At 45.8% G+C, this 72089-nt stretch overlaps 1 protein-coding gene across 2 annotated transcripts; it reads right to left on the minus strand.

Moving 5' to 3' along the window:
- Positions 1-9703: 9703 nt before the first annotated feature.
- On the minus strand, positions 9704-58103 carry MORC3 (MORC family CW-type zinc finger 3). 2 transcript variants are annotated; one of them, XM_040423114.1, is made up of 17 exons: positions 57810-58103; positions 49188-49260; positions 46080-46212; positions 44159-44373; positions 42909-43056; positions 36203-36350; positions 31435-31566; positions 26033-26152; positions 25708-25805; positions 25381-25479; positions 20082-20204; positions 19915-19992; positions 18604-18625; positions 18076-18233; positions 15807-16548; positions 13509-13633; positions 9704-11032 (listed from the first exon to the last, which is right to left on the minus strand). In XM_040423114.1, the coding sequence occupies exons 1-17, from the start codon at positions 57846-57848 to the stop codon at positions 10873-10875; spliced, it is 2613 nt and encodes an 870-aa protein (XP_040279048.1). In that variant the 5' UTR covers positions 57849-58103; the 3' UTR covers positions 9704-10872. The 2 variants fall into 2 exon arrangements, with proteins under 2 accessions (XP_040279048.1, XP_040279047.1); XM_040423113.1 differs by having other exon boundaries at positions 15807-16551; positions 57810-58100.
- Positions 58104-72089: the final 13986 nt, after the last annotated feature.

Raw genomic sequence — 72089 nt, forward strand, 5'->3', positions numbered from 1 at the left:
ACGCGCGTGAAAAACGCATCAAAACGCATTATACCCGCGCGGAAAAAACTGAACATCTGAACGCAATCACAGACAAAACTGACTGAACTTGCTTGTAAAATAGTGCGATTTTCACTGAACGCACCCTGAACGCATCCGGACCTAATCAGTCACGCTCGTGTGAAAGGGGCCTTACAGGGAGAGAGCTGCGGCATAAAGGGCACGCCCCCTGAGCTGACAGGCTGGAGATAATCTGGCAGAGCAATGCATGGGGAGATCTCTGGATCCACGTGAGGAGGTACAGGGCTGGTTCTAGCTTTGTTTAGGCCCCTTTCACACGAGCGAGTTTTCTGCGCGGGTGCAATGCGTGACATGAACGCATAGCACCCGCACTGAGTCCGGACCCATTCATTTCAATGGGTCTGTGCACATGAGCGTTTTTTTTCACGCATTACTTCTGCATTACGTGAAAAACGCAGCATGCTCTATAGGCCCCTTTCATCAGTTCTGCGTTGCGTGATAATCGCAGCATTTTCTATATTCTGCGTTTTTCACGCAGCCCGGGCCCCATAGAAGTGAATGGGGCTTCAGTGAAAAGCGCATTGCATCCAGAAGCAAGTCCGGGTGCGATGTGTTTTTCACTGATGGTTGCTAAGAGATGTTGTTTGTAAACCTTCCGTTTTTTATCACTCGCGTGAAAAACGCATCAAAACGCATTGCACCCGCGAGAAAAAAACTGAATAACTGAACGCAATCGCAGACAAAACTGACTGAACGTGGTTGCAAAATGGTGCGAGTTTCACTGAACGAATCCTGAACGCATCCGGACCTAATCCGTCATGCTCATGTGAAAGAGGCCTAAGATGGGACCACGAGCAGGACCACGTCAGTCCAGATGTACAAAAGTGTGGGACATTCCCCACATTTCTGCCATTTCCAGGAGTAAAAGTTGCTGAAAACCTATTTCTCTCAGGGAGTAGGATTCCACTCCAGGCGCACGCTGCCGGCGGACGCACCCAGTTTAGGATGAGGTGCACGCATCCTCCGGCAGCTCACGGCCCATCAAAGACCGACATAAAAAAAACTGTCTTTGATAAATGACCCCCACTGTTTTTGACATTGATTCCAATGGGAAAACGGAAAAATGCCTGAAATCTGCTTATTGTTTCCCGTGGGAGGCAGAGGCCAGCTTGTCTTGTTTCACAGCACAGGGGTCCTGCCCAATCTTGCCGCAGTTTCTACACTGAGACCGCACGCTGAATGGAGCTAGTCAGCATGCAGACCCGCTGCAGAAACTGGAGGCTCAGCCTGGGCTTCCTGCTGCAGGCTCCACAGGTGAACCCTCGTTTGAAGTGGTTCTCTGCAGCTGCAGATTTACCTCCCAGCGCCTCATTCATCTTGTCCGTTTTTTGGCTGTGGTTTTTGAGGCATGTTTTTTTTTACAGAAGGCGTAATAAAAACTACTACAAAAAGGTAAGCACGTGTTGTCTACGGCCACTGAAAATTCTCAATAAGTGACTTGCGACACTTTTTAGATGTAAAAAGTGTTTCCAGTCCCCTTTTCTGTCCAGCCATGCGACACAATTTTGGCGCTCGGCCGGTACTGCGCCTGGTACGCCAGTTGGGCATGACAGGGGTGGGGCGGGGGCGTGCAGCCCTGGCAAATGTGTTTACATTTACGCCTAATGTAAGCTAAAAACTGGTTTTTGCTCCAGGCGCACAGATGCGCCTAAGTTCTGACTAGGCGCACGTCTAGTCATAAATCAGACGCATCTAGCGGCAGCACAGAGTGGGGGGGGGGGGGGCCCAAAGATCAACATAAAAGGCTGGTTTTAGTAAATGTGCCCCACTAAGAAGTCTATGAGGGTCAAGTAGCAACTTCCTCTACTCGTGACCCTCTTGACACTCGGTTATTGAAGGTCATTGGGAAAATTTTTATGCCGTTTTTTTGGGGTGAAAAGTTTTGCAACGCCCCATTTTTTTTTTGCAAATTTTTAAACAATATTGAATATTTTGTTGCACTGCTGATTTAACGCTTTCATCTCCACTTGGCAGCGGTGGGGCCTAGGACGTTAATGCCTGAAAGCAAGCATCAAAGAGGAGTAAGGCTAGGGCTACACGACGACATATGTCGCGCGACAATTTTTATAACGATAGTCCACGGTGTTGCACTGCGACTGCGACGCAACAGTAACAACAAATCCATCCAAGATGGATTTTTCTGCAACTGTTGCGTCGCCGTTGCAGCATGTCGCAGTGCGACACCGTGGACTATCGTTATAAAATAGTCGCGCGTCATTGGTGCAACATCAATGTCGCATGACACATGGTACAGTGTAGTTGTGCCCTATGTGGCGCTTTTACCCCAGGCGTACAGACTGCCGGAGGAACGCCTAATTTATGAAGATATCTGCGCCTTGTCATAAATTAGGTGAATCCTTTAGTAGCGCAGGTGTGGATTTTGCTGTAGATCCGCCCCATTCCAAAGGGTTATATCTACAGTCGTGGCCAAAAGTTTTGAGAATGACACAAATATTAGTTTTCACAAAGTTTGCTGCTAAACTGCTTTTAGATCTTTGTTTCAGTTGTTTCTGTGATGTAGTGAAATATAATTACACGCACTTCATACGTTTCAAAGGCTTTTATCGACAATTACATGACATTTATGCAAAGAGTCAGTATTTGCAGTGTTGGCCCTTCTTTTTCAGGACCTCTGCAATTCGACTGGGCATGCTCTCACTCAACTTCTGGGCCAATTCCTGACTGATAGCAACCCATTCTTTCATAATCACTTCTTGGAGTTTGTCAGAATTAGTGGGTTTTTGTTTGTTCACCCGCCTCTTGAGGATTGACCACAAGTTCTCAATGGGATTAAGATCTGGAGAGTTTCCAGGCCATGGCCCCAAAATGTCAACCTTTTGGTCCCCGAGCCACTTAGTTATCACTTTTGCCTTATGGCACGGTGCTCCATCGTGCTGGAAAATGCATTGTTCTTCACCAAACTGTTGTTGGATTGTTGGAAGAAGTTGCTGTTGGAGGGTGTTTTGGTACCATTCTTTATTCATGGCTGTGTTTTTGGGCAAAATTGTGAGTGAGCCCACTCCCTTGGATGAGAAGCAACCCCACACATGAATGGTCTCAGGATGCTTTACTGTTGGCATGACACAGGACTGATGGTAGCGCTCACCTTTTCTTCTCCGGACAAGCCTTTTTCCAGATGCCCCAAACAATCGGAAAGAGGCTTCATCTGAGAATATGACTTTGCCCCAGTCCTCAGCAGTCCATTTACCATACTTTCTGCAGAAGATCAATCTGTCCCTGATGTTTTTTTTGGAGAGAAGTGGCTTCTTTGCTGCCCTTCTTGACACCAGGTCATCTTCCAAAAGTCTTCGCCTCACTGTGCGTGCAGACACCTGCCTGCTGCCATTCCTGAGCAAGCTCTGCACTGGTGGCACTCCGATCCCGCAGCTGAATCCTCTTTAGGAGACGATCCTGGCGCTTGCTGGACTTTCTTGGACGCCCTGAAGTCTTCTTAACAAGAATTGAACCTCTTTCCTTGAAGTTCTTGATGATCCTAATAATTGTTGATTGAGGTGCAATCTTAGTAGCCACAATATCCTTGCCTGTGAAGCCATTTTTATGCAACGCAATGATAGCTGCACACGTTTCTTTGCAGGTCACCATGGTTAACAATGGAAGAACAATGATTTCAAGCATGACCCTCCTTTTAACATGTCAAGTCTGCCATTTTAACCCAATCAGCCTGACATAATGATCTCCAGCCTTGTGCTCGTCAACATTCTCATCCGAGTTAACAAGACGATTACTGAAATGATCTCAGCAGGTCCTTTAATGACAGCAATGAAATGCAGTGGAAAGGTTTTTTTGGGGATTAAGTTAATTTTCATGGCAAAGAAGGACTATGCAATTCATCTGATCACTCTTCATAACATTCTGGAGTATATGCAAATTGCTATTATAAAAACTTAAGCAGCAACTTTTCCAATTTCCAATATTTATGTAATTCTCAAAACTTTTGGCCACGACTGTGGATTCATTGGTGGCCAGTGGGCCCCCCCCCCCTCCCTCCTAATTAAAATCTCCCCCCTATCATTGGTGGCAGCGGAGAGTTCCGATCGGAGTCCCAGTTTAATCGCTGGGACTCCAATCAGTAACCATGGCAACCAGGACGCTACTGCAGTCCTGGTTGCCATGGCTCCTTAGCAATTTTTAGAAGCATTATACTTACCTGGAAAAAATGTGGGGGATTGGGTCAGCACAACCCTGTATGTAGGTGCACATCACTATGGCGAAATACATATACAAACGGAAAATACAAATGTGATCGCACTCTGCATCCAGCATTCTGCCCTGCCTCCATGCTGGATGAGGCATTGGTGTACATTTTGGCCAAAGCGTAATAAGCCACTCACCACGTCAAGGTCGCCTCTATTGAGTGGTCCCTAACACTAGTTACTACCTGTTTATGGGCCATGACAGCCACACAAAGTCCAGGGAATGAAGGTCAGCGTGCACGCCAAGCACACTCTGCTTTTAACCCCGTCCGGTGCCATTACAGCTTTCATCGGATCCAGGGATGCAAGTACCAACATGCACGCTGAGCCCACTATATACTTCTCCTGGAGCCAAATGGCTACTGGTAGGTTCTATATAAGCAGACTCAGTTTTATACTGACTTTAAAACCAACCTCCAGGCACCGGACAGGGGTTAAAAGCAGAGTGTGCTTGGCGTGCACGCTGACCTGCATTCCCTGGACTTTGTGTGGCTGTCATGGCCCATAAACAGGTAGGAACTAGTGTTAGGGACCACTCAAAAGAGGCGACCTTGACGTGGTGAGTGGCTTATTACGCTTTGGCCAAAATGTACACCAATGTCTCATCCAGCATGGAGGCAGGGCAGAATGCTGGATGCAGAGTGCGATCACATTTGTATTTTCCGATTATACTTACCTGCGAGCTGCGATGTCTGTGACGATTAAACTGGGACTCCGATCGGAACTCTCCGCTGCCACCAATGATAGGGGGGGGGGGGGGGGGGGAGATTTTAATTAGGAGGGGGAGGGAGGGGGGGGGGATCACTGGCCACCAATGAATCTACAGTACTACAGGGGAGGGAGGGGGGCCCACTGGCCACCAATGAATCTACAGTACTACAGGGGAGGGAGGGGGGGCCGCACTGGCCACCAATGAATTTAAAACTGGGGAGGGAGGAGGGTGTGCCCCCTCCTGCCTGGCAGCACATGATCTCTTACAGGGGGCTATGATACGCACAATTAACCCCTCAGCGCAGCCTCGCAGGTAAGTATAATGCTTCTAAAAATTGCTAAGGAGCCATGGCAACCAGGACTGCAGTAGCGTTCTGGTTGCCATGGTTACCGATCAGAGCCCCAGCGATTAAACTGGGACTCCGATCGGAACTCTCTGCTGCCACCAATGATGGGGGGGGGGGGATTTTTAATTAGGAGGGGGAGGGAAGGGGGCCCACTGGCCACCAATAAATCTACAGTACTACAGGGGAGGGAGGGGGGCCCACTGGCCACCAATGAATCTACAGTACTACAGGGGAGGGATGGGGGCCGCACTGGCCACCAATGAATTTAAAACTGGGGAGGGAGGGGGGTGTGCCCCCTCCTGCCTGGCAGCACATGATCTCTTACAGGGGGCTATGATACGCACAATTAACCCCTCAGGTGCAGCACCTGAGGGGTTAATTGCGCGGATCACAGCCCCCTGTAAGAGATCGGGTGCTGCCAGGCAGCAGGGGGCAGTCATGTACACATTTCAAAGTATATTCTAACTAGAAGCGTCCCCATCACTATGGGAACGCCTCTGTGTTAGAATATACTGTCGGATCTGAGTGAAAACTCCGCTCTGAAAAAGCTTTTATGCAGACGGATCTGCGGATCCGTCTGTGTGAAAGTAGCTTACGGCCACGGACGCCAATCTTGTGTGCATCCGTGTTTTTTCACAGACCCATTGACTTGAATGGGTCCGTGAACCGTTGTCCGTCAAAAAAAAAAAATAGGACAGGTCATATTTTTTTGGACGGACAGGAAACACGGATGCAAAACGGTGCATTTTCCGATTTTTCCACGGACCCATTGAAAGTCAATGGGTCCGCGAAAAAAAATAAGGAAAACGGAACAACGGCCGCGGATGCACACAACGGTCGTGTGCATGAGGCCTTACACTGCAGATTCTCCGCACAAAAGTTTGTGTGTAATAAACACTCCGGGGGAGATTTATCAAAACTGGTGTAAAGTAGAACTGGCTTAGTCACCCATAGCAACCAATCAGATTCCACCTTTCATTTTTCAGAGCTACTTTGGAAGATGAAAGGTGGAATCTGATTGGTTGGCAACGTTCCGTGGCCATTCCGCATCACGGATGTGGACCCATTCATTTCAATGGGTCCGCAAATCCGGAGATGCGGAACGGAAAAACGGAACACTACGGAGTGCTTTCTGGGGTTCCGTTCCGTGCTTCCGCACCACAAAAAGAACTTGCTCTATCTTTTTGGGGAATCGAAGGATCGCGGACCCATTCAAGTGAAGGTGCCCGTGCATTGCAGACCGCAGTTTGCGGTCCACAGCACGGGCTTTACATGTTCGTGTGAACGAGCCCTAACTGATAGAAATAACTGACCAAATAACTTTAGTGTGAGCTCAGCCTTAGGGCTCATGCACACGACTGTATTTATTTTGAGGTCCGCAAAACACGGATGACATCCTTGTGCATTCTGTATTTTGCGGAACGGAACAGCTGGCCCCTAATAGAACAGTCCTATCCTTCTCCGTAATGCGGACAATAAAAGTACATGTTCTATTTTTTTTTTGACGAACGGACATACGGAAACAGAATGCACACCGAGTAGCTTCAGTTTTTTTCCCGGACCCATTAAATGAATGGTTCCGCATACGGTCCACAAAAAATAAATAAAAATAGGAACGGACACGGAAAGAAAATACGTTTGTGTGCATGAGCCCTTACTGTGGGGGAGGGGTCCATATCCTGGCTTTGGAGATTCATTTTTAATGCAGTTTTTGTATTCTTGCGGTTTTTATGTATTTAATAAAGTTATTTGCATTTTTCAGTATTTTTTAGTTGGCACTGGCATCTTCATATCGGATGGAATATGGGTCTCCGTCAGGTGAATGGGGCCCTACAGATACCGTTCGTATATATACACCGGGCGCTATTCCTGATGTAGACACCAAGCGCAGGCTGAAAACAAAAAGCCTATTGGCTCAGAAATTAAAAAAAACTGAGAAAGCAGAAATAATAAAACCAAAATGATTTTTAATAAAAATTGGAAATTTCTAATAGCTTACAATTATAAATAGCAAGATGAGAATCAGCCGATACTCTGACAGTATTAACCATTAGACGTGTCCACGGAGGAGACCACGGCAGAGAAAACACGATTTTAGGACACATATAAAAAGTAAATGTTACACGTATATACAAGACTAAAACTGTAAATCGGCGACAACAGCGAATGCCCGGTCACCCCACTTTTATTTTCATAAACTTCACCTCCCTTGTTCTCGGGGCCGTGTCCAATATTGCAAGTAAAGCCATATTGGCATGTATGGGACTGAGCTGCAATACCAGACAAGGCCATACATAAGAGTGGCGCTGTTTCAGGCCAAACATAAAAAAGTTCTACTCTCACACAACACTTTAAAAAGGGGTCGTCCCATTACAACAACTTATCCCGTATCCAAAAAGTTAGGAGATAAGGTTCTGAATGGCAGTGGACCAACCGCAGGGCCCCCCCCCCCCCCTTACAACGATCCCAGTTTGAATAAAACAGTATACACGCATGGAGCATTCAACTCTATGGAACTTCTGGCGATAGCGGAGTACAAGCGCTCACCCATCTCAGGCAGCCCCATAGAGTAGCCATGTGCATGCTCGTCCACCGCTCCAAACACAGGCCCCTGTGATCGGTGGGGGCCCCCAGCGGTCGGACGCTTATCCCCAATCCTGTGGAGGTATAACACTTAGTTTGGCTATACATATTAGACAGTGGTTTGCTGAACACTTGTTAGCTTTCCTTACACACTCCGCTCGACCGAGCATGCATGTGTTCTAAATAGAGAGGATTAAAGGGGTATTCCGGTTATATAAAGTTACGCCCTATTACATGACCCATACACCTTGGAGCGCCGAAAATTAACAGAGCATGTGCGCGGCTGCTGTCTTCATTTCTGGAGATAGCCAAGTACAGCGCTCACCCATCTCTGGCACTCCCATAGAAATCAATGGAGCGGCAGCGCACATGCCCGACCGCCAGCTCCGTTCTTTTTGCTTTTTTGGGGGGGATCCTCCGGGTACGGGGAACCTGGTCTCATGATTTGGCAGGTGTCTCAGTGGTAGGACCCCCACCGATAATACTTTACATAACCAGTATACCCCTTTAAGCCAGCGGTAGACACCTCTGAGGTCAGCTTACCTGCCAGCAACAAAGTGATCAGACATGTTGAAATCCATCTGCCATCAGAGGAGAGTTGACCGGTCCTGCCATAATCAGTGTTTGGCTGACATACATGTACCGTGTATAGCACATGCGTTACCCCCACTGTGCCATTGGCACCCAAAATGCAGAGGGTCCGGAGGGGGGAGGGGGGACACATTGAGTCCAGTGTCTGAGGCGTCAGGTTATCCATGCTCAGCGTTAAGATGCGAAGGAGTGCAAGGAGGAAACCCATGATGGCAGTAGGTGCGTGCACATTACTGGAGAGTCTGTACCATCATCTGCTGAGAATGCCGGATGAGGGGAGTTATACCTTCCAATGCATTTACAGCAACAAATATATTATTATAGTTAGAACCCCGCTTATTAAACCTCCTCTATGTGATGGCGTGTACATACAGGCGGAGGTGGGCTGCCGTGGGGATCGGCGTTCAGTGCTCCTAAATATGTTCTGTCCCCTCTCCTGACGAGTCTGGTTTAGTAGCTACTTCCATTCGCCATGTAATAACAAGGCTCAAGCCTCTAATCTCATGGCGCCGTGTTGTGCCATTCCTGCATTATTCCTACTAGAAGTTCTGAATGATTTACTAGCAGTTTGCAATGAAGGTCCATCAGGGTGTTACCAGTTGGGGGGGTGTCCCTGCCCAGTCTGACATTATTCAGTGTTGCCATTGTCAGACTGTGCAGGGACACACCCCCTCAACTGGTAACACCCAGCTAAAATGTTCATTGCACACTGCTGGTAATTCAACCGTAACTTCTAGCAGGAATCATAGAGGAATGACACAAAACAGCGTCATAAGAATCGACGTTATTACATGGGGATGGGTCCTCGTTCAGCTGACGTCTATACCTCCGGACACACATGCTCGGATCAGCCAAGTGTGCACATGTTCTAACTGGGGAGGGAAGAGCGAGCTGCTGACTCTTCTGGCGGTGGCTTATTGCCCTTGAAAACAAAGGCGCAGGCCTGTAATGCAACATGCCCAATCCCTTCCAAACTATTCCCAAAAACACGGATACCTTCTTAGTGGGGAATGCTGGGAGATATAGGTTAGAACTGGTGTAACGTTAAAGGGGCCATCTGTCCTCGTCGTTGACCCCAATGGACGGAACCTGCGGACAAAAAAAAACAACAACTGACCTTTCCGCAGTTCCATGCTGCTGCTGCCTGCTTCTGTACCCCTAGTGCAGGGGTCAGCAACCGCCGGCACTCCAGCTGTGGTGACACTACAACTCCCAGCATGCTCCATTCACTTCTAAGGGAGTTCCGAGAAGAGCCAAGCAAGTGTGCATGCTGGGAGTCGTAGTTTCACCACAGCTGGAGCGCTGCAGGTTGTTGATCCCTGCCCTAGTGGCTTGGTCCGTGCCCGCTGAGACCAATTACTGACCTCAGTGGTCACTAGAATGCCGCAACACTATTAGTCATAGCACAATGCCCCTACTGGATGGCCTAGGCCGAACAACCCCTTTAAAGTTAGTAAAATGTCCTTGATTAACACAGGTGTGCACGCCGGCAGGGACTACACCGCCGCTCTTTCGGCCTCCGGCAGCCTATGGAGATTTCCCTGCGATGTGAACCGAGTCGTACTGGCACTGCTGTAATATAAATAAATGCTAAACAGGTCACATAAAAATCCACATTACAGTCTGCGGCTTCCCAGCTGTCACACTGCCAGGGTGGCCTGACCACTTCCACCGGACATACGCAATGTAGAGAAGGCTACAGCATCCAAACGGGTGTGAAACCGATTCAAAGACTATTATTCCAGCATAAAACAACGTTTTGATGCAAATACGGATGCCGATGAAGGCCCACACCTGGGGTGAAACACTGCTGTTTTTTTTTTTTTTATTGCATTGGGGTTGAGAGGTAAGGACTTTTAGAGTGCGCTGTGGACTTTCTTTGTGTAGCTTCTGCTGGGAGTTGTAGTTGCAAACAATATATTTTAGAAAATAGCAAAATGAGCAATACTTCAACTCGACCTCTTCACATAATACAAAAAAAAAAAAAACAGGAAAAGCCAAAACAGTCTCCAAACATTATACAGAACTGGTATGGACTTTTCCCTAAAAATCGGAGCATTCGCGGCTGCTTCGTTTGGCGTTTTATGTATTAAAAATACAGCAGGTCATTATAGATTTAGTAAAATTTGTATAAAAAAAACTGAGGTATCCGCCTTGTGCATAATTCTTCCCTTGCAAATAACATCGATCAGACAGATTATTATTAATGGTGGTGTCCGTGTCCTCTGCAATAGTCCAGGGACACAGAGATCCTGCTTCTTGGAAGCAGCCAGACGCCATTGTTCCATCGTAAGACTTAAATAAAAAAGTTTTGTTGGCACAGTTTAGAAGAAACATTATCCGACATCCCCCAAGGCGCGTTTTAGTTATTCGTGGCCATTCGCTTGTTTCTCGGCCTGCTCCAGCACTTGGACTAGAATCTCATCAATTACGTCCACGTCGTAGTCCACCTGCTCCAAGTCCAGCTCTGGCATCAAGGTGGTGAGCAACTGGGCGACGTGAATCCTCAGTGTCCGTAACTTAGACCTGTGAGGGGAGACGCGTGGAAGCATGTAAGGATTTTATGCAAGGAAAAAAAAATAAAAAAAAGGTTCCTGTTCAAAAACTATCACTCCCATCATGCCTCATGTCACTAGAACGGCTGCCGGTTATACTACCTTCAAGTCCCCTGTTGTGCCCACAAACAAGGAAATAGCAAATGTCAAATTCCACCACTCGCCAGGGGAACGACTCGTAATGGCTTTCATGTAGTGTTGAGCGAACTTGTGTTTTAAGTTTGGCGTCCAAAGTTTGGGTTGTCGAAGAATCCCGTTATGGATTCCGCTACCACGGACCATAACGGAATTCTATGACGGCATGCACCATGGAAGCCTATAAGAGGAATTCCGTCATAGTAGAAGTGTATGCTGGCCATAGTGCATGCCGTCATAGAATTCCGTTATGGTCTGTGGTAGTGGAATCCATAACGGGATTTTTCGACAACCTGAACTTTGGACGCCGAACTTAAAAAACACAAGTTCGCACAACACTACTTACATAATAAAGCGGGTAGTCTCTGAGGAGACATACCCTTTAAATGTAGCCTTATATTAACTGCACTCTCAAAAACTTGACGCACAGATATGCCATTTTACGGGAAGGGGATAACCTTCCCGTAAAATGGCATATCTGTGCGTCAAGTTTTTGAATGGCATTCCACCAGAGGGAGGGCGCTCCTTCTATTTCCCCATTGACAACCCGCTGCAACGCAATTCGTTTTGGAGGCTGGAAACCTAACAAAAGGCCCCATTGTCTATGTCAGGGATGGCCAACCTGAGGCTCTCCAGCTGTTTCAAAACTACGACTCCCAGCATGCCTACAGCAGGGCATGGTGGGAGTTGTAGCTTTACAGCAGCTGGAGAGCCGCAGGTTGGCCATCCCTGGTCTATGTGTATTTGCGAGGACGCCTGTAAGTGTTTGACAAGTACACTGCAATACAGTATTATTGCAGTGTATTATATGAGACCAAAAGTTTGGACACACCTTCTCATTCAAAGAGTTTTCTTTATTTTCATGACTATGAAAATTGTAGATTCACACTGAAGGCATCAAAACTAGGAATTAACACATGTGGAATTATATACATAACAAACAAGTGTGAAACAACTGAAAATATGTAATATTCTAGGTTCTTCAAAGTAGCCACCTTTTGCTTTGATTACTGCTTTGCACACTCTTGGCATTCTCTTGATGAGCTTCAAGAGGTAGTCCCCTGAAATGGTCTTCACTTCACAGGTGTGCCCTGTCAGGTTTAATAAGTGGGATTTCTTGCCTTATAAATGGGGTTGGGACCATCAGTTGCGTTGAGGAGAAGTCAGGTGGATACACAGCTGATAGTCCTACTGAATAGACTGTTAGAATTTGTATTATGGCAAGAAAAAAGCAAAAAAGTATTAAGTAAAGAAAAACGAGTGGCCATCATTACTTTAAGAAATGAAGGTCAGTCAGTCAGCCGAAAAATTGGGAAAACTTTGAAAGTAAGGGCTATTTGACCATGAAGGAGAGTGATGGGGTGCTGCGCCAGATGACCTGGCCTCCACAGTCACCGGACCTGAACCCAATCGAGATGGTTTGGGGTGAGCTGGACCGCAGAGTGAAGGCAAAAGGGCCAACAAGTGCTAAGCATCTCTGGGAACTCCTTCAAGACTGTTGGAAGACCATTTCAGGGGACTACCTCTTGAAGCTCATCAAGAGAATGCCAAGAGTGTGCAAAGCAGTAATCAAAGCAAAAGGTCGCTACTTTGAAGAACCTAGAATATGACATTTTCAGTTGTTTCACACTTGTTTGTTATGTATATAATTCCACATGTGTTAATTCATAGCTTTGATGCCTTCATAGTCATGAAAATAAAGAAAACTCTTTGAATGAGAAGGTGTGTCCAAACTTTTAGTCTGTACTGTATAATATATATATATATATATATATATATATATATATATATATATATATATATATATATATATATTAGTATCACATTCATAATCACGTGTATAACAGAGTCAACAGCAGCCACAGTTGCAGGAAGTAAACAGTGTGCTGAGCAGGAACACCACAGCGCCGTACACTGAACAGGAACATCAGCTGCAGTACCTGAGAATGGCCACTACACGGCTTACTTCCTTGCTGCAGATAACTGCTGATCGTGGGGGTGCCAGGGTGGGACCTATACTACGGAAATGGGGATTGAAAACCTCTTTTCTGGGTAACTTCACACGCGGCAGAAAATTCAGCAACTGAAAATCATTTCCATTCACCGTATTAATGGGGCTCGCAGAAATCCATGTGCTTGCTGCCCCATTTAAATCAATGTAACAGATTTTCTGCCACAAAAGGCATCTGAAATACCACACACAACCTCAAGGGGCACCATTTATGAATCAACAGTCATGTTTTCCAATCTCATACAACCCCTTTAAGCCGTAGGAATCGAGGCAAGCAGTGTGACAGCCCCCATACTGGTACCTTTCATGCCCGTGCACACTGGTGGAGGCTTTGGTCTCAGTCGCTTCCTTTAATTTCTGTAGCTCAGTCTTCAGTTTGCTTTTCTCGGCCTCCAGCTGCCTCTTCTGCAGCTTTAACTGCTCGATCTGGAAAATCCATGTAATGAAGAAGGCTTACGTTATGTACCACTAGAAACCAGCAGGATCTGTAAGTGGTTTGGAACGTTCTTCTAACACACCAGATAAGGCTGAGCGCCTCCGTTGGTTTAGTGTGGAGCGCTAGAGAGCTATGGCGCCTATTCAGATCCATATACAGGTGGCACCCGATCAGCTTCCTGCAGATGGGACTCGAGATGGAACGGCCACCAACTTCATGTACTGAAGCAAACATTTAGGGGCTCTTTCATCATGCGCCGTGTGTCGGCGCGATCCTCCGTTCTGGTCTTGCAGGAGCGCACTGGCATTATACCGATTTAGAACGCTGTGTGCCTCTGCATGACCTTCCTTCTACAGGATCATAGTGACATAAAGCGGTCACTAGGATTCTGTAGCAATAAGGTCACGCAGAGTTATAAATCGGTATAATGCCAGTGCGCTCCTGCAAGACCAGAACGGAGGATCGCGCCGACACAAGGAGTATGATTTCCGGACTGTGCGCGCTCATATGAAAGAGTCCTTACACATACTATACAACAGACTGCCTCTCCATGCCACAGTCTTGTTTTAGGTTCCTTACACAGGAAAGCAGGAGAAAATTACCTACACTAGATGCGGACGTTAACTCTTTCACTGCCTTAGACCACCGGGGATGCTGGCATTAAAGGGATTTGTTTGAGATTGTGATATTGATGACCTATCCTCAGGATAGGTCACCCACATCAGATCGGCAGGGGGTCCGGCGTCCAGAACCCCCCCTGCAGATCAGCCGTTTCAGGAGGCCAGTAAGCGCCAGTCACTTCACAGCTTACCAAGCACAGTGCCATCCCTTGAACGGGAATGAGCTGCGTCTAGGCCTCGTGACCTATGAACATTAGGTCACTGGCCTAGGAAGTGGCTGTGGTGCTCACCAAACAGCCGATTGGCGGGGGTGCCAATACCATTCCTGAGGAGAGGCCATCAATATCGAAATCTCAGAAAACCTCTTTAACACTTTCACTGCCTTAGACCCCCAGGAATCTTTGCATTAGCATTTCATATCTCTAAGTTAACAAGGATGTTGGTATTAAAGAAGTCGTATGACCACCAACATTTAAAAAAAAATAAAAAATGGATGTACCAGCCTTAGGTGGTCAGATCCATGGCTGACAGGGCTATGCTACGCTGTTTCCATAGCTCTCATACAAGCGAATGGGAGTTGTTAGACAACAGAATAGCTCTAGGTTTCCGTAATTCTCTCTCACATGAATGGGAGCTATGGAAAACATGTAGAGTAGCAACCACCTCTACTCGTCACATCCAGGCTGGGGAGGTCAATGAAGAGCCCATTTCAGCCGCTTCACTACCTCACTAGAGTTGTTACACCGACAGAACACTAGGCAAAGAACATTTTGTAGTCGAGGGGCCTAGAAATTCTGCCGGCTGTCCTCTTTTATATGGGCACTACTGTGTGACCGTCTACTGTACAGCTACTAGTGGAGGTTTCAGATGGCCGAGTGCCTAGGTGTAAAACTGCCCAGGTTCAGAAACCTAAGGTGCCCATACACCTTCATAAACTGTCTGCTTGTATGGGATGACTGCTACCTCTTCTGCCTCCCCCATACACTCTCGGTTTGACACAGTATGTAAGTTGTCCAGTTTCAGGAGGAAACCGGAGAACCCTCAGGATCCATCGGCAATAAAGAACTAGTAAGTACTTGCCCAACAGTTCCCACTCAGTCATTACGGTTCTCCCAGCTGGTCCCCATTTTTCCGGCTGCTGTGGTGATCACTGCAGCCAAACATTGGCCTCAACCAAACGATTGCTTGCAGCGGTCTTGTGTCACCGCTGCAGCCGGAGAAACAGAGCTGTGGCGTTGGATCTGGTAGGTAAGTACTAGCCAGTACTTGATTGCAGATGGGTCCCAATGCTGTCCAGTTTCAGGAGGAACCCCTTTAATGGGAGAGAGGAGGAAGCTGCTGCCAGACACCTCCTGTAGCGACCTATATTCTGGGAAAACATAAGGATCATGCACTGAAATTCAACATGCCTGATCCTTCTCTCTCCCATGACATCACCTGTTGGGGTAGAGTCGGGAGCTCCTCATTCACATTACACATCTAGTCCTGACAACAGGAAACTATATAATAACTAATTCATTGAAAAATGCTGAACATTTTATACCTCTGATTTGTATTGATCTCTTTCTGCAGAACAGGAATCAAACTTCCGGAAAACGTCATCTAGTTGTATCGCCATATCGTCCATCTCACTTGTGCTGTCAACTTCAGAGCCGGACTGAGACTTCAGCTCCTGCAGTTTTTTACACATTAGCTTCAGCCTGCAGACCTCCTTCAAGGCCTCATCGTACTTTAAGTCCTCACGACTTGGATTGGTCTGCACTTGCTGGTGAGACGTCTCCGTTTTCACTTGCTGACTGCTGGTTTCCTCTAGACGTCTTAGTTTGGTGCTCAGTTCTTCGCAACGCTTTTTGTAATATTCTTTCTCCTTCTCAGAGCTGAGATTCGGGTGGGTACTCGACACTGTGCCATTGCAGTTTATGAACAGATTCTCACTTGGCATCTCCGTGTGCCCTTGCAAGTCGCTGTAAGAATCATCTTCCTCCTTTTTAACAACTATTCCCTGCCTTTCAGTCTGTGTGCCGACTGCAGCTATCCCTCCCGTATCAGGCATCCCCGAAGTCTCACCGTCTAAACTTTCCATGGGGACGGGACTAATAGCGGAACCGTTTACGGGTTTTGCTTTTTCACTCTTGGGTTTGGGTGTGCTGACATCCTCTATGATGATCACATCTCCATCATCGGCTTCTTCATCGTCCTCATCTGGAAGCTCGATGGTCTCGGTTACAGTAACCGGTGGCTTTTTTGCAGGCACTGGAGAAGGGTCGAGTGAAAGCAGACGTTTTCTACTAATAAAATTAAACACAAATATTCAGGTTTAGAGGCAAAGATGTAAAAACTAAAAAGTGTTCATTTTTTTTTTTTTAATCCTGGGGCACACAGTAGGGGTTTATATGCACCTGAAATGTTGGACTGTTCCTCCCACATTATTACATGATAAAATTATTCTAGCCACCATAAGGGGGAGCTCTGTACACACAGATTTACGAAGCTAGGGCGGAATGACTCTGAAGATAATGAGCTCCCCCTAGTGGTGGCTGCAAGTAGCCAGAATATTGTGAAATAACTCCATGGCTGTGTGAAGGGAAACAGAAGATTTTGAGCTCTGCAGCAGAAAAAATAGAGAACCAACCCTCAAGTAGATGCAATGTAAAAATTAACCACAAGGGAATTTTTGAATGAGCTCTTTGCTATTGTAAACCACAACAAAATAATTCCTTTATGCCCTTCATCATCACAAACCAGCAAGAATATTAGGTGGTAACCTCTTACCCAACCTCCATGGATATGTGTTTACCCATTAACCCTCTAGACCACGGATGCTCAAACCTGCAGCCCTCCAGCTGTTGTAAAACTACAACTCCCACCATGCCCTGCTGTAGGCTGTCCGGGCATGCTGGGAGTTGTAGTTTTGCAACTGCTGGAGGGCTCCAGGTTGAGCATCCCTGCTCTAGACCTTGAAGAGGTTGGCCCACCTCACACACCGGTGGCGTATGGCTAGGATATGCTATCGACGCCTGATCTATCTCTAGAACGGAGCTCACAAATTGATGGAAAGCGGACCACGCATGCGAGGCCGCCCTCCATTAATTTCTATGGGAGTGCCAAAAATAGCCACGCGGCACACATGGGTCTGACGGAAATGGCTGAGCCAGCACTCAGCTATTTTTGTCAGTCCCACAGAGATGAATGGAGGGCGGCAGAGCATGCGCTGTCAGCTCTCCTTCACTTTGCAGGCTAGGTTGTAGAGATAGGACATTGATGACATATCCTACTGATATGCCACCAATGTATGAGATGGGCCAACCCCTTTAAGAAATATCTGGTAACCCACAGCCCCCCCCCCTAGACCTGCAGGGATATAAATATTAGCATATAATGCACCAGATATTAACCACAGAATCAATCACTAACCTGCAAACTAGTGCATTTTAAACTGGGGCTGGTCTTATGGGTGAGGCGCCCCATATCTGTTGGTGAGGCGCTGCTGGGTTCTCACATAACTGACTATATGCTGCACCGATCTCTAGCAATACTAAGCCAGTCATATATGAGATAACTATCAATCGAATGCTTGTTCGACCGACAGCCATCTCTCTCAACCCCCCCCCCCCCCCCCCCCCCGAGCATGCATGCGATGTGAATAGGAGAAAGCCGCTACCAGACACCTCTGGTGGGCATTTTATCTCCCAGATATCTCTCTCCAGGATACGATTTTGATTTGCTCCTGACCCAGTACAAAAACGGAAGAAATAATTTCTAATATGACTGCCCTGTCGCTCTTGTACCTACCCCCACACCAAGCCACTTACCGATCAGGGGGTGTACTGGGCTGTGCTGAGGTTTCAGCTGCCACCAACGTGGATGGATTCGAAGACAGCGCTGGTCTGTAATTGGCCTGGACAGTGTTCAGCGCTTGCTGCATCTCTTTACTTGGAGGATTAAACAGGATTGTGTTATTTCTGAAGACCTGTACAAGACGAAATGCATTAAAAATAATCTATAATTACGTATACATGTTACTTCACTTGCATTTTGAAGGTTTGTACAGGATTAGAAAAAACATGGCTGCTTTCTTCCAAAAAACAGCACCACACCTGTCCGCAGGTTGTGTTTCGTATTGCAGCTCATCCCCAATTCGCTTTGAAGGAGCTGAGCTGCAATATTGGAAACAACATGGCTTCCTAATTATGGACAACCTCTTTAAACCAATTGTTTGGTCTACGTATCATGTTAGGACTGCATGGCTATATCCACACCTGAGATATCCTGGGCCAACCCCTATAAAATAAACTATTTACATTTTTATTTTAACTTTTACATATAAAAGGCATAAATACCTGTGATAGCTGTTCACTTCTCCTGTAAAGGAAACATAAAGATTCTACATTAATAGATTTGCATTCACTTATCTGAGAAAAACATAATAAAAAAAAAATATATAAAATTCCTTTAACCAAATAGACCAGACTCAAAAAGATAAGGATGTAGATTGTAACAAACTTTAATGGGTAAATATCTTTATGTTCACGTTCCATTTCCTTTATGTATTTATATTCTGTGCTTTTATACGACCGTCCTATAATCTACAACATTTAATAACCTGACACCAGCTGGAGTAAAGGAAGTTTACTGTACAGACTCTTAATAGTGCCTTGGTATAACATTCTTCTGTCAAGGCTCCTCATGGGTGTGGTTACAGCCTACTATTTGCATATTTCAGTATATTGAGCATTTTTGTGCATATTTTCTGTATATTCATCGCCTGTAACATTAAAACTACTTGCCTAAGGGCTCATGCACACCACGTATTTTCTTTCCGTGTCCGTTGAGTTTTTGTTTTGCGAACCATATGCGGAACCATTGATTTCAATGGGTCCGCAAAGAAAAAACAGAAGTTACTCAGTGTGCATTCCGTTTCCGTATGTCCGCTCCGCAAAAAGAAAACGTCCTATTATGGTCCGCATTATGGACAAGGAAAGGACTGTTCTATTAGGGGCCAGCTGTTCAGTTCTGGAAAATACGGAATGAACACTGACGTCATCCATATTTTTTGCGGACCGCAAAATACATACGGTTGCGTGCATGATCCCTAATACTGTGTAAGCCCCTCCCTAATCTTTCCCTAGGCCTGTGATGGCTAACCTCCGGGACTCCAGCTGTGGTAAAACTACGACCCTCAAGATGCACACTTTCTTGGCTGTTCTCAGAACTCCATAGAAATGAATATAGCATGCTGGGAGTCGTAGTTTCACCACAGCTGGAGTGCCGTAGTTTAGCAATCACTGCACTAGGCCATGTAACCTCACGTTCGTCGGTCACATGGCAGAGGCGCAGCTCAGCCTCATTGAAGTGAATGGGGCCGAGCTGCAATACCAAGCACAACCAATATACCATGTACGGCTCTGTGAGCTGAGAGAAGGCCGCAGAGCTACAGAACTGTTGATCAGCAGGGTCCCGGGTGTCGGATCCCCCACCGACCACCTACTTATGACCTATGCAGAGGATAGGTCATCACTTAAAAAAAAAAAAATATCTCAGAAGACCCCTTTAAAAGATGTATGAGAAACTGCGCCACTCTTGACAAATGGCTGTGTCTGGTATTACAAGTTCTCCTTGCAGTAAACATTCTCAAGAACACCGTCACTTGCCTTTTTTTGTGCGTCTTCTCATATGTTGAGTGAGTGATTTCGTCATCGTCCTCTGGTTCCTCAGGAACACTGCAGTCTCTGTTTTTGATAAAGCATTAACCGGTCAACAACAATTCTGACAGGAGGTATAATAAAGTACGCAGTGATAAAGACATAGGCGACGTTACCTGAACTGCGGGTCTGGGTTCATATGACAGTACCACTTTGGTGGAAGCTTCCCCATGGCGTCAGGAAGTTTCCTCCATTTTAGACAAGAATCACACTGGGCCCAGCTCTGATCAGGTCGTTTTCTGGATGAAACAAAGTATGGGTTAGGATCTGTGGGACGTTGGGGCGTGTTAACTCCCTGGGCAGGTAATTGACAATTAATTTTAGGATGACAGAGAAAACAAAGACCAAGGGGTTATCCTTCACATACATATATATATAAAATTTTTATATATTTTTTTTAAACCCTTAGGATACCAGAGGTTTTTAAATTTTAATGTTTCTTCCCTATATTCCTTGAGCCATAACTTTTATTTTTCCGTTCACATATCCATATGAGGGCTTTTTTTTTTGCAGGACAAGTTGTACTTTGTAATGCCACCATTTAATATGGCATACAATGTAGGGGGAAGCGGGGGAAAAAAATTCCAGATGGGGTGTTTTACGGGTTTTGTGCGCCTAATTCTCTGGGTCAGTACGATTACAACGATGTAAGTGTGTGTGACTTTTTGATCACATTTTTCTGTGTAAGAGAAGCGATAAAAATATTGGAAAAATATTTTTATATTACGGTTGTTTTCGGACTCTGTGATGCCCAGGATGTTTATATTTTTTGTTATTTTTATTATACAGAAAGGGGGGGGGGGAGCGATTTAAATTTTTATATATATTTTTTATTAGTATGGTAGCTCATGTTTGAGGCTACAAACTTTTTGTTTTTTTATTCCGAACCATCATGGTTCTTATAGATCTATGATGAGAGCAGAATTGCTCATTTCTTATGTTGGCCTGCCACCTGCTGGCCAAAATAAGAATTGCAGCTTAAATACCCTGGGTCTCTTCATTGGCCGCAGAGGATGCCAGTAAGAAGTCCGGAAGCGCGAGCTTCCAGGTCTTTCACCCTTTAGACGCCATGATCACACGAGGCTTTAATGACTACGATCTCGATTATTGCTGGTCGCGGTAATTAGCCGCGGGTCTCTGCTGTCTAAAACAGCGGAGAACCATCGGCCATGGCGCCCGCTGCACATGCGAGCAGACACCATGTTTACCCATCGCTCCAGCGGTGTACATGTATGGCGCTAGTAGCGAAGGGGTTAAGCCTTAGTGTCCATGCACTATAAGCACTTCTGCTGAGAGATTGCCAGTCCCAGTCTGCTTAAATGGGAGCAGTAAACTACATGACTACCCGATTCCAACGTCCTCCAAATCTCCCTTCCTCTATATTCTCCCACTGCTGGTGGTAGTCCCCAAATAAGGAGACAGCTGATGCAGGAATTTGAAGTGCTAGAGACACACACACCAATGCTGCCCCAGCCAGCCTTATATCTGCTGCCTCCCACAGCCACATAGTTGAGGCATTGTTAACTTTTCACACAACTTTGCATAAATCAATAGTACAAGTGACCACAAGAAAGTTTGTAATATGTCTTATCAGTGAGAAATGTCTAGTTCTAATGTTTACAGCTTTTTTCCCCTCTCCCCTTCCCACATAATTTCTTTTCACTTTAACTAGTCTGTTTTTATTTTCTGATTGCAAATTTTCTTTTTCTATTTCCTGAACATGATTATGGGGGCGGCCATCTTGCCTGAGCTGTTCTTAACAGCAATTATACAGCATTGAAAAAACATAATTGCTTTACGCCAGCCCCATGGTCCATAGACACAATGGTCTGGTGGGGACCTCAGGGACTTCTATGGGAGAGTTTTCTCGGCATGCTCTGTGACCTGTGCAGAGGACATTGTACAAGGAAATAACAGATAAGCTCTGACAATCACCTATTGTGAATTCTGGACACGGTCTTATCTACACACACAGGTGATATCATTACAGGCAGGACTAGAATGACAGATAAGCAGATAACCGCAGTAAAGTGATCTGTACAGACCAAGAAGTGGCGACAATTATTAGACACGGAACATTAAAAATATAATCAAAAACCTTTAAAAATACGTTAAACATAAAAACAGGATTTAAACAATAGGGAATTTTCTGATGACACATTCCCTTTAAAGGGGTTATCCCATCAAAAGGATCATAGTTTAATTTGTCCACGTTGCGACAATGATCATTTTACCAAATATAATGTTTAAGCCAATTCCTACCCTTCTCGCTAAAAACCTCCCCCTTTTACCTCATTGTTGTACTGTGTCCTCCCTTAGTTAGGGCCACCTCTCGCCGGCCGAATGCAATGGCCGCGCATGCGCGGCGAGCGAAACCACCTTGATCCAGTGTGTGGCTGCATTTCTTCTATAAACGCACACGCCGCCGGCCAGGCATGCGCGGTTCTTCATTCCCTTGTGCCGCTTCTGAAACAGAGCCGCGCATGCTCTGTTTTTAGCGCAACACAAGTGCGGTAGTAATTATTGTGCCAGCAAGTCCGGAATGCAGGACGTGAGAGGGTAGAGAAAGCGCTGCGGCGTCTCCCGGAATGAAGTTCAGCTATAACGGGAGCGCGCACGCAAGTAAGGGAGGCGAAGTCAACTGATCAGCAGAGCGCTGACGAGCTGCCCATCAATAGAAAGGACAACGCCCCAGGAAATAGGCGTTAGTACAGAGCGAACAGGAGACGCTGCGATGAAATTAGAAGGTGTGATAACCCCTTTAATCATGTCCTAGACTGATCCAAGCTCTACAGAAGGATCATATTACACATGTCAATGCAAGTCTATGAAGAGGGAAGAAGTGAGCAGCAGGAGTAAAACAGAGGACACAGGCAAAAACAGCTGATTAGGAAATGTATTTCTCAGCCAAAGTGTTTTATTCACAACCATACAGGTCAGTATTTCTCTGTAATGTCTCCATGATCCTGGGGCTGCTTCTGAGTGAATAAGAGAAGGTTAAGAAGCAGATTCTCCCCTAATTTCTGTTTGCAGTGGATGGCAACTAGCCTCCACCGTATCTGGGAGAACTGCTAACTAGACATTCAGCATGCACAGGGGTAAGCTGCTAAAAAACTGAGGGAAACTGCTAAATGCCAGATGAGAGTTATATAGCAGCCAGAAATAGTGTTATTTCCTATGTACACATTGTACTATTGATTAATGCAGAGTTTGTTGAAAGTTTAGTTAGGAATTTCATTTTTGGTAGTGAAATGGCAGTTACACTTTAAAGCCTAACATATGTGATGCTGAAGGGAAGATATTCATGAAGCTGCATTGTTCTGCTAATTTTACCTTTTTGATGTCTGTATTCAGCCCTTAGCAACCATATTTCTCTGTGCCTCTATTTCAGCAACTTCCTAAGATGGCCTCTGCTGCTCTTCCTGTGATGATCTTTGCCCTTCCTTGAGGCCACCCTGTATTTCCCCCACTTCCCATAAGCCCTTGCTCCCCTCACATGAACTAGCAGGACCAATCAGAACACAGATAACTTCCCACAGTACCCAGAGCAGTGTGTATCCTCACATACAGCTAACCAGAGACAAGCCCTGCAATTACATTAAATCAGTAAGCATTTCTTTGTCTCTCATTCTCTTCAAGACTGACAGGGAGGGATGGCTGCTTTAGCTGCTTATACCTCTGGTCTGGTACCAGCTAGAAATATGGTGTGAGGAATATGGATTAAGATTTACTGTCAGCCATGTCCCCACACCCACCATTTGCTGAAAGGTAGCAGACGTAGTGAGCCCTACAGGAGGGCCCTGCTTCAAAGCCCCAGCCATATGGCAGAGAACTTCTTGCAGGCCACCTTTGTTTACAATTTCACACCCCATTCAGACAGCACCTCCCTGCAGGGAGCCTAAGCCATTCCCCAGTTCAATCAAATCTAGCAGACAGCATGGAACCGGTGATTTATAAGGAATTATGATTCGCCCGGCCATCGCAGGCGCAAACCGGATACATTTTTGTGTCCCGGTGGCCACGATGAACATGCCCATGGTCTTAGTGTGGTGGTGGGAGCCAGGGAGGGGAGATATACATATCTCCCCACAGAAACCAAATAACGGTACCATGTATGGACTCGACTTGTAGCTGGAACCCAGGCGGATCTGTTGGTCCCAGAACCATCCCGGAGGAGGGGCCGGCTACAGTTTAAAAGGCTTGTGCCAGCAAGCGTGCGTGTCTTTTCTCAGAAGGAGGGTCACATCGTGCCATGTGTTTAGAGGGACCTGCAACATGCTGACATCACTGCCCTCCATGTGAATACAGCAAAAGACTAACCATAACTTCATCTACCCGGTAACTGACTTGAACGCTGTGTAATCCTGTTTGTACCATATTACCTGTATTTGTAACACCAGACCACTGTATATATTCTTAGTGTATATTGTGTTATCTAGTGTGCCCTTAAGGCGATTAAATATATAAATTTAATCTTGTGTTGTCTTGTATTTCGATCACGAATTCCCACGTCCGTGTTTTGGTCTAGTTATAAACTACCGCGGGTTGGTTTCTCACCCTATATAATCCCGATAGCTGACCAGGCTTATATCAAAACGAGAATCTGGTGGCAGTATACCCGGGCTGAGAAAGCGCTGTTTCACTGCGGCAGTGAAAAGGCTCTCAGCTTATTGCCTCTCTGTGCCTGCGTGGACACGAGGTGTCTGTGTAAACTGTACCAAGCTGACCTTACGGGCTCCTCCAGGAGGGTATAACGTCACATCTTGGTAACCAGGGACCATACCGCGTCTCGCGAGTTCGACGTAGTTGACGTCAAGCGGCCACGAGGGGTGGTATACCCCTTACATATGGGCTTTATACTGTCTGAAAGCTGACATTCTAAGCTTTCAGACAGTACCACAATGACAGAAATCTGTTCAGTACAGGGGAAGAGATCAATGATAGAAATCGGGATGCTGTAAATGAAGCTGAAAGTAAAAGCAGATATTACCCACGATTATTCCCGACTATTTCTAACAGTGATTTCTCCTCTGTTGCTTGGACTAGAGCTGTCATTCTGGTCTTGTATGAAAGCCTGGACTGTCTGCTTTCAAACAAGATCATTTGCATAGCTGCCATCATTGAGAAGATAACCATCTAAAGCAGCCCCCCCCCCCCCCCTCCATGAAACAGCAATTACGCTTTAACAATGCTATAGGAAAACCAGCTAACGAAAGGTTAGATAAAGCAGCCTAAGAGGTCAGGAAATTAGTGCACAACCCCTTTAAGTGCTGTAACCTGCTGCCACCACTAGGGGTTGCTTACTGCATACCGTTTTTCACTGAATTCAATACTAAGACCATATGCTGTAAGCCGCTCTGCAGAGGATAGCGTGGTAGTTTTTCCGTTTTGGAATCATTGAATGATCTCACTTACTGCTCGTCTTCTACGGGGACACTTGACAGCGAATTTTTCTGCAGTTTCATCTCATTCCAGTAGTCGTTCAGCTTCTCTCCTACTGCAGTCAGCGTAAGTCTGGATCAGATTAGGGAAAAAAATATATATATTACACAGAAGAGGACGGTACGCCACTTTTCTGCAAAATACTGGCGTACCACTAGGACAGCCATGAAACAGGGTGAGCGAGTCTGGTATGTTAGGCCAAAGGCACAGCGTTCTATATTGTCAATAACCTAACGTAATTATTCTAATACTATGGATAAAAGGAAACCCTGCACATCTGATGACGTCACTGATCCTTACCTGTAGTCGTTTGTGTAGTCAAAGTCCTGTTTGTTATGTGTGGGCTTTAGATAGTTACACTCAATAACCCCGACCACGCCGACGCCCATGTTGTTAGCCTAGAAGAAAGAACCGAGAGTAGTGTTGAGCGAACTTGTGTTTCAAGTTCGGCGTATCTAAGAATTCCGTTATGGATTCCGCTACCATGGACCATAACTTTTGGTCCGTGGTAACGGAATCCATAATGGAATCCTTAGATAACCCGAACTTGAAACACAAGTTCGCTCTTCCCTAAATCGTGAGCGCAGATGAATCAGGCAAACCATCAATACAGCCAGCTACTCACCTTCAGCTGGCAGCCGACTCTCACGTAGGCCTTTATTAGCCTGTTTTTGTGGTACATCATTATGCCGTAGTGCTCCTTGTTCCGACAGTTATAACCAAAGGTGATTTTCACAGGTTTATGCTGATCGCATTAAGGAAGGTTCAATCTTACATATGGAAGGCAATGGTTCGGCTTGTGGAGATCCATATGGTGTATTGGCAATGCTCCCCAGCAAAAACTATGCATCTCTCTAGTAGCAGCCACCTCTGAGTAGCTACCCTGTAAGTCAACAGGGCACATTTATCAAGCTCGCCTTTTTTTGGAGTTAAAAGAAAACAACAAACTGGTGTATTGGCAACGCCCGTCTTTAATCTGCATCTCATTTATTATCCCCAAAGAAATCAGGTTTTTCTTTTTTAGTTTAACCACTTCCCATCTGGGCCCTTTGCCCCCTTCCTGACCAGGCCAAATTTTGCAAAACTGACATATCTCACTTTATGTGGTAATAACTTTGGAACGCCTTTATTTATCCAAGTCATTCAGAGATTGTTTTCTCGTGACACATTGCACTTCATGATAGTCATAAATTTGAGTCAAAATATTTCACCTTTATTTATGAAAAAATCCCAAATTTACCCAAAAATTTGAAAAATTCGCAATTTTCTAAATTTCAATTTCTCTGCTTTTAAAACAGAAAGTGATACCTCATAAAATATTTATTATTTAACATTCCCCATATGTCTACTTTATGTTGGCATAATTTTGGAAATGTCATTTTATTTTTTTAGGACGTTAGAAGGCTTAGAAGTTTAGAAGCAATTCTTAAAATTTTTAAGAAAATTGCCAAAACCCACTTTATAAGGACCAGTTCAGGTCTGAAGTCACTTTGTGGGGCCTACATAGTGGATACCCCCATAAATGACCCCATTGTAAAAACTACACCCCTCAAGGTATTCAAAACCGATTTTACAAACTTTGTTAACCCTTTAGGCGTTCCACAAGAATTAAAGGAAAATGGAGATCAAATTTTAAAATTTCACTTTTTTGGCAGATTTTCCATTTTAATCAATTTTTTTCTTTAACACATCGATGGTTAACAGCCAAACAAAACTCAATATTTATTACCCAGATTCTGCGGTTTACAGAAACACCCCACATGTGGTCGTAAACTGCTGTATGGGCACACGGCAGGGCGCAGAAGGAAAGGAACTCCACATGGTTTTTAGATGCCATGTCCCATTTGAAGCCCCCTGATGCACCCTTACAGTAGAAACTCCCAAGAAGTGACCCCATTTTGGAAACTAGGGGATAAGGTGCCAGTTTTATTAGTACTATTTTTGGGTACATATGATTTTTTGATCATTCATTAGAACACTTTATGGGGCAAGGTGACCAAAAAATTGGTTGTTTTAGCACAGTTTCTATTTATTTATTTTTACAGCGTTCACCTGAGGGGTTCAGTCAAGTGACATTTTTATAGAGCAGATTGTTACGGACGTGGCGATACCTAATATGTATACTTTTTCTCATTTATTAAAGTTTTACACAATAATAGCATTTTTGAAACAAAAAAATTATGTTTTAATGTGTCCATGTTCTGAGAGCTATAGTTTTTTTTATTTTTTTAGAGATTTTCTTATGTAGGGGCTCATTTTTTGCGGGATGAGGTGACGGTTTTATTGGTACCATTTTGTGGGACATAACGCGTTTTTGATCAGTTGGTGTTGCACCTTTTGTGATGCAAGGTGACAAAAATTGCTTGTTTTGACACAGTTTTTTTTTTTTTTTTTTTACGGTGTTCACCCGAGGGGTTAGGTCATGTGATATTTTTATAGAGCTGGTTTTTACGGACGCGGCAATACCAAATATGTCTATTTTATTTTATTTTTTCTATTTTTTTTTTATTCCTTACTTGGGATTTTTTTTTTTTTTTACATGTGAAACTTTTTTTTATTTTATTTTTTCAGCCCTGTATTTTATTTTTATTTTATTTTACACTTTTCGTCCCCCATAAGGTCATACAAGACCTCTGGGGGACATTTACTTCACTTTTTTTTTTTTTTTCACAGTTGATTTCTCCTGTAACTGGGGCTGAGATAGTAGCCCCAGTTACAGGACAAATGCACCCCTATAGAGGCTGTACAGCAGCAATCCTGCGCTGTACAGCCTCACAGCAGGGCTGATCGAGGTCTCTGAGAGACCTCACACAGCTCCTGCACTCTCCGGTCACGGCGGTCACATGACCGCCGGGCCGGAACAGGAAGCGCACAGCGCTTCCTGCTCTGCAGACACAGCGCTCGGTGAGCGCTGTGTCTGCAGCGATCGTGAAGGCAGGGACACCTGGGAACTGTCCCTGCCTTGTCTTAGGGTTGCCCTGCTGTCACTGACAGCGGGCAACCCGATCAGCAGCTGCACGATTAGCGTGCAGCTGCTATTTCTGACAGGACGTTTTAAAACGTGCTGTCAGAAATAGACGTCCACCCATAGGACGTTTATAGTCTATGGGCGGACGTGAGGCTGTTAAAGAGGACCTTTCACCGCTCCTGACAGGCCTGTTTTAATAGCTACTTGCATTCCCCATGTAATAACAATTCTGGAGCATCTATTCTTATGTCTGTATGTTGTGCCATTCCTGTATTAATTCTACTAGAAGTTATGAATAATTGCTAGCAGTCTGCAGTAAGGGTACAGAGGGGAGGTAACCAGTTGAGGGTGTGTCCCTGCACAGCCTGACTCTATCCAATCAGTGCTGCCATTGTCAGACTGTGCAGGTACACGCCCCCAACTGGTTATCACCCCTCTGTACCCTTACTGCAGACTGCTAGCAATTCATTCATAAAGTCTAGCAGAAATAATACAGGAATGGCACAACATAGAGTTATAAGACTAGATGCTCCAGAAACGTTATTAGATGGGAAATGCAAGTAGTTATTAAAAACAGGTATGTCAGGAGTGGTGACAGCTCCTCTTGAAGTCTGACCTCTAGTGGTTGTTTTCTTCTAAGACAGGTTCATATACACTAAGACTTGTCGCATCTCTATCTCTTTCATTGTAAGAAAAATTGCACAGGTTCCCCCTCAAATAGACAGAAAAATAAGCCTGGTCAGGAGTGGAGTAGAAATGAGACTTTTATGCACCTAAATCAGGCACAAAAAAAGGAGGTTACTGGGAGATTGACTGCGAGTCGAACCTTGCGCTCCTGTAATTTGCCCACTGGCTCCTGGTATTGCTGATACGGCCCAGGTAGGTTTAGCGTTAGGTCCCGAGCTACTTGAGAAACCTTGGCGCAGTGCTCGGGCTCAGACATGTCCTCCACCAGTATAAAGGTTAGTAAGACCGCAGTGTGCACCTGTCTTTGTTATATTACTTTTACTGTTTATCACATCCACACATTTGTTATCCTGTGTAGGATCTCCATTGTGGTACTTGTGGTCCGCTGCAGGCATCCTCCATTGTATGCATTTTTGCTGGGGATTGCCATTAGCAGCAGACCACAAGTGCAGGGTATGCCCCCCCCCCCTTGTATAGATGCACCACTGCATATGGGGTTGAGCACTTCCTGCTTTTTAATACCACGCTAATCTATAGTTTGTATTAAAAAAAAAAGGCGCACCTACATTAATAGGTCGGAAAAAAGACGCAAAAGCTTGAAAACTTCTGAATTGGTCTTAAAACAGGCGCAAAAGCCTCCAAAACAGGCGCAAACTCAGTTGGAAAATAAGACTGAAAAAATAAGACAGTTCAAAACAGGCTATTTACTTATGAAAACAGCCGCAGACACTCAGTAAATGTGCTCCAATATCTTTACAGGGAAGATACCTACAGGTGGCACTAGAGACAGTTTTCTTCTTTCTGGAGGAAAGCTCCTAGGCATAAGGTAGTACCCCAGACCTGGGGGGGTACTTCAATTTGTACATAGTTTGAATTGTTGTGCCTAATGCATTTTATCGTTTGCTTCTGGCTGTATTTCCCAGCAAGGAATGGGTGGCAAAGGTTGGCATGAACAGGGTTAACCAGTCTTACTCCTCTCTTGGTAAGAGTGGGCTGGTCCCGCTTCCTGTCAAGAGGGGGAGTTCTTGTCTAGAGACGAGAGGAAGCAATCTGCACTTTTTCCCTGCTCCCGATACAGAATTCTTCAGAGAGAATTACTTTAAAAAGTCTCAAGGACCATATTTTTTGCTTTATAAGACGCACTTTCCCCCCTTTTCTTGCTTGGGCCGGCGCTGCACTGTCCTGATCCTGTCAGGTGACAGTGCAGCGCGGGCCGGAGAAGACAGGGGAGCGTGACTTCTGCCGGAGAAGACGAGGAGCCATGGCGCAGGAGAGGTAAGAGGAGTTTTTTTTATTTTATTCTGATCTGAGGTCTGATGGGGGTCAGAATTAAAGGGCTGATTTGAGGTCTGATGGGGTTCTGACATGGAGGGCTGATATGGGGGTCTGATGTGATGTCCTGATATTAATGGGGGTCTGATCTGAGGATCTGATATGAGGTCTGATGAAAAATATTTTTTTCTTATTTTCCTCCTCTAAAATCTGGGGTGCATCTTATCATCGGGTGAGTCTTATAAAGTGAAAAATACGGTAAATCCTTGAGGATAAAGACGGCAACGTGAACTACTACATCTGCATCTACAGACACTGCTGTAAGGTGAGGGACTACAGCAAAGCCACCCATCACCAAACAAACAATAGGTCAGCATGACTCAAGTGCTGAATTGCCACCAACCAACCTGCCTCCACATCCTTACTGGTGCCAGAGAAAATTTGTACTAAAGTCTGCTGCTACTATACGTATTTCCAGTTCTACATTACACTTAGTAAAAAAAAAAAAAGACTTTGTTATGTTCAATTCAGTTCATCCTTCAGTGCTATATTTTCACTGCACCGATCTCCAGGGAGCAACAGCCTGAGGGAGTACATCGTGAGACAACACCTCATCGGGGCCACTACCACTCCTATCCTCTACACCAGCTTCTCATGGGGGCAACGCAATATCAGATTATATCTATTAGAAATTTCCTTCTGTTCCAATTCCAAAATGACAGCCACCAAGGTGGTCAGCTGCTCCACCACCTGAGACCCCCAGTGAATATGTGGTGGTTGTCACTGGCTGCTCATTTCACCAATATGCAGCCAACATGAACGGCTGTCCAGGCAATACATGGACTGACCATGTTCGCTAGATCAAGAGCAATTGCAGATGTGACACAAGGTCTTCCAGAAAGAGAGGATGCTGCGCTGGCTAAAGGAGGAGGGTCCGAAGTGGTGGACTCCTATTACCGCCATATGACCCATATGGAAATAGGTTATCACAAAATGGACAAACCTTTTAAAAAGGTAAAGAACATGCTTGTGTAAGCCAGTGACACAGCAGCTCCTTGATGCAGTTCATCCACTATATATGTATATATGTATAAGGATACGGATATGGACTTTGGCCTGTAGACGTCTTTTTCTATGTGCGCCAGGTTTTTTGAAACAAGTTGTGTTTGTACTTTTTGGCCTCGAAGGACAATCTGCATCCGTGGTTTCAGATATAAAATGCTGCAATATACCTGAAAGAAAAAAAGTGAATACATGATAAATTATGATAAATAAGAAAATACCTTATATTATTATAATTCAGCATAAAAAAAATAGTTACTTATTACTAATTGATATTCTCTTACAAACCATGCTGCAGTTGTGAGATATTCTCTTCACTTCATTACAATGTCGCCTCCTGTTGTTCAATCTGTATAGTAATGTGCATGTCCACCTATAGAGGTGGACGCACATGCTCAGTTCCATCCTTCAAATGCCACTAGTTGTATCTACTGTTCTAAGCTGTGTCAGTTACAGAGAGATAGGACACGCCCCATGAGCTATGATAGTAGGAGATATCTGCAGCAGAAAGGGCATGCCCCCTGGGTTGTAATGGGCAGAGAGCTGAAGAGGAAAAAACACATCCCTCTGAGCTGCAGTACGAGAAAAAGCTACAGCAATTCAAATGGGGAGTTCTCAGGGTCCATGTGAGGTACAGGGCCGTACGTGACCACTGCCCCCAGTTATTGGCCGCAGTGGCGATAGGTCACCCATGCAGTAAGTCACTAGGTCATGTACTGCATGGGTGCGGCCTGTCAACACGAATCCCTGATTCAGTTTACAGGGCAGATCCTTTGTGCATGCGCTGGCACTTCCAGTTAAGGCGCGTGCGCGAGATTATCATATTCATCTGCCAGCACATTAGAGAATCGTCTCCCCTCACAGATGTAACATTTGTTCAGATGGACTAATCGATTCGCCCATCCCCAGTATAGACCGCAGTGTACTGCGGCATTTGTAAGTTATGTAAATGAGGTGGGTTTTGTAATTAGGGCTATGAAAACCCACGGACTGTGAAATGAGCTAACATTTTCCACCTTAAGGTGCTATTACACCGCGTGACGCACGGGCAGTGCGAGCGCGATGGATGAGAGTACACATGCCAATGCAAACTGAACGCTGCAGGAACGACTGCTGCCGTCATTCCTCCCCTATTCGGTTCTAATCATTATTGGCAGCACACCCCGGATTACACCGGGAGATATGCTGCCGATAACCGATGACAGATGCCCAACAGCCGATGAACGAGCGTTTGCTTGATTATACCATATTAGGCAATTATCGCAAAGGAGTGTTCCGGTGAACGCTTGTTCCCGATAATTTGTAATCGTGCGGTCTAATAGCCCTTTCTCCCTGTACCTCTCCCCATACTCCGTCACCGCCTCTGCCGCTTGTCTCAATAAACACGTAACCTACTTTCCAAGAAAATTTGTCTCAAGGGTCTACTTCAGCTGCGACGCTCCAACAAACAGGAGTCATTTCATACGAAACTCATTAGTAACAAATATAAAATTGTCAAGATGGCTGACGAAAGAAACAATCAGAAACGTAGTGTCCGTCAAGGCTACAGGCATACAAAGAATGCCATGGCCCTACTGCTGTAATAAACAGACGTACAGTGCAGACCACTGCTCTCCCCCCACCCCCAGAGATAAGATCAGCGGAGAGCCCTGGGGGTCCAGGGAGGTGCTGACCCTCTTATCAGTATTTGCACTGTGGGGGTTGGGAAGGAGGACTCAGACAGGAGTGACTTGAGGGTCCCGGAGTAAACTGCAACAACCAAAGGATGGTCCTTCACTACTCTAAGCCTAGTTTCACATTTGCCTTTTGGCATTCCGGTTTTGAGATCCGGCAGAGGATCCCAAAATGCTTCCGTTTTGGGTCAATGCATTCTGAATGTGGATGCTCCGTCCAGGATGCCTTCCGATCCGTCGGCATTCCGTTTTGTAACCGGACACAAAACCACGGGAAGCTGCAGGTTTGTGTCCAGTCTGCGAAACAGAACAAACCGGATCCGGCACTAAAAACCAATGTAAGTCAATGGATCCTAAAAAACTAGGTCCGTCACCCATTGATTTGTATTTAGTGACAGATCCGGTTTGTTCCATTTCAATTTAACACAACCGCATCCTAGGGGAACGGATGCATCCTGATGTGCAAGTCAAAACGGAAGCGTTTTGGTCCGGTTTTGAGATCATCTCCTGGATTTTAAAAACCGCAGATGTGAAAGTAGCATAAGGTCTGTATTAGACCTGCCAATGTAGTAGACGATTTTTTTGGGGAGGAAGCGTTCCTTCCCAGCAATCGTCTGTTAGCGGAGGAGACTGCCATATTTACATGCAGCGGTCACCTCCACATTAAGGGAAGGAGCGATCGCTGATGCCATTGCTCGTCCTAATACTGAATCACCGTTTGCCGGCGGCAGATGGTGATTAGATGGCAAAATCTGCCGCCTGCAAACAATGATTTTAAGCGTGCTTAAACATCTTGATGCCCTGATAATCTGCGGCACTTCTAGGGCTGTATTAAAGCTGCCCGTACACATTAAGGCTCCATTCACACGTCTGCAAAATGGGTCCGCATCCTTTCCGCAATTTTGCGGAAAGGGTGCGGACCCATTCATTCTCTATGGGGATGGAATGGATGCGGACAGCACACAGTGTGCTGTCTGCAGCCGTAATTGCGGAGCGCGGCCCCGATTTTGGGTCCGCAGCTCTGCAAAAAGATAGAGCATGTCCTATTCTTGTCTGCAGCTTGCGGACAAGAATAGGCATTTCTATGGGGGTGACGGGCTGGTGTGTTGCGGACCCGCATTTTGCGGGTGGCGCAACACACCACGGACGTGTGAATGTAGCCTTAATAGCTGATCAGCCGACTGAACTGTGGGAAGAGTGAAAATATTCATATTGCCTGATCCTCGTCTCCTCCAATATCATGGGAGCTCCCCACACAGTGCATGGTCCGAACCCACTGCTCTCGGTCTAGGTATATGGCCACCTTTCGCCTTGTAAAAGTTTTAAAACAGATAGGCAACTACTCCATAGACTTTGGTGGCCGTACCCTTTGAGGGATATATTGCTACAGAAAAAAAAAAAATATTTTAACCCATGAAACTGCGGTTTTGTGGGATTGCTCAGTTTTGGGACACCTAGTCTAGAATCGCAAACAAGGACATCCCTCTTCGGCTCACTTCTTGTACACCAAGATGCTAAACATCAATTACTAAACATACCAGGGCCAACAAATCTTTCACTCTGGGCCCCATATGCAAGTTTCCAAGGTGCTCTGCACACTATAGGCCCCAGATATGACAGGCAATAAGGGTCCATTCACACGTCCGTAGTACATGGCGGATCCGCAATACACCTGGCTGGCACCCCCATAGAACTGCCTATTCTTGGCCGCAATGGCGGACAAGAATAGGACATGTTCTATTTTTTTCCAGAGACGCGGACCGGAAGATCAGGTGTGCGCTCCGGAAAGGAGGATGCGGAGAGCACATAGTGTGCTCTCTGCATCCATTCCGTCCCCATAGAGAATGAATGGGTCGGCACCCGTTCCGCAATTTGCATGGAGCCTAATATTGAGCTGTGCAGAAGTGGTCAGGAGGACACTCCCTTGTCTGACATCACTTCCTGCTCTGCAGCTATTGGCTGTAGCTGCACCAAACAGACTTCCTGCTCTGCCCCCACCCATGCACTCAGCATATATAACGGTTTATTCTTAAAGGCTATGGACACCTTTGAGGGCAACCTTTTTTTTTTTTTTTTGCATTCTACATATTTTTTCAGTTCTTTATTCAAAATTTTCAGCCACAATCCTAGTATAAGGGCTCATTCAAACGACCACATGAACGAGTCTGCATCCGTTCTGCAATTTTGCGGAACGGGTGCGGACCCATTCATTTTAATGGGGCCGCAAAAGATGCGGAAAGCACACCGCGTGCTGTCCGCATCCGTTGTTCCGTTCCAGGGACCCGCAAAAAATATAGAGCATGTCCTATAGGCATTTCATTAATGGGCCTCCCGTTCCATTCTGCAAGTTGCGGAACACACACGGGCGGCATCCGTGTTTTGCAGATCTGCAAATTGCGGACCCCAAAACACGGCGCGGTCGTGTGAATGCGCCCTAACAGAGCAGTAGGGTGCCGTGTTTATATTGAATCCTGTCATCTGACGGGTCATGTGAATCCCTGTGATCTGCAGAAGCTCATAAACACTTATCAGTGTGACAAGAATGGAGTTGTAATGAGTGTTGCAGACTGCGCAGGTGGTTCTGCTGGATGTCTGGGACTCAAGTAGAAAATGACAGTCTGCAGATACACGCTCAGTTAACCCCTGTAGTACAAGAACTGGTGGAAAGTTTTTACCAAGACCAATTGAAAATGATTTTTAGCCCAAAATGAATAGAATGAAATAAAAAATCTGAGCCTTTAAAGCCAAATACAGGAGGGAAAGTGCTAAAACGGAGCAAGGAGCCTGTGTGACGCACTAAAAGCGGAGGTGGCCGTAGTTTTGGCAGCTTTTTCTGTACAGTCCAGTAACAAACAGCAGTAGTTATTGCATGTGGTGCTAAAGCAGATGTACAAGATTAGAAAAACATGGCTGCTTTCTTCTACAGGCTGCGTGTGGTATGGCAGCTCAATTTCACTAACCACAAAGGCATTGGGCTACAATATCAGGCTCAACGCTTGGACAGGTGTGGTGCCATTCCTGGAAGAAGACGGCCATGTTTTTTTTCCAAAGCCTGCGCAGCCCCCTTTAAAGTGCACAATATAAAACAGAGATAGTGAAGAAGACAGATCCCAAAATGGCGGACTATACGTACCCTCAAAGAATAGTCGCTGTCAGGAGCAACAAGTTCTATCCTTTCTTGCTTCTTATATCCCTTCCTGAAAGATCCATCAATCTCCTCAGGAATTTTTATGTCATATTTATCCGCAGTAAAATCAAATTCCGATTTCCCGTTTTTGTCCCTAAATAAGAAGAAAAAATAGTAACAGCTAAAAAAAAATAAAAAAAAGCCTAAGAACGTTAACACATTTCACCATTTCTTCTGCATCTATGTGCACACTACAGAGGAGACACAATGTCTTAGAACTCCAGATAAAATGGTCAGATTAAAGAAGCAACCTTAACTGGACAAAGCTCATTCCCAGAGCTGGCGATCATGGTTACAAAGGGAGCCCCATATAATAAAATGCTGGGATTAGGCTGGATTGCGGCACTGAAAGGGGTTAACCGCCAGGATTAGAGTTTTCTTCCAATCCTGGCAGTTGCAGTGGGAATGCAGCTGTGTATTATGGCTGTCTTCCCATAGGTTATTGCCAGGGGCAGGTTGGCATTGTGCCTCACCGGGAAGAGTCTGCCAGTGGCCAGTCTTGCGGTCATTGCCATGCCACCGTGGCATGATAATGACAGCACCACAGGGCCGTCGTCAGCCTACGATGTGTATTATGCACATTGCCGCTGCGAGGGGCCACCAGCGCCCGGTCACAATGTGCGAAGCGAGTCCGCTGTGCTACCATTATAAACCTCAAATGAGCAGAACCTGTGGAGAGGTGAGATCCTGCCCACAACAACAGACAGCAAGGAAAAACAGAAAGATCTGTCAGCACGTGAGTCTATCTGATCTTCTCAGACCTCTCACAGGGCAGGCAGTGACAGTACCCCCCCCTTCTACGGGTGACCTCCGGGCACCCAGGACAGACCTTATCCGGGTGTGCCCTGTGAAAGGCCTTAAAGGGAATCTGTCACCTGCTTTTACCATTTTTAAGCTAGCACCATCACTATGTTGACTAAAGTACCTTATTTCCAGCAGTCTTCTTTTTACTTGATTTCGTTTTGTAGTTTTGATATAAAAGCGCTTTTTATGTTATGCTAATTAGGGTCCGAGGAGCCCAGAGGGGGGTTTTTTTTCCCTCTCCGGAGCCCAGTGACGCCCCCCTGCAGTGCCCAGCCCGCCTTAATTTGAATTCCAAGAATGCCTCCTGATCATCAAATAACCTCCCACAGCCCCGGCAAACGGTTCTGCCCCCTCCCCACGTCATAGTCTACCTTATAGAAATGCCCCGTCCTTCTTCCTGTCTGCGGCCAGAAAACTCACGCAGGCGCAGTACTGCCAGCGGACTGCGCCTGCGCGATCATCAACGTCCTGAGGGCAACAGCGCTCAGGTCACATCACTGGGCTCGGCGCATGCCCAGTGAGACTTTTGAGGCTGTTGCCCTCAGGACGTTGATGATCGCGCAGGCCGCTGGCAGTACTGCGCCTGCGCGAGTTTTCTGGCCGCAGACAGGAAGAAGGACGGGGCATTTCTATAAGGTAGACTATGACGTGGGGAGGGGGCAGAACCGTTTGCCGGGCCTGTGGGAGGTTATTTGATGATCAGGAGGCATTCTTGGAATTCAAATTAAGGCGGGCTGGGCACTGCAGGGGGGCGTCACTGGGCTCCGGAGAGGGAAAAAACGCCCCTCTGGGCTCCTTGGATCCTAATTAGCATAACATAAAAAGCGCTTTTATATCAAAACTACAAAACGAAATCAAGTAAAAAGAAGACTGCTGGAAATAAGGTACTTTAGTCAACATAGCGATGGTGCCAGCTTAAAAATGGTAAAAGCAGGTGACAGATTCCCTTTAAGAAGGCGTCTAGCACTGACATCAGTCGCTGGAACCCACATTCTTTCTTCTAGACCGTAACCCTTCCAATGTACAAGGTACTGAAGGGAACCACAAAGAATACGTGAGTTAATTATTCTGGACATCTGAAACTCCAGATTACCATCCATCATGACAGGAGGAGGTGGCAAGGGAGATGGTTCAGCAGGTTCCACATAGTTTTTCAACAAAGATTTGTGAAACACATTATGGATCTTCCAAGCCTGCGGAAGTTCAAGACGAAACGCAACTGGATTAATAATGGCAGAGATCTTGTAAGGACCAATAAATCTTGGGCCCAACTTCCAAGAGTGTACCTTCAACTTAATGTTAGTGGACAAAAACACCAAATCACCCACGCAGAGGACCAGACCAGTCATACGTCTCTTGTCAGCCATGCGTTTATATCTTTCGCCCATTTTTTTCAAATTGATTTGAATCTTCCGCCAGATAGGTGACAATGAGGAAGAGAATCTCTCCTCTTCAGGTATACCAGAGGACTCAGTCCCAGAAAAAGTACCAAACTGAGGGTGAAACCCATATGCACCAAAAAATGGTGACTTATCAGTGGACTCCTGTCTACGGTTATTCAAGGCAAACTCAGCCAAAGACAAAAATGAAGACCACTCGTCCTGATTCTCGGAGACAAAACACCTAAAATAAGTTTCCAGATTCTGGTTAGTGCGCTCAGTTTATCCGTTCGACTGAGGGTGAAAAGCCGAAGAGAAAGACAACTGAACTACCAGGAGAGTACAGAAAGCCCTCAAGAACATGGAAACAAATTGCGTCCCCCTATCAGACACCACATCAGAGGGAATGCCGTGTAATTTCACAATGTTATCAATAAACACTTGAGCGAGAGTTTTGGCATTAGGCAAACCTGATAATGGTATAAAGTGCGCCATCTTACTGAAGCGGTCTAAAGAGCTGAACCCGGACATACCCTTATTTTCACCCCGGCAGCATCCCTGAGCCTAGCATCGGAGCATCTCATGCTCCGATGCGCTCCCGTGCCCTGTGCTAAATCGCGCAGGGCACGGGCTCTTTTGTTTACAACACACTGCCGGGCAGTAACTTCCGCCCGGCAGTGTGTTCGGTGACGTCACTGGCTCTGAGGGGCGGGCTTTAGCTCTGCCCTAGCCGTTTTACTGGCTAGGGCAGAGCAAAACCCGCCCATCAGTGCTGGTGACGTCACCGGGGTTCCTGTCAGCCCCATGGAGAGCCCCGGTACATCACCGGAACTCCTAAAAATGCCTTTGCCCTGCGCAATTTAGCGCAGGGCAAAGGAGAGCATCGGAGCATGAACTGCTCCGATGCTCATGTCAGGGGGGCTGCCGGGGTGAAAATGGAGGGATGTCCGGGTTCAGCTCTGAACCCGGACAACCCCTTTAAGTCCATGGACAAATGCGTCCAAGGACAGGATGGGATGGACAAAGGAAGAAGAGATCCTGAGGGCCGAGCATGAGTCACCTTGGCAAGTGCACAGGTCTCACAGGCTGCCACATAACCCTCCACACCTTTACGTAAACCTGGCCACCAGAATCTCTGAGAAATAAGATCTACAGTGGATCTGCTCCCAGGGTGTCCCGCAAGGACAGTAACATGATGCTCCTTGAACACCTTGTGTCGAAGCCCAGAAGGAACAACCTCCCTAGAGAACAGTAATCAGGTGCCTCACCTTGATCTCCCAACACCTCCACCTCAAGTTCAGGATAAAGGGCGGATACCACCAACCCATCAGCCAAAATCGGAGCAGGATCCTCCGAATCTCCCCCACCCAGAAAAACTACGCAACAAAGCATCCGCTTTGACGTTTTTGGATCCAGGGTGATAAGTGACCACAAAATTAAATCTGGTAAAAAACAATGACGATCTGGCCTGCCTTGGGTTCAGACGCTTCGCTGATTGCAGGTAAGCCAGATTCTTATGGTCAGTAATTACTGTAATGGGATGAATTGCTCCTTCTAACCAATGGCACCATTCTTCAAAGGCCAATTTAATGGCCAGCAACTCTCTATTACCAACATCATAATTTCTTTCGGCAGAAGAGAGTTTTTTAGAAAAAAAAGCACAAGGGCGCCATTTGCCAGGAGAGGGACCCTGCGACAACACTGCTCCGACTCCCACTTCTGAGGCACATCGGGTTGCACCAGAATGGGAGCAGAGGCAAAACATTCCTTTAACTGCAGAAAAAAGCATGTAATGCCTCTTCAGACCAGACTGAGAAATCCACACCTTTCTTGGTCATATCAGTCAAAGGCTTGACAATAGTGGAATAATTCAGGATACATTTTCTGTAGTAATTAGTAAATCCCAAAAACCGCATCAGCGCTTTCTGATTCTCAGGTCGATCCCAGTCTAATACCGCACGGACATTTTCGGGATCCATACGAAAACCTGAGGAAGAAAGTAAGTAACCCAGGGACTGCAGCTCCTGAACAGCAAACACACATTTTTCCAACTTAGCATACATCTTATTCTCCCGGAGGATCAATTATACTGGTCTTAAATAATCCAGATGAGTCTCCATATCGGGCGAGTAAATTAGTATGTCATCGAGGTAAATAACAAACCTTCCCACCAAGTGATGAAAAAGGTCATTGATAAAGTGCTGAAAGACCGCCGGGGCATTAGTCAAACCAAAGGGCATGACCAAGTTCTCGAAGTGGCCCTCAGGGGTATTGAAGGCCTTCTTCCATTCATCCCCCTCCCTGATTCTTATCAGATTATAAGTCCCTCTTAAATCCAACTTGGAAAACACCTTGGCTCCAACAATGTGATCGAAAAAATCTGGGATCAAGGGAAGGGGATAAGGATCACGGACAGTGATACGATTTAGCTCCCGGAAGTCTAAACACGGTCTAAGGGTCTAAACATTTTTTTTTTTTTTTAAACAAAAAAGAAGCTGGCAGCCACAGGTGACTTAGATGGTCTAATATGTCCTTTTGCTAAACTCTCGATAATATACTCTCGCATAGCTACTTTTTTGGGTTGAGAAAGATTATATAACGGAGACTCTGGCAATTTAGCTCTGGGAATAAGATTGACCGGACAATCATACTCTCGGTGAGGGGGTAACTCCTGATCGCCACCCTCAAAGAATACGTCCAAAAAATCTGAAAGAAACGGGGGTAACACCTTAGCGGATACCACAGGAAATGATGCACCGAGACAGTTGTCTAACCAGAAATCACTCCAAATTACTGATCTGTCTTGCTTGCCAATCTATGGTAGGATTATGTCTGATCAACCATGGCAAACCTAGCACTAGAGGAGCAGGAAACCCTTCAGCACAAAACAAGAAATTGACTCAACATGGGAATCACCCACCCTCAAATGAATATCCTGCACCATATGAGTCAGACACTTTTGGGAGAGAGGGGCGGAATCAATAGCAAACACAGATATCCCTTTGTTTAATGCGCTTGTTTTAAAACCATGACTCTGAACAAATTGATAATCAAGGTTATTCCCTGCACCACTGTCAACAAATACTTCTAATTCAATATTTTTGGAGTCTAGCGCCACCATGGCAGACAGGAGAAATCGGGTACTACAGGTAAAAGACAAAAATACCTTCTCTGACTGGCCATCCACGCTACCAAGAGATCTAGTTCTCTTACTATTAGTTAGATCACTTTTTTCTTTTTCTTTTTCAACTTGAGGTTTAATATAAGGACAAACGTTAATAAAATGTCCTTTTCCAGAGAAGAAACAAAGTTTTCTCTGAACCCTGAGGTTCCTATTACCAGGGCCTGAAGAGACCTGTCCCAACTGCATAGGCTCATCACCAGACACTAGCTTAAGTGACTCTGTACCCCGAGGGACAGAAGAGATTGTTTTCCCATATGATAGTGCATCCCAAGAGAGGGGAACCTTGCATCTCTCTCTCAGGCGTCTATCAATCCGTACGGCAAGGGACATGGCCGCCTCCAAAGAATCAGGGTTTTCATGGAATGCCAGAGCGTCTTTTAGTCTCACAGACAGCCCCTGACAGAACGGACTACGGAGTGATGGGTCATTCCACTCCGAATCAATTGCCCATCTCCTAAATTCAGAACAATATGACTCCGCAGAACGTTCTTCCTGACTCCAGCTACGCAGCTTAGATTCGGCCAGAGAAACCCGGTCTGGGTCATCATAAATAAGGCCCAGGGCTCTGAAAAATTCATCCACCGATCGGAGGGATTGGGAACCGATCGGCAGAGAAATAATAATCCCCACTCTTTGATTCTCGTCCCCAGATGAAAATACAATTTACAAGATTCTCTGAAACGAACAAAGGGGCCAGCGTCTCCCTGAGACCTAGACACAACACTCACACAAAGTAGAAACAGGAGGACTTAGCTCGAGATGAGTAAGAAGCAGGAGAACCTCTAACAACCAGTTTGAACTCCAGAAGAAAATAACAACTGCAAGGTCTGCAGTGAGAGGTGGGCATAAATAGAGCCAGTAAACAGCAAAAGAGCAGAACCTGTGGAGAGGTGAGATCCTGCCCACAACAACAGAAAGACCTGTCAGATAGACTCACGTGCTCTAAGTCTACCTGATCTTCTCAGACCTCTCACAGGGCAGACAGTGACATCCTGTCTATTTGGCTTGGCCCCACCTACAACATGGGGCCACTTTTACACAATCTTATAGGGCCACTTGAGTTCCCAATCCGCCCATGGTTATCGCATGGCCACAGTGGCAGCGCCCACATGACCGCCTTGACATAATAGTATGTCAAGGTGCGCCAAATCACAGCAAAAGGGTTTGCCTCTAGCATTTACAAGTGGCTGCTTCGCACCCTCATCTCATGTTGGAATCCGTAACTGTAAAACGCAAAGAAATATGGTACTGCTATACAAAAAAAAAACTGTAGTAAGATGCATACCGCCTTAAATTCCAGATGATGATCCTTGTGCCTTTTTTCCCAATAATTGCATCCAGTTCCGCCAGTAGGTCCTTTTCTGAATTCAAAAGAGAATGCCCCAAAATTGCCTGTAGATTTACATCGGAGCTCGGGGTATTCACCACCTGCCGTTTGTGGAGTTAAGGAACTAACCAGGTATCGATCTATAGTAAAATTCTATCAAAGGGTTACATCCATCACAGTCTTTATGGTCCTTGTCAATCCGAGTGCCAGGAACCCCACCCCACAAATAGATTGATGGTTCAGAGCAGTGGCCTCCAGCTGTGCGGCAAATGCAGCACAATGTAAAGAAAAATCCCCCTTAAGTACCAGGCCCATTTAAATTTTTTCCTCCCCACATTTCAATAGCTATAACTTTCATTTTTCCGTTCAGATAGACATATGAGGGGCTTATTTTTTTGCGGGATAAGATTTTTTTAATGGCACCATTTAATTTACCATACCATTAGGGTGGATGGGATTTTCCTGCACTGCTGAGCTGTGCCTTTTGCACAGCTTAGCAGGAAGCTTACTATGGCAGGCCTGGAAAGCTTCAGGCTGTCATGGTAACCGGTCAGAGGCCAGCAATTTCACTGCGGGGCTCCGATCAGAAGGCAGAGGGAGCCGCATTGCTTCACCTAATCTCACTGTTGAATGCAGTATCTGAGGGGTTAAATTACAGGGTACGGCGTGATCGCCCTTCCCCGCCATTGCAGCTGGGTGCCTGCTGCATTATACTGCCACCACCGGCTGTGTATGAAGCTGGTTCACCACCACAGCCCACTCCATGCAAGCCCTCAGCCACTGTGCCGTACAGGTAAGTCACAGTGGCTGAAGGGGTTAAAGGGGTATTCCAGGAGTACAATATTTATGACCCACCCTAAGGACATGTCATCAATATCTGGTCGGTGGGGGTCCAACACCGCCACCAATCAGCTGTTTGAAGAGGGCACAGCACTCTAGTGAGTGCTGCAGCATCCTCGCAGCACAGCGCCGTTCATGGTATAGTGGCTGTGCTTAGTACTGCGGACCAGACCCATTTGCTTGAATGCTACTGAGCTGCACCTCGGCAATTTCTTCAAACAGCTGAGCAGCGGTGGATGCCAGGAGTCGAACCCTGCGCCCTGAGGATAGGCCATCAATAGCCTAATACTTCTGGAAAACCCTTTTAACCACTTCATGACAAGCACAACTACCTACGGTTTGATTGTGAGGGGGAAAAAAAAGGATATTTTGCTTGTTGAAGGAGATGATTGGCACGATGACCTGCTCGGCATTTACGGCTTCCAGGAAAGTCTGTGACAACATGCCCACGTGCATCGCAGAGTCATTTTTGGTCAGAACAATCGCATCCTTGCCTAGACGCATGGAGCCGGATTTAAAACCATTTCCATAGAGGCCGACCGGAACGTGACCTTGTACTGCAACCTTGTCACTGAATCCAAAACTGTGGGAAAAAGAAGAATGAAACATCTGATAAACCTACTGCACACAGTCGATACAACTATTCCGACTACTCCCGATCCACAGTGTTATTTCCCAGTCTGCGCTCATTCTGTAAATTTACCTAAAGTGATGGAGTTTTGCACTTCCTGGCAGAGTCTCTCCAGTGGGCGCTGGTTTTACTTTTCTAATCCTAAATTTGCAGGTCAATGGCCTAGCACTATTCAGCTGCTTAACCCTTTAACAGGGTTGTCCAATTTTAAAAAAACAATCATTATATACACGGTTATTGAATTCACAATTAAAGGGGTATTCCGGTGGTTACAAGTTATACCCTTGCCACAGGATAGGGGATAACAGACTGGCGATTGTGCTACCACTGGGTACCCGTACCCCCTGCAGCCCCCTAAAAATAACGGAGCCTGCAGTTGCACATGCGTACAGCCGCTCCATTCACTTCTATGGGAATTCCGGAGATAGATGAGCGCTGTATTCAGCCATCTCAGGAACTCCCATAGAAATGAATGGAGAGGCTACGCACATGTGCGACCGGCCGCCCCATTATTTTCAGGAGGGACTGCAGGGGGCCCCCGTACTCACGATCGGTGGGGGTCCCAGCAGTAGAACCCCCACGAACTAATAGTTAACCCCTATCCTTTGATTAACCCGATTCCGCCATTTTTTTCTTTAGAAATATCCCATATGTGGGCCCTAGTGTGCTACCTGATCCAAATACCGACCTCAGAAATGTATGAGGACCTTGTGGAATTTGTGGCCTCTATTTGTTTTAGGGCTCATGCACACGGCCATAGTTTCTGCCTGCATCCGATTCACATTTGTTTGCGGATTGGATGCGGACCCGTTTATTTCAATGGGGCCGCATAAGATGCGGACATCACACCATGTGCTGTCCACATGCGCACGTCCGTTTTGCAGCCCGACACAAAAAACAAAAAAACAGAACATGTCCTATTCTTGTCAGTTTTGCAGACAAGGACAGGACATTTGTACATAAGTTTAAATATAAATGGCGGTATGCACTCGGACGGGAAACGTGTTTTGCAGACCCGCGATTTGTGGACTGCAAAACACTTACGGCTGTGTGCATGAGAGCTTAGGATGTTTGTCAGGCCTTATGTCAGGTTTGTAGTGGGTTCGAAATCACCCCCAAAATACCCCATTTTCGAAACTTCAGGGAATTCATCTAGGTGTGTAGTGAGCATTTTGACTACACAGGTGTGAGCCATAAAAATTAAAGAGGTTTTCCAGGACAAATATAAGGATGACCTACCCATAGGATAGGTCATCGATGTGCAATCGTTGGGGATTCGACGGCCCCGCCGATCATATGCTGGCTGCAGGAACACCACAGTGCCGTACACTTTGTAGTGGCTGTTCTCAGGTACTGCAGCTCAGCTTTCAGTCAAGTGAACAGGTTTCTACAGCACTCTGTACACTATATGTCCATAACATCACAGACATTCACAACATTGCTGCATGTTAGGCTACATTCAAATTGTACTTTCGCTTTAGGTTTATTGCGGCAAAGCTCCCGACGTACACGCTGTGCCGGACTTTGCCTCACTGCAGTCAGACGGTCATTACTATTTTTCACTTTTGCCTGACACAGACCTAGGAGGACATACCGGTAGTTTATTATCCCTCTATAAAAGAAACTGCTACACACTGGAAACCGCGCCCAGGACCTACCTGAGCATCTTGTGCAGTTTGTCGAGAGTCATCCCATTCCCATTATCTGTGAAGGTTAAGCTCAGTTGACCATTTACAACAGTCTGATCAATCCAAATCTGCTTGGCACCCACATCAGGGTCATACGCATTATCTGAAATAAACACAGCATTAATGTCAAGACCCTGACCACCAAAGCCTAAAAGCTGACTTACAGCGTACAACATGCCAATTTTTGGAAACGATCGTTACTACAAATGCCGGTTCCCGATAAGAGGCCTGTGCAAAAGCTCATATCTTTGGGTTTCTAGTAAAGATAGGCAAATTCGCTTTTCTGACAAAAAAAGATAAAGGTAATTCTTTCTGATGCCAGCTGATGTTAGACATACTAATTTTCATATTGTATTCCCAGAACAACCAAGAGCCTACAACAGTCGAGTAATCATGTATATTAACTGGTCTCCATAATATAAATAGTACCCCACCCAGAGGTCCCCCCAAGGCCTCTCAGCTAGAAAAAACCATTTTCTGCTTTGCTCTAATAAAGGGCTGTTATTCTAGTTAGGCTAGGAGGCCTGTTTAAAGGGCTGATTAATTAACCAGCTTTTGAATCCTTTTTGAAAGAAAGCTGAATTGTCTGAGTTTCTCACATGCATCTATCACTCGGATTTATATTTTCTTCAAAATACTAGAAGACCACAAACTCTTATATACTAATTTTCAGGACAACTGGAGTATATTGGATTCGTCTGAACTGAATCACAAAAATTTGCGAGAATTTGAGTTTTTGGGAAAATTCAGGAAGAATTATGAATCAATTCGCTCATCTCTATTCTGCTGCTCTGGCATCGTATATCTGTCCCTTAAAAGGAATATTTTGCCACAACCCCTTTAACTTAGAACGTCTAACAGATCCTCATAGGAAAGCAGCTTAAAGGGCCGTCTGGACTGTTATTTGCAGAGTCACTTAAAGAGGACCTTTCACCATAATAAAACCTCTAAACTAACTATACAGACGCGTAGAGCGGCGCCCAGGGATCCCCCTGCACTTACTGTTATACCTGGGCGCCGCTCCGTTCTCCGGTTATAGCCTCCGGTATCTTCATAGTTAGGCTCCACCCAGGGGAACCTGCCGGCGTCTCCTTCTCCCAGGCTGTAACGCTGGCCAATCGCAGCGCTCAGCTCATAGCCTGAGAGAAAAAAAAAACTCTCAGGCTATGAGCTGAGCGCTGCGATTGGCCAGCACTACAGCATAGAAGAAAGAGACGCCGTCAGGTTCCCCTGGGTGGAGCCTAACTATGAAGATACCGGAGGCTATAACCGGAGAACGGAGCGGCGCCCGGGGATAACAGTAAGTGCAGGGAGATCCCTGGGCGCCGCTCTACACGTCTGTATAGTTAGTTTAGAGGTTTTATTATGGTGAAAGGTCCTTTTTAAGGCCTATTGCACACGACCGTATGGCTTTTTCAGTGTTTTGCTGTCCGTTTTTCATGGATCCGTTCCGTTTTTTGTTTCCGTTTCTGTTCCGTTTTTCCGTATGGCATATACAGTATACAGTAATTACATAGATAAAATTGGGCTGGGCATAACATTTTCAATAGATGGTTCAGCAAAAAACGGAACGGAAACGGAAGACATACGGATGCATTTCCGTATGTGTTCCGTTTTTTTTGCGGACCCATTGACTTGAATGGAGCCACGGAACGTGATTTGCGGGCAATAATAGGACATGTTCTATGTTAAAACGGAACGAAAAAACGGAAACGGAATGCATACGGAGTACATTCCGTTTTTTTTGCGGAACCATTGAAATGAATGGTTCCGTATACAGAACGCAAAAAACGGCCAGTAAACGGGAAAAAAAAAACGTCCGTGTGCAGGAGGCCTAAGCCTGTGCTCCATATTGTATTTCGTGGTAGCATAAAGCCGCATCCATGGCACTTTGGTTTGTAAGGTGCACCCCTCAAAATGAACATGGCAGGCACGCTGTTAGAGGGGTATTCCACAAATCATGTTCATACCAATAGTCCAGAGATGCTCTGTTTTAAAAAGGTTTGCATTTTCAATCACTTTTTGCTCCCATGGTGCTGCTGGGTACAGGCTCGGAATAGAATCAGTCTCCTTCCACCTCTGGCAGCTGACAATATAGTCCATTCTTCCCTCCCCCTACAGGAGTCTCCTCCGTTATATTGCCTTGCTTCTGCAGAGGCTTGCTTCTTCCTGACTAGCAGGGCAGAATGCTATTTCTATTGACTGTAGTGAAGAGAATCACTATGCAGAGACCTGTCTGTGAGGAGAGTGACTGAGCATGTGTGTCCACCAGCACTAAAAGTGGACATGAACATTGATATACACTTTCACCACCAGGTGGCACCCTTCTTGGATGTTGCTTTTCTAAAAGTATCTGTTAGAAGTTGTAAAGCCAGTCTTTCCTGGTATGGGAATAGCAAAGGGGGCCATTGTAGTGCAACTGGGGTTTGCTGCAGATTTTGACTCACCCAATGGAGAAAAGCTGCAACAAACCTGAACAATTTGGTGCAAGAAACTGACAGGAGTTAAAAATCTGCACAGAGTCTTAGGACCTCAATACCGGAGGAAAACGCTTCAGTTTTGGCCCCATTCATTGTCAATGGGGACAAAACTGAACGGAACAGAGTTCACCAGAAAGCATTCCGTTCCCATGAAGCAAGCAGCGTTTCTGAGTGCGCAGAGCAAGACGGATCTGTCAATACTTACAATGTAAGTCAATGGAGACGGATCCGTTTTCTCTGACGGATCCATCCCCCATTGACTTACAATGGTTTTAGTGACGGATGCGTCATGGCTATTTTAGTGATAATACAACTGGTTCCGTTCATAACGGATGCAGACAGTTGTATTCATGACAGAAGCGTTTTAGCTGATCCCTGGCGGATCTAGCAAAAACGCAGATGTAAAAGTAGCCTAACATGATACCTAATCTGTGCTGTCCACAAGATCCGATACCCCCATTGACATATAAAGGGGTGCACTAGGTATACAGTATTTCTGACAGCGGTCTACAGACTACACTATTCAGGTTGTCAGTCCCAATGAATTCTGAATGACACCAGTGTGAACAGCGCTGTATAACCACGCACATGGACTTACCTATGAGCTCTGCGACTGCGCTGAAAGGCCACGTATGACTGGTGGAATTAGTGTGCAGGAACTTGGGGCACAACTGGAAAACAAAAGTCAGGTACGGGTCAGCAGAAAGCATCGGGGTTCACTACAGATTGATGACCCCGCTGGATCCCTAGCAGTAGAATCCCTAGCTTGGATTATGGGTTCTGGGTCTAGCGAAGGTTGCTGTTCCATTACAGCTGGCGGGAAAGTCTGCGTGTGCACACTTCTGTGGGTGCATGCCTTTACACCAGGAGATACTGACCCTCGTTGGTGCCCAGGCTGTTCTGCCTCTTTTCGTCATATCCCTGCCCCACTCTTCCTTTGAGTCCTCCTTCTCTGCAGCGAGATCCCACGCCTGCACTATCCATTGCTTAGCCGGGGCATGCGCACTGCGATGCCCATTGTGGGCACGGCATCGCAGTAGCTACTGCGCCGGCCAACGGCGAGAAACATCGGCGAGGAGGCGGACCAGAGACACCCACAATGGGTATCGCAGTGCGCATGCCCCAGCCAAGCAATGGATAGCGCAGGCGCCGGATCTAGCTGCAGAGAAGGAGGACGTAAAGTAAGAGCGGGGCGGGGATATGACGAAAAGAGGCAGAACAGCCTGCGCACCAACGAGGTGAACTCCACCCCTGGGCACTTGCGAGCCCTAATTTACATATGAATAAAAGTCCTGTGACAAACTCCCCTCTTTTGAGGTTGCCACGAGTACTTGGAGAGGACTACTTGCCAGCCTCTTACCATGCGATTACGGTCCCATGTTGAATGTACCGGTTTTATGCAATAGCTGCGTAGTTATATAAATAAGTTCATGTATTTTGCTGTCTATTGCTACCATGTGGCTAATGGAGTCTTGCCTCTGTCCTTGGGAGATAAGTGGATCACTTCTCAATTGTCTCCAGGACAAAAGACTGTGTAGAAATGGTTTTGGACAGAAAAGCCATGAGTACAGCCAGGCCAAAGAGACTTTTACAAACTTTTGAATTCCTGGTCTAATTCGTGCCATTTTGGGATGTGTTAAATGTCTATGTGTATTGTAAAGGGTGGGACATTGTGTATTTGAGTAAGTGATGTCTGTCCTATTGTCTCCCCGTGTGTATTGGCGATTTCCCTTTGTCCTGAGAGATAATGGAATTACACCTCGGTTGTCTCCAGGACAGAGGACATTGTGTATTGTCCTGCCTGGGATAATTATGTTAACCATTGTGTACCATAATTATATCACAGGCAGAGGGGAGGAGGTTATGTGGGTTGTAAGCTTTGTGTATGGGTTAATGTATGTTTATTGTGGGTGTCTCCCTTGCATGGGATAAAAGAAATTGTATGTTTGAGTGCCTGTGCCTTCCAGCTTTGGCTCATGTATGAACTTATAGGGCGATACCAGCGATTTATTGTTCTGTGGATTATTCGGCTGTGCTATTACATGGGAAGAAGGGAATACTAGACGGTGACACAGATGATACCGTAACAAGTCTGTTTTTGCCTTGGGGGGAACTTCACAAGAAAACATCAAAGGTACCATTAGAATCATAGACTGCTATGCTAGAGCGCTATGTAAGCGGTCTATAAGGTCAAAATCTGGTGACAGACTCCCTTTAAAGGGAACCTGTCACCGGGATTTTGTGTATAGAGTTGAGGACATGGGTTGCTAGATGGCCGCTAGCAAATCCGCAATACCCAGTCCCCATAGCTCTGTGTGCTTTTATTGTGTAAAAAAAACAATTTGATACATATGCAAATTAACCTGAGATGAGTCCTATCCCTGACTCATCTCACGTACAGGACTCATCTCAGGTTAATTTGCATATGTATCAAATTGTTTTTTTTACACAATAAAAGCACACAGAGCTATGGGGAGTGGGTATTGCAGATGTGCTAGCGGCCATCTAGCCATGTCCTCAGCTCTATACCCAAAATCCAGGTCACAGGTTCCCTTTAAAGGGGTTGTCTCATCATGGACAATGGGGGCATATTGCTAGGATATGCCCCCATTGTCTTATAGGTGAGGGTCCCTATATTGAGAACGCAGCCCCGCAAGGTGTTGGCTGGAAGACTCCGGTCACCAACAAGCCAGCTCCTCATACAAGTGAATGGGAGTGTACCGCGCATGTGCAGCCCCCGCTCCCATTAATTTTTATGGGGCCGACGGAAATAGCAAGGGCTACACGGCGACATGGCTGGATATCCTGTGACCAGTGTGGCCGTGTAGCCCTTGCTTATTCCCTTGTCAAATCCCAAGGCTTGTTGGAAAGTCGGATCTTGACTCATAGGGAGCCGCTTCCAATAGGTGGCGCTGGCGAGATGGTTACCTTTCTTTGGAGATACCTCTTTCCATATTCGTTTCCCATGGAGCATCGCCAATAAGTCTCCATATCATGGAGCACTCCCTGTAAGTCTCCACACGGGACTGGTCTTTTTAAGGAGATTCAGTACCCTGCCTAAACCATTATACTGGAAAAATGGCTGAAAGTTTTTAATAAACAGAAACAACTGAAAAATATTATTTTAGCCCAAAATAAGTAGAATGCAATAATAATAAAAAAAAAGTGTAAGTGCATGAGGAACCCGAGATGGTAACACTAACATGCTGGTGGTTTAGTGCCCTAAACTCAACGCGGCTGGTTTTTATTTTTATTTTTTTAGTACTGCAGCGTTTTGCATATTTTTCTACCTCCAGCTGATACAATTACAACTTCCAGCATCCCTGGACAGCCTACGGCTATTAGAGCATGCTGGGAGTTGTAGTTTTGCAATAGCTGGCAGGCAACCGGTTGAGCATCCCTGCCCCGCACCTACCACCCCAACAGAGGCCAAATGGACACATCTGGCATCCACTGTGGTCCTGGGAGATCTCCTGAGACATATACTGAATGTGTTCAGAGAAGGAGATGTGAACAGAGCCTTACACAAGAGGAGCAGGACGCCCTTCCCCGCTGCTGCCCTTCTCTTATCTAACGGTCCAATTCTCTCCCTCCCCATCAGCAGAGCCTTGGCTGCATTAGTCAGGAGAAGATAAGAGGAAACTGAAAGAAATGTCTTTCTTCCCAGCGGCGGCGTAGAAACTAATGAAGCTGACCCTGCACAAGATGCTTATCTGCAGATCCAGGTAGGTTCCTTCCAGAATGGGAGCAGAAATCGCCAGATGCGGCATGTGCCAGACGGATTCCATTAACTAAGGGAACTGGCATTTTGCAGTACAATATACCGCTATATCTGGCAGTACTTTGTCCATATCTTTTGCTAGAATCTGCAATGAAGGCTCCTGCCAGAACCTCGGCTGCAGGTGTGAACATAGTCAACATCGGAGGCTCTGTCCTAGACTCCAAACCAAAATGTGGGACGACAGAGTGAAGCATGGCAGGTCGGACGATGGGAACCCAACAGACCCCATTAAGGCAAAACGTATCCATTCTAAACCCAGCCCTTGCTTTCAACACTTCCAGGCTCACATGCACTAACATGAGAGGGAGAGGGGGGAGAAGACAAGGCTGCAGCCGGAGAGAACACCGCTTTTGTTACAATGGAGTTTCACTTTCGCCATTGTACCATGAACTTGGGCTTCGCTCACATCAACGTTCAGCCTTTACGTTCTCCTGCTCCATCTTCTGAGTGGAAACCTAACGAACCCCATTATAGTCTATGGGGTCCGTAGGCTCCGTTATGTGCCGAATACGTCCTTTCAGTTCTCCTGCTCCTAAACGGAAAGGCTGACCGGTGATGTGAACGAAGCCTTACGCTTCGGCCACTTGTGGGTCTGAATTAGTGCCAATGTGCTTTATATCTCTCCTCAGTTCAGTATTGCATGTGAGTGTTCCCTAACCTTGTGTTTGTAGCTGTTTGACTTATGAGTTCGTTAGGCCGAGTTCACACGTCAGTTATTTCCATCAGTTATTGTGAACCAAAACTAGGTGAGGGTCAAAAAGACAGAACAGGTGCAAATCTTTCCATTATACCTCACCTCTGAGTAGGCGTCACTACTGGTTTTGGCTCACAACCAAGGGAAATAACCAACCAAATAACTGAAGTGTGAACGCTCTGTGGCCGCATTGCGGACCGCAATACACGGGCACAGTTCAGTGTGCATTCGGCATCACGGATGTGGACCCATTCACTTCAATGGGTCCGCAAATCCAGAATGGAACCCACTACGGAGTGCTTCCGTAGGGTTTCGTCCCGTACTTCCGTAGCGCAAAAAGATACATGTCCTATCTTTTTGCAGAACGTCCGGACCGCTGACATATTAAAGTGAATGGGTCCGCGATCCGCTGCCCCACGGTGGGTGTTCGTGTATTGTGGCCCAGCACGGCCAGGGGGCGCACACGTTCGTGTGCAAGAGGCCTTAAAGGGAACCTGTAGTCAGGATTGACATATAGAGCCGATTACATATTCTTACTGCACATCCTCCAATCAGAACTAAACTGTCTTTGTCTATGCTCAAAAGTATTGTATTCATGGAAAAAAAAAAAAAAATATTTGAAAATCTCTTGACCGGGTACCTCATGCAGTCATTAGGGCGTTGTTCGGCCTGAGGGCTCATGCACATGACCCTTGATGTTTTGTGATCTGCCAACTGCAAAACACCGATACCGGCCCTGTCCATTATGCAATAGAACAGTCCTATCGTCATCTGCAATGCAGACAATAATAGGACATGTTCGGCAGAACGGCCATGTACAAACAGTCATTTGCCTTCCCCATACAGGCAGCAAGAACAAAAAAACAGCAAAAAAAAAAAAAAAGTGTGTGTATGAGTCTAAGGCCTCTTTCACACGGCCAATATACAGGACACCGTTCCATGTGCATTTCACATCACGGATGCAGACCTATTCACTTGAATGGGTCCGCAAATCCGGAGATGCAGTGCGGAACGGAAGCACTACGGAGTGCTTCTGTGGGGTTCCGTTCGGCAAAAAAAATAGAACTTGTTCTATCTTTTTGCAGAACGGATGGATCGCGGACCCCATTCAAGTTAATGAGTCCGCAATCCGCATGCGGCTGGCCCACGGTCGGTGCCTGTGCATTTTGCGGTCCGCAGCAAGGGCACGGCGGGACAACGGCCTTGTAAAAGAGACCTAAGGTCCCTTTCACACGAGCAAGTTTTCCGCGCGTGTGCAATGCGTGACGTGAACGTATACGACCAGCACCGAATCCTGACTCATTAATTTCAATGGGGATGTGTATATGTGCGTTGGTCTTCACGCATCACTTCTGCGTTGCGTGAAAAATCGCTGCATGTTCTATATTCAGCGTTTTTCACGCAACGCTGGCCCCATAGAAGTGAATGGAGCTGCATGAAAATCGCATCGTATTAGCAAAGAAGTGCGTATGTGATGCGTTTTTCACTGATGGTTGCTAAGAGATGTTGTTTGTAAACATTCCGTTTTTCATCACGCGCGTGAAAAACGCATCTCAACGCATTGCACCCGCGCGGAATAAACTGGACAACTGAACGCATTCGCAGACAAAACTGACTGAACCTGCTTGCAAAATGGTACGAGTTTCACTGAACGCACCCAAAGCCAATCCGTCACACTCGTGTGAAAGAGGCCTAAGGGTGTCGAGAGTCCTCCGCGCTCTCATCCCGTTTCTTTTCTGACATAAGCCTCGGCAGAGAAAAATCTTGTGCTGAAGACTTCCAATATGGCCGCGCGCAGAGTGGAGGTATACACCTGGGCTTCAAGTCAAGCGCTGGTGCCTTATCAAACAGCTTTAGGGCTTGTTCACACAAACGTACGGGTTACGTTCCGTGCATTGGGGCCGCAATTTGCGGTCCACAATGCACGGAGAACAGTCGCGAGTACTCCAGAATGGATCCAGACCTATTCAACTTGAATGGGTCCGCATCCTTCCGTTCCGCAAAAAGATAGGACATGTTCTATCTGTGTGCGGCATGGAAGTAAGGAACGGAATCCCACAGCACTCTGTAGCGCTTCCGTGGGTTTTCCGTTCCGTGCTTCCGTTTCGCACCGCTCTGCATCTCCGGATTTGCGGACCCATTCAAGGGAATGGGTCCGCATCCGTGATGCAGAATGCACATGGATCGGTGTCAGTTTATTGCGGATCCGCAATACGGCAACGGAACCCATACGTTCGCGTGAACAAGCCCTTATCAGTGGGAGTCCTCAGTTGTCGGACCACCACCGATCAGATACTGATGACCTATCCAAAACATATTTTCTGTCCGTGTCCGTTCCGTAGTTTTTTTTTTTGTTTTAGGCCTGTATGCGGAAAAATTTATTTCAATGGGGCCACCAAAAATAATAATAAAGATACACAAGGAGATTATGGTTTGGTTGTTGTTTTTTAGGCGTTTGGATACCCCTTTAACTTGTCTACGTGAAAATACACATACAGGAGTCTTTATTGTACAACATAACGACCCATTAATATTTAACACAATCGTTCTGGAGGATTCCTGTAGAATAGGATGTAAACTACTGACGTGTTTTAAGTATAAAGCGTATAGAAGCAGGCAAACAATTATTTTTGGACACTGTGCACACTGTGAGGCCTCCTGCACACCCCAGGGGAGCAGTCAGAACTCCCGGAGGGATGCAGAGGAGTTTACTGCGTCTCAGGCTTTATACAGAGGCACCTTCTGATCCTGCGCAGTCATCGCATGGGTCCGTCGTATATTATCACATAATGAGAACACGTGTAAAAAATACTTGTCAACTACATTTTGAACCATGACACACACCCAAAACCGGCCGCACCTCACTGAGTCACATCTGCAGCGTCACAGCAGAGAACAAAACTGAAACTAACGACACAGCGTCAAATCTCTCAACCCAAGAAAAGACAGACAACTGGAACCAAGAAGGATCAGGCAGAACTAGTAGAACTGGAACTGAACCTGCGACCTCAGGAAGTACCAGAAGAACCCCAACTAGGGACCACAACCAGAACCAGGGACCTCAGTCAGCACTACAATATCAGAGGAGCTCCAGACAGCAACAGCAGGGGCAGACCTAAAACTAGAGACACTCCGTCATCACCAGCAGGAATACAACCCAAAACAAGGGACCTCTGGCGGGACAAAACTGTCACTGGATGTCAATCAGCACCAGAAGGAGAACAACTTGGACCAAGGATCCCAATTAGGTCCCCTGGTTTGCAGTCATGTTGCTGCCTGTCATCCCAGGTCTGGGTTATATTTATGCTGGTGATGACTGGGGTCCCTGGTCCAGGTTATGGTTCTTGTGGTGATTACTGAGGTCACTAGTCTGGGTTATGATTCTGCTGGGCTTGACTAAGGTCTCTGGTCCAGGTTATTTTTCATCTGGTGCTGACTGAGATCCCTAGTCCAGGTTATGGTTCTTGTGGTGATGATCAAGGTCCCTGGTCCAGGTTATGTATATACTGGTGCTGACCAAAACCTGGACCAGTCAGCACCAGCAGAACCATATCTCAGACAAAGGACTTCAGTCATCACCATCAGACCCGAATGGGATCCCTAGTCACAGGTGTGCTCTTGTGGTTCTGCACAATGAGAGACCTCAGTCAGCAGCAGGGGCACAACCTGTATCGATAAGCCTCCAGCAGTGCCACAAAGTCTCAAGCAGCTCCAGCAGATGCACATCTCAGTCCAGGGACCACAGCCAGAACCTCATCCAGAAAAGCAGAATCACAGCTGGCATCAGACAACCTACTCCAGGATCATCAGAAGCACAGCCAGCACTAGATAACCGCCTCCGGAACCAGCAGAACCACAGTCTACACCAGAAAACCTCCTCTAGGACCAGCAGAACCACAAAACCTCCTCCCGGACCTGCACAACCACAACCAGCACCAGAGAACTTCTTCCAGGACCAGCAGAACCCCAGTCAGCACCAGCAGAATCACAGCCAGCACAAGCCTCTTCTGGGACCAGCACCAGAAAACCTCTTCCAGGACTAGCAGAACCGCAGCCAGCACCAGAGAACCTCCTCCAGGATCAGCAGAATCACATCCAGCACAGTAGAACTCTTCCAGGAACAGCAGAGCCATAGCCAGCAGCAGGAAACCTCTTCTAGGACTAGCAGAACCAGCAGAACCCCAGCCAGCACCAGCAGAACCCCAGCCAGCACCAGCAGAACCCCAGCCAGCACCAGCAGAACCCCAGCCAGCACCAGCAGAACCCCAGCCAGCACCAGCAGAACCTCCTCCAGGACCAGCAGAACCTCAGCCAGCACCAGAGAACCTCCTCCAGGACCAGCAGAACCCCAGCCAGCACCAGAGAACCTCCTCCAGGACCAGCAGAACCCCAGCCAGCATAACCTCCTCCAGGACCAGCAGAACCCCAGCCAGCACAACCTCCTCCAGGACCAGCAGAACCACAGCCAGCACAACCTCCTCCAGGACCAGCAGAACCACAGCCAGCACCAGCCCAACCTCCTCATTACCGCCAAACGGAACCACAATCCCCGGGCTCCAGTTTCCCTCCAGCACACCATGGAGCGCGCACATCACTAGTTCTATCAGCCCTATTACTACAGAAGCTGAACCCCGTCTCTACTGCTTGGCATCTCACGTAAAGCACCGCAGCCATGCCCGGCCTCACCAAGCCCCTGTCCCTCCCTGCACCACGCTTCCCGGCCGCCCCATTAACCCCTCTCTCACCGCACTCAGACGTATCCCCTCCGTCGTCTGTGCCGCCATCTTTGTAAACCAGGAAAAAAAAAAAACACTTAACGTCTCGGGGACTGAACAGCTGAGCACTCCCCTACTTCCGGGCGGAGACTACAGCCGTCAGCCAATCAGGACCCCGCCCCAGGAATAACATTAAAACCACGTGACTGTGGCTTCTGTGAGCGTGCAGGACGAGCGCTGTGCAGCCTCAATACGCTAGGTGGCAGTGTTCTCAATGTACCTACTGACTGATGTGCGGATTTACTGACCAGGGACTCTTACTGACTTTAGGGCTCATGCGCACGACCGCGTGATGTCCGTTTTTTTGTGTGGATCAATTGTAACAATGCCTCTCCTTGTCTGCAAATCGGACAAGAATAGAATTTTTTTGCTGAACAGACTCACGGACATACGGATATGGAATGCACATGGAGTACGGCCGCAAAAAAAAAAAACGGAACGGATACGGACAACAAATACATCTGTGTGTATGAGCCCAAAGGGCTCATGCACAAGACCGTATGTATTTTGCGGTTCGCAAAACATGGATGCACAAAAAAAATGGTTGACATCCGTGTGACGTCCATGTTACATCCTTTTTTTGTGGAACGGACTTGCGGACATATGGATACGGAATACACACTGAGTAATTTTTGTTTTTTTGTGGCCCAATTGAAATGAATGGTTCAGCATACGGGCCCCACACAAAAAAAAAAGAATGGACACGGACAGCAAATCCGTTGGTGTGCATGAGCCAGTCCGGTCCGTCTGGGCGCCACAGAACCGAAGAAAAAGGAAATAAAAAATGGTGGACAACCCCGCGTGGTTTCGGTCTTTTTTTTTTTTTTTTTGCATTCTTTCCAGAATTTTTAAATGCAAAAACACCACCTCCAGATGTTGGCCAGAAGTCTATGGAGATTATTCATTGTAGTTTTTTTTATTTTTTAAGCGCCATTTTTTTTCACATACGGAGCTTTTCTTCCCTTATTTTCTGGCGTTTTGGCACTGCTTGAAATACCACAAGCGGCAAAGTTGCTAGCGTTTTGTCATACTTTGCTTTATGCTTAGGCCTCATGCACACGACCGCTGTTGTGTTCCGTGTCCGCTGTTCCGTTTTCCGTGATTTTCTGCGGACCCATTGACTTTCAATGGGTCCGTTGAAAACTCGGAAAATGCACCGTTTGTCATCCGCGTCCGTGATCCGTGTTTCCAGTCCGTCAAAAAAATAGGACCTGTCCTATTTTTTTCACGGACAACGGTTCGCGGACCCATTCAAGTCAATGGGTCCGTGAAAAAACACGGAGGCACACAAGATTGTCATCCGCGTCTGTGATCCATGTCCGTTTTTTCCCTATCATTTTCAAGGCAAACTTGACTTAGATTTTTTTTTCACTTCTCATGTCTGGTGATCCTCCAAAAATCAAGGAAGACACACGGAAACAAAAACGGATCACGGAACAACGGAACCCCGTTTTGCGGACAGTGAAAAAATACTGTTGTGTGCATGAGGCCTAATGCTGAAACACACCTTTGGGCTGCAGATATCAAAAAATGCAAAAAAAAAGGATTTTTTTTTTTTTTTTTTTACATACGTTTGTTTTAAAACACATCCAAAAAAAAAATAGTATGAAGGAGACCGGTGTCCGGTCCCAGCAAGCTTCCAAAGGCCAATACACATCTGCTCATCCGGGGGAAGGGAATAAACATCGAACCCCTAAGGGTCCATTTACATAGATCAGGGGAATCAGCGACCTCCGGCACTCCAGCTGCTGTGAAACTACAACTCCCAACATGCACATTTACTTGCCCGTTCTTGTAACTCCCATAAGAAGGGAAAGGAGGATTCTGGGAGTTGTAGTTTCTGAACAGCTGGATGTTGCTGATCCGATACACAGGGCACTGGTCGGGAACGGTCGCCCTTTATCGGGTGATCAGCGGTACATTTAGGGCGCCCTCACGCGTGGCGGAATTTTATGCAACAAAAACTGTAAGTGCAGATTTTACAAAGTTGTGCTGTTTTTTTTTTGCGGTTTATGCTGCGGATTTTTCCGCACAGGGATAGGATGGGTATTTTGTGAACGAGGTTGCGGATTTCTGCACAGATTACATCCCCCATTAAAATGAATGGAGACATTCGGCTACAAGAAATTTGCGTTTCCGTTCCGCAGTGGAGCAGACCGCCGGCGTCGTCGCTTTTCTTTCCCATAGGCGATGTCTTTACGTTGTGGAAAATTCTGCCACGTGTGCGGGGCCCATACATGTGCCAATCGGACAGTCCTACAGTTTGTTCCCGATTAGTTGGCCCAATAGTCTGCCCGTGTCAATGGGCCCTAAACCAGACCTGTCAATAGAAAACCCTGGGTCTTTTACTATGACGGCCATTTCTAAAGTTAGTTTTGCTTCAGTATAATAAATGCTAAAAAAAATTAAAAAAATACACAGTGGCCTAACCCTTCCAAAATACAAAAAATAAATAAAAAAAATATAGAAAAAATAGTCGACAATAAGTAGTAGATCATCCTTTGTGCCGAGTGAATTATCAAACTGGTGTAAAGTAGAGCTGGCCTAGTTGCCCATAGCAACCAATCAGATTCCTCCTTTCATTTTTCCAAAGAGCTGTCAAAAATAAAAGGTGGAATCTGATTGGTTGCTATGGGCAGCTAAGCCAGTTCTACTTTACACCAGTTTGCTAAATGTGCCTTCTAGACCCTCACAAAATTATAATGAATACAAGTCAAATGATAGCTATATATCACTAATATGGATTTATTGACAATAATGAATATATAAAATCACATAAAGTGGAACAAACTAAAAATATAAAATCATACACCTCTCTCTCTACCCCAGTGGTAGAGTCCTATAAGTCATAAAGCACAATTGCTTTGTTATTATATATATGATATTGGTGCGCCAATGTTAGGGCTCATGCACAAATTGTGGATCCAGGCTAAGCGCATGCTGTCATTTTTTCACACTCCTCTAGAAATGTCCTATCTTTGTCCGCAAAAACGGACGAGAGTAGGACACGTTCTATCTTTTTGCGGGGCCGCGGAACAGACACACGGACGCGGACAGCACACGGTATGCTGTCCTCATCTTTTGCAGCTCCATTGAAATTAATGGTTCCGCATCCGATATACAAAAAATTCGGATCGGATGCAGACAGAAACTACAGCCGTGTGCATGAGCGTCCATTCACACAACAGTAGGCCGTCCACAAATGGCGGTTCTGCAATATATATATATATACGTGAATCCTGTATCACGGATGCGGACCCATTGACTTGAATGGTTCCGCATTTATCAAGATACGGCGCGGTGCAGAGGCACAGATCAGAAGCCCATTGAAGCGCTTCCGTGGGCGTTTTTGGATCGTGCCTCCGCACCGTAAAAGATAGGACATATTCTATTTTTTGTTGTATATTGCGGACCGCGGACACATTCAAGTCAGTAGGTCCGTGCCGCAATACGGGATTCAAATGGCCATTACCCGTGCATTGTGGGCACGAACGGCTTACGTTTGTGTGAATGTACCCATAGGTCTCGTCCACATTTCCATGTCAGGGTCCATTCACAGATCCGTGTGTGTTTTGCGGATCCGCAAAACACGGACAGCGGCAATGTGCATTTCGCATTTTGCGGACCGCACATTGCCGGCACTAAGAGAATATGCCTATTCTTGTCCGCATTTGCGGACAAGAATTGGACACGTTCTATTTTTTTCGGGAACAGAATTGCGGACGCGGAAGTGCGGGTCCGCAATTCCGTATCCGGGCAGCACATCGTGCTTCCCCATAGAAATGAATGGGTCCGCAATTCCGTTCCCCAAAATGCGGAACGAAATTGCGGACGTGTGAATGGACCCTCAGTGTCACATCTGTGTTTTGTCTGTGTGTCCGTTTTTACCCTCCGTATGTCATCCGTAATCCATGGACGCTGCTCAGCCGAAAATTTGTTTCCAAAGCATCTCCTATCAGTCTTCAGTGGAACAACTGACGCAACACTGATGCCCTCCGTGTTGTGTCCCTGATTTTCACTGACCCATAGACTTCTATGGGCGCGTTTAGTCCACATCACGGACCAAAGTAGCGCATGTCTCCGTGATCTTTTCACTGACCCGCGGTCAGTAAAAAAGTACTGATGTGTGCCTAGACACATAAATGGCTATGTGTGCTGTCCGTGGAAAATGTGTCAGTGAAAAATGGAAAATGTCCGCGTGCATTCCGTATTTGGTTGCTATTGGCAACTGAGCCAGTTCTACTTTATACCAGTTTGATAAATCTCCCCTGTAGTTCTTTTGCTCGCTGGGACCCGATCTATCACCGCAGTAGAATTTACCTGTAGATATATGAACAGCATGCAATTAACCAGCCAATGGCAGGCGGGGACGGGGACAAACCTTCCTGGCATTGCCGGTGACGCTACTTTTATACTCTTGGAGATCCCCTTTAAGTAATCGATTAGAAGGGTCATGATGTAATGGTGGCCTTTAGAAAGTGGAGGAGGTGATGGAGGTCTTGGCCGGGATAAATATACTTGTCTTTTGAGACTGAAGAAGGCCATTCGCACGTTTATGATCATGTTCGATCCTTGGTGCTGGGGGAGGTGATAAATGAAGGGGCCCACTTTAGTTTTATGGCCCATATGTCTCTTTGGGGAGGAGAATGGAGATGGAGAGGATTGATGGATGACCCAAGGGAACTAATTACGGTATGTAGGCATGAAGTGTCCGTAAACCTTTGTTCAATTAGAAGTTGTTTATTTATTTATTTTTATTGAACATTTTATTTATTTTGGTACAAAACAAAATGTGTATCACAGTACATTCTTATCAGGAATGAACACTATTAAAAGTATCATAGTGTTAACATGGCATCCATATAACCAATTGTCAACACAAAATATTGTATAATAACGATTTACCATTCTAACCCCACTAAAGGTTTTTCCAAACCTTATTTCAACTCAACCCCTCCCCCCCGTCTGGATGTGCCTCCTCTCTACTACTAAGTCTCATAGTCTAATACAATGTGATAAAGTATCTATAAAATCTTAAGGCCTCTTTCACACGGGCGTCGCGTGTGAGGGTTGGATAGGATGCGGGTGCGTTGCGGGAAAATGCAAGATTTTTTCAGCGCGAATGCAAAGCGTTTTAATGCGTTTTGCACGCGCGTGAGAAAAATCAGCATTTTTGGTACCCAGACCCGAACCCGGACTTCTTCACAGAAGTTCAGGTTTGGGTTCGGTGTTCTGTAGATATTATTTTCCCTTATAACATGGTTATAAGGGAAAATAATAGCATTCTTAAGACAGAATGCTTAGTAAAATGTCCATTGAGGGGTTAAAAATAATAAACAAATTTAACTCACCCCATCCACTTGGTCGCGTAGCGGATCTCCTCTTCTTTCTACTTTCTTCAGGACCTGGCTAAAGGACCTTTTGTTGACGTCACTGCGCTCATCACATGATCCATCACCATGGTGATCATGTGATGGACCATGTGATGAGCGCAGTGATGTCACCAAAGGTCCTTTTCCTCCCAGGTCATCAAAGAAGAAGACAGAAGAGAAGCTGAAGTGGATTAAGGTAAGTTAAAAATTTTTTTATTTTTTTTATTTTTTTTTAACCCCTCCATCCCTATTTTACTAAGCATTCTGTATTAAGAATGCTGTTATTTTCCCTTATAACATGGTTATAAGGGAAAATAATAATGATCGGGTCCCCATCCCGATCATCTCCTAGCAACCATGAGTGAAAATCGCACCGCATCCGCACTTGCTTGCGGATGCTTGCGATTTTCACGCAGCCCCATTCAATAGAAGTCTATGGGCTGCAAAACGGATCTGTCCCATTTCCGTTATGCTGGGGAGTCCTCTCCTGCATAACGGAAATGGGACGGATCCATTATGCAGGCCATAGACCTCTAATTATGACGGAATGAATAACGGAATGCCTCTAAAGGCATTCCGTCATAGAATTGCGTTATGGTCCGTGGTAATGGAATCCATAACGCAATTCTGCTTTTACCACCAAACAATGCGTGAACGAATTTCATAACATGAAATTCGCTCATCTCTAGTAATGATGTCATCTGTGTGTAAAACATTGACGTCTGTTGAATGCGTAGAGATTCTGTAAGGCAGATTTATCAAAACTGGTGTAAAGCATAACTGGCTTAGTTGCCCATAGCAACCAATCAGATTCCACCTTTCAAACCAATCTGAAAAATGAAAAGTGGAATCTGATTGGTTGCTATGGGCAACTAAGCAAGTTTTCCTTTACACCAGTTTTGATAAATCTCCCCTTTTATGTTTTTTGAAAAGTGGATGTGCTTAGCTGTGTTAATTAGCTTCAATCCAAATTTGTCATTGCGAGTTTTGAAAAAAAAAAAATTTGCAAAAAACACACAAGTACAGAGGGGGGGTGGGGTTTGTCAGCATTCACAGAAAAAAAGTGTTAGGGATCTTTCACAGAAGCGTATCCCTTGCAGGAATCACTCTCGGTATGAGAGAGGGATCCTCCGTTCTGGACTAACAGAAGCGCACGGCATTATCATGATTAGAGATGAGCAAATCGAAGCTGACAAAGTGGAATTCGGGAAAAATTTGATTCGCACCGAAGCCGAATTTCCTTGCGCTTCGTGGTAACGAATCACATTTTTTCCTAAAATGGCTGCTGCAGGTGTGAGGACTTGGAGAAAGGGACTCTGGGAAGGCGGGATCACCCATAATGCCATGCATGCAGCCAATCAGCAGTCAGCCAGCCCTGTGATGTCACAACCCTATAAATAGCGGCAGCCATCTTAGATTCTGCCATTTACCAGTGCACTTAGTGCAGGGGGAGACGTCAGCAGGCGCTAGGGACAGTGCTAGGAAAAACTTCATTGTACTGAAAAAAAACGATTTATAAGTGCAGGGAAAGGATAGGGAGGAATCGTTCCACAGCATTTGTGTACGACAGGGTTCAGTAGGGGAGGTTGACTGGGTAAGGCCTCCTGCACACGAACGTGTCCCGCCCGTTGCCGTATTGCGGACCGCATTTGCAGATCCGCAATACACGGGCGCCGTTCCTTGGGCATTCCGAATCTGCGGATCCAGAGATGCGGAACGGAAGCACGGAACAGAACCCTACGGAAGCACTACGGAGTGCTTCCGTGGGGTTTCGTCCCGTACTTCAGTTCCGCAAAAAGATAGAACATGTCCTATCTTTTTGCGGAACGGCCAGATCGCGGACCCATTAAAGTGAATGGGTCCGCGATCCGCTGCGGCTGCCCCACGGTCGGCATGGTGGCCTAATAGGAACAATCCTATTACACCTTGCTGCACTGACTGGGGATCCAAATTGCCATTACACAGCTCTGTCATTCCAACAAACCATTCTTGTTATTGGGGTGCAAGTGCTGTTTGATACAGCCATTAACAGGGTTTATTACAAGGAAATATTTCTACGTCTTATTTGCCCTTGTGCGGTGCAGTTATATGGTCTACAGCCCTATTTGCCGTGTATTAGTGGCAAAATAAAAATATATTCACCGTTCTGCGTTGCATATATCTGTTGAAAAGCCTTTTGTGTTCTGTCAAAGTAGAAAATAATTAGGGCCTAATTGCCGTTCAGCGGTGCAGTGATATACTCTAAAGGCCTGTTTGCCGTGTATTAATGGCAAAATAAAAATATATTTGATCTAACAGTATGTCAGACAGAGAAGTGCCAGGACCTCAGCCGTGTTAGCCCCCCCATATCAAAAATTTTTAACAAAACATATGCAATTGGTTAGATCTTTGTTAGATCAGGTTAGATCAATTGTTGTTTGCGTTAGATCTCATACAGAAGTAGATATATTAACAGTTATTTGCAGGGGGGGGCTAACCCGTCATCAGCCCCCCCTTATCAAAAAATTGACCAAAAAATTAGCTATTTTGGAAGATATTTGTTAGATCAGGTATGATCAACTAGTTGTTTTGTTAGATCTCACATAAATACAGACTTATTAAGTGATTAATGAGGCGGGGCTAGCCCCCCCACATGCAATTTTCAAGTAAAATTTGATGCAGAGTAATAGATCTTCGTTAGATCCGGTAAGATCAAATGGTTTCAACGTTAGATCTCATTTAGGTACAGAGATATTTCACTTAAAAACACAGATATTAGGTAGTATTAAATAGGGGGGCTCCCCCCCCCCCCCCCCCCCCATGCAATTTTCTGGTAAAATTTGATGCAGACTAATAGGCCTTTGTTAGATCCGGTAAGATCAAGTGGTTTCAACGTTAGATCTCATATAATTACAGAGATATTATGGATATTTGGTATTACGTCAGGGGGGGCTAGCCCCCCCACATGCAATTTTCTGGTAAAATTTGATGCAGACTAATAGGCCTTCGTTAGATCCGGTAAGATCAAGTGGTTTTAACGTTAGATCTCATTTAATTACAGAGATATTTCACATAAAAACACAGATATTAGGTAGTATTAAATAGGGGGGCTAGCCCCCCCACATGCAATTTTCTGGTAAAATTTGATTCAGGCTAATAGGCCTTCGTTAGATCCAGTAAGATCAAGTGGTTACAACGTTAGATCTCATATAATTACAGAGATATTATGGATATTTGGAATTACATAAGGGGGAGCTAGCCCCCCTATTTAATACTTCCTAATATCTGTGTTTTCATTTGGAAAATCTCTGTAATTAAATGAGATCTAACGTTGAAACCTCTTGATCTTACCGGATCTAACGAAGGCCTATTAGTCTGCATCAAATTTTACCAGAAAATTGCATGTGGGGGGGGCTAGCCCCCCCTGACGTAATAACAAATATCCATAATATCTCTGTAATTATATGAGATCTAACGTTAAAACCACTTGATCTTACCGGATCTAACGAAGGCCTATTAGTCTGCATCAAATTTTACCAGAATATTGCATGTGGGGGGGCTAGCCCCCCTATTTAATACTACCTAATATCTGTGTTTTTATGTGAAATATCTCTGTAATTAAATGAGATTTAACGTTGAAACCACTTGATCTTACCGGATCTAATGAAGGCCTTTTAGTCTGCATCAAATTTTACCAGAAAATTGCATGTGGGGGGGCTAACCCCCCTATTTAATACTACCTAATATCTGTGTTTTTATGTGAAATATCTCTGTAATTAAATGAGATCTAACGTTGAAACCTCTTGATCTTACCGGATCTAACGAAGGCCTATTAGTCTGCATCAAATTTTACCAGAAAATTGCATGTGGGGGGGGCTAGCCCCCCCTGACGTAATAACAAATATCCATAATATCTCTGTAATTATATGAGATCTAACGTTGAAACCACTTGATCTTACTGGATCTAACGAAGGCCTATTAGTCTGCATCAAATTTTACCAGAAAATTGCATGTGGGGGGGCTAGCCCCCCTATTTAATACTACCTAATATCTGTGTTTTTATGTGAAATATCTCTGTAATTATATGAGATCTAACGTTGAAACCACTTGATCTTACCGGATCTAACGAAGGCCTATTAGTCTGCATCAAATTTTACCAGAAAATTGCATGTGGGGGGGGGCTAGCCCCCCCTGACGTAATAACAAATATCCATAATATCTCTGTAATTATATGAGATCTAACGTTGTAACCACTTGATCTTACTGGATCTAACGAAGGCCTATTAGTCTGCATCAAATTTTACCAGAAAATTGCATGTGGGGGGGCTAGCCCCCCCCTGACATAATACCAAATATCCATAATATCTCTGTAATTATATGAGATCTAACGTTGTAACCACTTGATCTTACTGGATCTAACGAAGGCCTATTAGTCTGCATCAAATTTTACCAGAAAATTGCATGTGGGGGGGCTAGCCCCCCTATTTAATACTACCTAATATCTGTGTTTTTATGTGAAATATTTCTGTAATTAAATGAGATCTAACGTTGAAACCACTTGATCTTACCGGATCTAACGAAGGCCTATTAGTCTGCATCAAATTTTACCAGAAAATTGCATGTGGGGGGGCTAGCCCCCCTATTTAATACTACCTAATATCTGTGTTTTTATGTGAAATATTTCTGTAATTAAATGAGATCTAACGTTGAAACCACTTGATCTTACCGGATCTAACGAAGGCCTTTTAGTCTGCATCAAATTTTACCAGAAAATTGCATGTGGGGGGGCTAGCCCCCCTATTTAATACTACCTAATATCTGTGTTTTTATGTGAAATATCTCTGTAATTAAATGAGATCTAACGTTGAAACCACTTGATCTTACCGGATCTAACGAAGGCCTATTAGTCTGCATCAAATTTTACCAGAAAATTGCATGTGGGGGGGGCTAGCCCCCCCTGACGTAATAACAAATATCCATAATATCTCTGTAATTATATAAGATCTAACGTTGAAACCACTTGATCTTACTGGATCTAACGAAGGCCTATTAGTCTGCATCAAATTTTACCAGAAAATTGCATGTGGGGGGGCTAGCCCCCCCTGACATAATACCAAATATCCATAATATCTCTGTAATTATATGAGATCTAACGTTGTAACCACTTGATCTTACTGGATCTAACAAAGGCCTATTAGTCTGCATCAAATTTTACCAGAAAATTGCATGTGGGGGGGCTAGCCCCCCTATTTAATACTACCTAATATCTGTGTTTTTATGTGAAATATCTCTGTAATCAAATGAGATCTAACGTTAAAACCACTTGATCTCACCGGATCTAACGAAGGCCTATTAGTCTGCATCAAATTTTACCAGAAAATTGCGTGTGGGGGGGCTAGCCCCCCTATTTAATACTACCTAATATCTGTGTTTTTATGTGAAATATCTCTGTAATTAAATGAGATCTAACGTTGAAACCACTTGATCTTACCGGATCTAACGAAGGCCTTTTAGTCTGCATCAAATTTTACCAGAAAATTGCATGTGGGGGGGCTAGCCCCCCTATTTAATACTACCTAATATCTGTGTTTTTATGTGAAATATCTCTGTAATTAAATGAGATCTAACGTTGAAACCTCTTGATCTTACCGGATCTAACGAAGGCCTATTAGTCTGCATCAAATTTTACCAGAAAATTGCATGTGGGGGGGGCTAGCCCCCCCTGACGTAATAACAAATATCCATAATATCTCTGTAATTATATAAGATCTAACGTTGAAACCACTTGATCTTACTGGATCTAACGAAGGCCTATTAGTCTGCATCAAATTTTACCAGAAAATTGCATGTGGGGGGGCTAGCCCCCCCTGACATAATACCAAATATCCATAATATCTCTGTAATTATATGAGATCTAACGTTGTAACCACTTGATCTTACTGGATCTAACAAAGGCCTATTAGTCTGCATCAAATTTTACCAGAAAATTGCATGTGGGGGGGCTAGCCCCCCTATTTAATACTACCTAATATCTGTGTTTTTATGTGAAATATCTCTGTAATCAAATGAGATCTAACGTTAAAACCACTTGATCTCACCGGATCTAACGAAGGCCTATTAGTCTGCATCAAATTTTACCAGAAAATTGCGTGTGGGGGGGCTAGCCCCCCTATTTAATACTACCTAATATCTGTGTTTTTATGTGAAATATCTCTGTAATTAAATGAGATCTAACGTTGAAACCACTTGATCTTACCGGATCTAACGAAGACCTATTACTCTGCATCAAATTTTACCTGAAAATTGCATGTGGGGGGGCTAGCCCCCCCTCATTAATCACTTAATAAGTCTGTAATTATGTAAGATCTAACAAAACAACTAGTTGATCATACCTGATCTAACAAATATCTTCCAAAATAGCTAATTTTTTGGTCAATTTTTTGATAAGGGGGGGCTGATGACAGGTTAGCCCCCCCTGCAAATAACTGTTAATATCTCTACTTCTGTATGAGATCTAACGCAAACAACAATTGATCTAACCTGATCTAACAAAGATCTAACCAATTGCATATGTTTTGTTTAAAAATGTTGATATGGGGGGGCTAACACGGCTGAGGTAGTGCCAGGCCCTGCACAGGGGAGTGGCAGAGGCCTTAATGTTTCTGGCGCAGGCAGAGGTGGCAGCAGAGTAAGGGGGCGTGGCAGCAGAGGTCGCAGCGAGAGGCCTGAGCTTCCGGTGTCATCTAGAGGTCGTGACTCTTGACCAGCAACCCAGCGGTTCTTGAATGGTTGACTCGGTCATCCACTTCGTCCCAACTGACATCAGACACCCCCAGCCAAGAATCGATGGGTTCCTCTGACACGAAGCTTAGTTGGCATGGCCCGGGAGAAGTCCCTGTGCCCCCACCTGTCCTGAACCTTCCTCTCTCATTTTCAGTTCCCTCACCGCGAGAAGTATTATATGCCGTAGGCTTGGCTCCACTTTTCAGGGAGGAAGAGCTACTAGAGGGCAGTCAGCAGCTACTGCCCAGCCAAGATCTGGAGGAGACATCCGCTGCTTCCTCCGCTAGGTGGGCAAGTAGTGATGAGGAGAGTGGCGTGGGAGCTGGTGTAGCTGATCACACTTGGGAGCCAGGTGACGAAGGGGCTTCATCATCATCGGGAGAAGAGGATGGCAGCTTGACAGTGAGCCAGCAAGTCGCTAGCGTGGCTGGGAGTCAGCAGGGTGGGAGCAGTGGGAGGTCGGGAGCCAAACGTGCCTGGGGTAAACCACCCGCTTCGCGGGAACCTACCTGCCCGGGAGGTAGCGGTGCAGGGGTTCAAGGAGGCAGCAGCGGTAGCAGTCACTCAGTGCATAGTGTTGGGGGTAAAATCACCTACTCGGCGGTGTGGCAGTTTTTTTTAAGCTGCCGGAGGAGGTGAACGTGGCCATATGTAGAATCTGTGGGCAGAAGGTGAAGCATAGCCAGGGTGCCAATGTTGGCACCACGGCCCTGCGTCAACATATGCAGCATCACCATAAAGTGGCCTGGGAGAACCGATGGGGCTCCGATGTAGTGGTCCAGCCTGCTGCAGCAACCGCTGCATCACCCAGTGGCACACACCCGGTTTCAGGCAGTCAAGGCTCCACCACCTCAGCCAAAGGGAGCTGTCTGTCATTCCCATCATCTGCTGGTCCTGATGCTCCTGCTCCTCATCCTTCTACTCCTCGTCAGTCATTCCGTCAGCAATCGATCATGGAAGCGATTGCCAAGAGACAACAGTATGCGTGCAATGGCACAGAAGATGAACGCGCTCCTGGCCAAGTTGCTGGTGCTGCAGTCCCTCCCTTTCCAAGTGGTGGACTCTACACCTTTCAGAGAACTGATGGCTTGTGCCGAGCCGAGGTGGAGAGTCCCAAGCCGTCATTTCTTTGCCAAAAAGGTAGTACCAGCCCTGCACACACATGTAGAACAGTAAGTGGGCCAGTCCTTGAGCCTGTTGGTGTCTGCCAAAGTGCACGGCAGCGCCGACGTGTGGAGCTATAACTACAGTCAGGGACAATACATGTCGTTTACTGGTTCCTGAATTTTGTTCCTGCACAGCTACACCAGCAACTTGGCCAGGTGACGCCACTTTAGTCTCCACGTTGCCACTCCGTTGGTTCAGCGACAATGTCTGCCTCTTCCTCCTCATCCTCCACCGTGTCCTCTGCCTCCACTGCAGGGACAATTCACAGTGCCCCTCCAGCATACCACATGTGCAGGGCTGTTAAAGGGAACCTGTCACCGGGATTTTGTGCATAGAGCTGAGGACATGGGTTGCTAGATGGCCGCTAGCACATCCGCAATACCCAGTCCCCATAGCTCTGTGTGCTTTTATTGTGTAAAAAAAACGATTTGATACATATGCAAATTATCCTGAGAAGAGTCCTGTACGTGAGATGAGTCAAGGACAGGACTCATCGCAGGTTAATTTTCATATGCATCAAATCGGTTTTTTTACACACAAAAAGCACACAGAGCTATGGGGACTGGGTATTGTGGATGTGCTAGCGGCCATCTAGCAACCCATGTCCTCAGCTCTATACACAAAATCCCGGTGACAGGTTCCCTTTAAACATTTATCTGAATATCCTAGTTATAGTGATTTGATTATATATACACCTATAAGAGAACATATTGTTATATATATGTATTTTTAAGGTGGCCGAGAGAAGTTCATGGAAAGGTCACTGTTAGGCCTCATGCACACGGCCGTGTTCCGCGGCCGAGAGCGGTCCGTGGAAACCCGGCCGGGATTCCTTCTGACAGCAGGAGCGCACGGCGTCATTGGTTGCTATGACGCCGTGCGCTTCATGCCGCCGCTGCTGTACAGTGATACACTCGTATGATCTATACGAGTGTATCACTGTACTTCA

Source organism: Bufo bufo, chromosome 3 (assembly GCF_905171765.1).
Source record: "Bufo bufo chromosome 3, aBufBuf1.1, whole genome shotgun sequence".
Classification (NCBI taxonomy): Eukaryota; Metazoa; Chordata; class Amphibia; order Anura; family Bufonidae; genus Bufo; species Bufo bufo.

Coding starts and splice junctions, on each gene's coding strand:
- MORC3 (XM_040423113.1), bottom strand. CDS start 57,848: ATGGCGGCACAGACGACGGAGGGGATACGTCTGAGTGCG. Junction 44,374..46,079: donor AAACTGCACAAGATGCTCAG/GTAGGTCCTGGG, acceptor TTTTTCCCACAG/TTTTGGATTCAGTGACAAGG. Junction 19,993..20,081: donor AACCCAGACCCGCAGTTCAG/GTAACGTCGCCT, acceptor TATCAAAAACAG/AGACTGCAGTGTTCCTGAGG.